Here is a 72,089-nt window from a genome sequence, read left to right as displayed (position 1 = left end):
ATGTGTCCTGAACTTCTGTTTGGCTTCAATTTTAATGCCCCTCAAGGATGCACAGAAGTGTTTTCCCTAAGACATTTAATTCTTTGGGTCTCATCCTGTAGTGTCAGCTTTTTCGAGGATGGACCTATAATTTGTCTGCATGGTTTAAACATTTTCAGCACATACAAGGAACGTCAAGACTATTCCGGCATTCCTTGCAGGTGAGTGTTCAGCCCCCAAACATCAACTCTTTCTGGGTCTACTGAGTGGTGTGTGTCTAACTGTAGATGTTTGTCCTTCAAATAGAAGTACATGCTAAGATGGTTTTCTATTTTGTTGGTTTGGGTTTTTTTTTAAAGTAGATTCTCTTTTTTCTCTCATACAATATATGAGAGAAATGTAAAGATTTTTCTCATACAATACGTCCCAACACAGCTTCCACTTCCTCCACTCCCTCTAGCTTTCCCCAACTTCCTTCTCTCCCAGATCCACTTCCCCCTCCATTCCCTTTTCAGAAAAGAGCAGGTCTCCAAGAGACAACAGCCAAACAGGAGAAACCAGGATACAATAAGACAAGGCAGCAGCCCTCGCATTGAAGCTGGACAAGGCAACCCAATAGGACAAAAAGAAAGAGTCACAAGAACAGGCAAAAGAATAAGATCTTCATTCTTAAAAGTAATTAAAATCATAGTCTGTGTTCAGTCATTATGTCTCTTCCACACCAACTCCTAACTCTGTGTCTCGTCATACCTCGGGGACACCTTAGTGTCCAAGAAAGAAAAGTGGAAGCATTCCAACGTCCAAGTTAAGTTCTTTGTTAGTGATTTCCCCCCTTGGGGAGAAATGGTTACTTACATTTGGCTTTGCATTAACAAGTAGAATTCCTACGTCAATCCTAGCCCATCTATTTTGCTCAGTGAAGTCTTTTAAATAGTAGAAATAAGTGCATCTAAAATATAGACTAAGAGTAACACTAATAATGACTCAATAGTTGACTAACACTTTGTAGGATACAAGTAATGGCCCCACTTCATCATACAACCCACCTGCACAGAAGGGCACACACAAGTGGCTCACAGTAAGATTCTTTCTTGATTCTCATGGTCTCTCTTCCACGTGGGTCCCAGCTCTACTTCAGAAATGATGAAGCTGAGATTCAAGGAGGTTTAATAGCTTTCCCACTAGCACATGGCTTTAAGATCTGAGGCTCAAAGATCCAAAGGTAGAGTGATAAGCTAGTCTGCTAACACGATCTCAGGGTTATCCCACAACACACAGTTAAAGCCGTGGGTCTCCTCGCCTGCATGCTGTCTCATTTTACTAGGCCCAGTTTTCACCAAGGAGCATGAGCCTAGAGGCACATGGGTTATTTGTTTTCTTTTTTTCTATCACTTCTTTATCTCTGAAGCCTCATCTTTAAAGAGCATCCCCTACATTTTTTTCCAGTATAGACAATAAGTACATCTCCTTCTGGCTTTTCTCCCCCAAATGTCCAAGGGAATCAGAAAGCTGGTGCAGGAATGAACATGTTAGTCCCCAAGGATATGAGGAGCTTGCTTCCTACTCCAAAGTGTTTTCAGTGCCACTTGCAAATGTCTTCACTGAATTACTAGTCAGACAAAATACCCAATGAGTCTCCTGGATTCGAAAGTGACCAGGCCCTGACATATCCAAAAAAGAACAGAGTCCTTCTTGATGACACGAAAGGTCACTCACTTCAGCTTCTTTCTGCTTAAGGCTGAAGTAATTACAAGCACAGACCTGAGGGCAGTCTACAGTTGAGGTCACATGACACAAATCTGTACTTACCTTTCCTATCACCTTCCCACACTTAGGAGAAGGGACTGAAGTCAGTGGGGTGTCATGGGAGAGATAAATGATGCCTGGGGTGGGCCGGGTTTTGTAATTACTCTTTTCAGATGCAAATTTCATACATGCATACATATATGCACATGTGTCCATCTGTATATAGATTCCATCATTCAATGCAACTGTCTTTAGAGCATTAAAAACAAATTCTTTCATGTCGCTAGAGCATAATAAGGAAAAAGATCAAAGATTGCTTGAGATATGAGTGTAAATCACTTTATAAACACAAATTCAAGTGTTGAATTCAATTCTATGAACTTGCATGAAATACCTAGCTTTTGCATATATGTTCTCAAATATCAGATCTCAGGCAAACATTTCCTTTATCCAATCTAGTTTGTAGCAATAGTTTTTATTGCACCATTAACTATACCCTGTAGTCTTGCAATTAAATGAACTTTTCAAGTGGATCACACAACAGGTTCTCAACAATATATCTCCCGTGATGCAATGGAAAGTGCAACTATCACTTACAATTTAATGAATAACTCTCTGACATGAAGTGCTTTAACTACAGCAGTGTGCTACATTAAACAAAATTGTACAAACACATACCTGACCGCATCTAGTTTCGCTTCTTTCAAGGTTCGGAGTTTTCTTTGCCCGCCTGTCACATTTAACTTCGGGGAGAGGTGGAGAAAAACCTTATGGAAAGTAGGGACCTTGGCTACTTCAAAGTTAACGGAGATCAAAGTCAAATCAAGTCCATTGCATAGGGAGTAAGCTCTAGTGCAAAACGTTGATGTTGGCTTGAAGGCTCTTAGTTTATGGCTTGTCAGAAAAGCTCAGCCTTGGACCTGTCAGCTATCTGAACATTGGCGGTCCTTACTTACAGAGAGGACTTTAGGAAACTGTGCAGACAAGGGCTCGCTCTCACAGCCAGGTAAGCAGGGTAGCTGTTGGTAACTGAGGCATTGACCATGGGAGAGGCTCACCACCTATCACATCTTTGCCATTTTAAACTCCTGATGAATACACGCATTCTACTTGGTGCATCTTGGCCAAGCATGATAACTTCAATGTGGGACATGAACTACCTTTCTCTTGGATGTCGGTGTGTTAAGAACATTGACAGTAACAACCATGTGTTTTCTAGCTCTACTTGGGAGGCCCTGTGAAAGAAAGCAGTCTCTTGGAAGGTTTTCGGGACCCAATCTAGTTTTGTGATAATGTCTGCCTCTCCATAACTTTGGGTTAATGTGGACTTTAAGAGAGAAGAAGGAAGAGGAAGAGGAGGAGGAGGAGACAGAGGAGGAGGAGGAGGAGGAGGAGGAGGAGGAGGAGGAGAAGAAGAAGAAGAAGAAGAAGAAGAAGAAGAAGAAGAAGCATTAACACATGAAAAGGGAGTTCAGTCTGTTACTCAAAGATGCATTGAGTGTTCTCAAATGTTCTGCTTCATTGAAACCCTCCCACCCCACACACGTTACCAGTAAAGGCAGGACGTTTTCTCCCTGAAATGGCCCATGCTGTTTCGTTTGAAACGGTGTGTGCTGCTGTTTGGGCACGCTGTGGTTCTGTCTCAACAACATTACTCAGAACTCACATTGGTCTGGTATCAGCCAACAAGCCCTTTGGTATCAGAGGAGGGAATAAATCACTTCTCCAAAACCACCCATCTGTTTTGAATACTCCCATGGATAGATGGCTGTCTGTTTCAGGGAATATTAATATTGACGGGGTATGGGGGGAAACTAATTCAAACAGTTTACTCTTCTTGAAATCTAAGCAGAAAGAGATATTCCAGTAAATGCTTGAAATCAGAGCAAGAGAAAGCCAGAAGCAAGCCCTTAACTCAAAAAAACAGGAAGAGCTATAATCCCTGTGACTTTAGTGACCTCTAGTGATCAAAGCTGAGGAGGAACTCACTGGCATGCACTTTCTCAAAGCAGAGAGCAGAGGTTTTATGCTTCCTTTGTAACTCTGCCCTTAGCCAGTCCTTTTAGTGTGTGTGTGTGTGTGTGTGTGTGTGTGTGTGTGTGTGTGTGTGTGTGTGTGTGTGTGTTCTGTATACTCATGTGTGTGCAAGGACACATTCTGTATTTGCACGTGCAAAGATCAGAGGAGGACTTTGAGGGGCCTCGCTCTATCACTCTTCACTTTGTTCACTTGACATAGAATCTCTCCCTGAACCAGGAATTAGGGGGGCTGCCAGTCAGGCTCCATGATCCCCCTGTCTCTGTGTCCCTGTCTTCTCTTCCGAGTGCTGGGGTTCCAAATGCATTGAGCCACACCTGGCTTTCCCACTGGTGCTGGGGACTAGAACTCAGGTCCTTGTGCTAACACAGCAAGCACTCTTAGCCTCTGAACCATCCCCCAGTCTCTACTGTCCTTTCTCCTAACAAAATAGTACGGTTGAATTTTCCCTCTGTGAATCATAAACAGAAGGAGAACACAACCCTCACACCTGAGTCTTCGCCGCTTTCAATCTTGTTTCTGCGTACGTACACTCAGGCTTGCAATGGCTCACAGCGTTGGGGGATTCTCCAGGCTCAGCATGTTAGTTTTCCAATTACACTGCTGTAGCAATGGGTTTTCGGTATCATCACATGTCATTCTCAAGCCTTCTACCACATTATTCACGCTAGTTGCTTAGTACGTCATCACAAGTTATCCACCTCCATCAGCCACTTAGGTTTAAATAGTGTCCATTATTTTGGGTGCTGAATCTTCGCGCTGTTCCAGCACTGTGGCTCTGAGATACTGACTTCGAAATGAAATTTCTACACAGTGTACGCGTATATGAAAATACCACACACACGATTCTTACAGTTTTATATATCGATTTAAAATTAAACCTAATAAGCAAAAAGGAACCAAAATCTAGGAACATATGTCTGCTACATTAATCTACTTCAGATAATAAAAATGGGAGCTACCTCTGTAACTGAAAAATAATAATAATTAAAAAATAAAATTTCTTGTAGAAATATGAAAAATGTGAGCCAGGTGGAACAGTACACACCTGTAATTCCTGCACTCAGAAGGCTGAGGCAGGAGGATCACAAGTTTAAAGCCAACAGAGAGAACTTGTCTCAAAAAATAAATTTAAAAAATTTAAATTACATCCATGCGGAATACAAATATTTTCAGTACAGATCATTAAATTGCCAAATTAACTGAGAGAGAAACGCTTACTTGGATGTGATCTCAGTGTCCTCACAAGGGGATATGTGGTGTTCTGCAGGGCATGGCAGCCCATAAAGAGAGCTCAGCTACCACCCAGGCATTCCGTGTCAGTAGCTGAAGGAAGCAAAGACAGGAAAAGTCAAGGCTGGGACTGGAACTCCTGTCATGGAGTGCTTGCCTGACATATGTAAGCATCTGGGTTCAACTCCAGCACTTCAAATAACAAGTAATTGATTGGGATGATAATGATGAACGTGGTGCTGGAAGAGACGCTCAGTGGGCAAATGTGCCTGTTGCCGAATCTGATGGCGTAAGGGTCAACGTGGTGGAAAGCAAGAACTACTTCTACACATTGTCCTCTGACTTACACACACACACACACACACACACACACACACACACACACACACACCCTTACTCATGAACATAACTGAAGTGGAAGTTTCTGGTGTATTTGAAGACTCAGTTGTGTCACGCGGTGTATTTATGGAAGATGTCTTGTAAGAGGGCATGTGATGTTTTGCTGGGAGCTGACATGTGAGAGGGCGGGGGGGGGGGAGGATGTGGAAGGAAGATAAATAGGACCCCACAGACAGTGGGACAACTCTTTTGCATTGCTACACCTCCACGCAACGCTTCTCAGGTCTCCATTGGTCTTCACTGGTCTTCACTGGTCTTTGCTGGTCTTCGCTGGTCTTCACTGGTCTTCGCTGGTCTTCGCTGGTCATCACTTCCCAGAGAGAAACATCCCTGAGAACTTCTTGCTTTACTCTGGCTGATTCTGGCCATTTCCACTGACTCAGAGCCTTGCTGCCTCTGCTGGATCGTGCTACCTCTACGGACTCATGTTTCTGTTTGCTGTTGGCTATCAGACTGGACTGCTGGTATCCTGGCAACGCAGAGTAGAAATGGCCCAAGGAACTACATCTAAATAAGTCCACAACCCCTTTTTCTATTAACGTTCTTTCTCACCTTCCTCTGGTGGGTGGGCTAGAAGTGAGGTTGAAATATTTAAGAACCCTAAATAAAGTAGGTTTTGAAAACTCTAAGTCTACACATAACTCATGCACACATACACAACGCATGCACACAAAATAAAAATGTAAGAAAGTAAATGAAAATGGCTGGAGAGCTTGGTCAGCAATTTAGTGCTCTTGCTACTCTTGCAGAGGACTGGAGCTTGGCTCCCGGCACCCATGTCCAGCTGGGAGTGAAAAGGCTCACAGGTGCTTTCAACTTCAGCTACAGGGACCCAAGGCAGTGTTCCTACGTCACAGAGCATCTTCATTGTGTTCCTATATCCATATAGGGACACAAAGTTAAAAACAAAATAAATACATGTTTTAAAATGCTGAAATAGGTAAGTGCATAGTAGCCTTGTCTGTTAGTTCAAGGTTACGCCTCTTGATGGGTGGGGCTCATCACAGAGTTATCAGAACCCAAGGCATCTTTTACATATGAAATCCAGTTCCTACATTAGAAAAAGAGAGAAAAAGACACTCTGGTTGTTCGGTTTTAAAAGTTAAGGTTCCACTGTGTAGCCCAGGCTGACTCTGAGCTCACCTCTGCCTTTTACATGTCATTATTACAGGCATGTATCTCCACACCCAGCGAAGTCCTCTGATCTTACACTAAGTCCCCAGCTGGGAGCTATCAGCTAAAGGTTGCATACTGAGGGTGTTTGCTGAAGACTTAGTTTTCCAGTGTTTGGGGATTTACAGGATAAATATACTGTCCTTTTCTTGCATTATAAGACAAAGAATACCCAAGCAGAGTTTGAAAAGTAGGGGTGGTAGGTAGAAGATTAGCAGGGGGGAAGTTTTGCATTTGCCAGGTTCAGGTAACACACTCTGAAGTGCTGGGTGTGTATAAATCAGGATATGCTGAGTGAATTCGATTTCTTTGTTGTAAATCTTTGTCTTCAAAGAACACTCTGTACTGCACGTTCCCAGGAGCATACATCAGTGTATCACAGGAACTGAGTGGTTTTTAAGAAACATATTTACATATGCTTTTTTAAAAAATGCCAATTGGGGCGGAGGAAGCTCATCAACGGGGCCACGTGCTGACTCACTCCCTGGCGCCTGGGAAGGTCTGAGACTGGGGCCTCCCGCAGCCCCAACCGGGCCCTCCCCGAGCGGGGAGGTGAGTTCCCAGAGAACAAGGTTCCACGCGTGGGCAGACTGGGCCGGAGAGGCCCCGAGTGGGCAGATGCCTCCCTTGCCGGAGCTTGGAACAGACTCACGGCCAGTGCAGAGCGAGTTAAAATGCCAATTCCAAAAAGTTGGTTTAAACCGTGTTCAGGTGGAAAAGGTGAGTAGAAAGGGCTAAAAAGCTTAAGAGGCGGTGCCTTGGAGAAGTTCACAAATGGCGTGTCTTCAACACAAAGCCATGTGGTGAAAGGTAAGGATGTGGGTCAGGCCAGCCTGCCCTTCCCGTCAAACTGCACACTCAAGGTACCCCTGGCCTCCCAATAACTACAAGTAGTCACTTCCTGGATGTTTTTCCAAGATGAAATAGAAGCAGCAGGAACCAGGACACCACAGAGAGAGAGAGGGGAACTACTTAATCTGTCTTCCTCCCTCTCCTCCCAACAGCCTGAAGATGATCCAGATGCTGGCGAGATATCTCTTCCTGACCAAGATCTGAGCTGTCTGTCCCACCACCGCCAGGCGTGTCTCGCCTCTAAGAGACTCATTGGAGATGCCGGGTACCATTGTGCTTGGTTAGTGCTATATGGTAACAGGCAAAATAAATCAGTGTTGGCTAAGGGAGCTCAAACAAAAGGAACTGAACCCCAGGAGAGCTTGGACGATGCAAGAAGGCAGTAAGGGTCATCTGACCAGGCCTGGTTAGGAAGATCCAGCTCAAACCAAGCCCTGTGCTTGATGTCACCCAACTCCACATGGGATGTGGGCTACCCACCGATTTCTCCTTCAACCCTAATTACTCAAGGGAGACGCTACCTAGCCAAGGTGGATTTTAGCACACAATGCCAGTGGGAGACGTTAATTTTATTGCGCTTAGATGCTATGTCAAATATCTGTGCCTGCTTTTAGGCCACGACTTTTTTAAAAAAATTTATTTACTTATATGAGTGATCTGTTTTCATTACTAGAAGAGGGCATTGGATTCCATTACAGATGGTCATGAGCCACCATGTGGTTGCTGGGAACTAAACTCAGGACCTCTGGAAGAATAGACAGTGTTCTTAACCACTGAGCCCTCTCTCCAGCCCCGGGCATAATTTTTGTGGATTTTTCTCTGAGTTCCAGTGCATTTCATTTTTTGATGAGGCAGGTCATTTTGCAGAATCATTAAACAAACAAAATACAAGCAGATAACTCTGACATTGATGTGTCTTATTACTTAGACTTTCTTTTGTATGGTATTGTATTTTCTTATTCTTTTAAACTTTACATTGTTCATATTTTATATTTAAAAAATAGTACATTAGAAATTTTGTTTATCCATATAGTTTAATATTTTTGAGCAAAGACCTCTATGCCCAGGCTAGCCTGAAACCTACAGCTCTCCTAATGATTCTTATAGTACGCCTTATATTACATTATCTAATGAGATAGGAAACTAGTAACAAAGACATTGGTTACTTGAAAATGACTTCTTTCAGTATTTCTTATTTTGAGATCTTTGTCTTCTAAGGAAAGACATAAAACTACTCCGATAATCTCCTCTCTGCCCACTATATCCGGGTCCTCAGCTTTCTGTATTGCCACATTCTATGAGGGGAAAAAAATCCAACAACAAGCCACACATCTCTGTAATGAGAGTGCACCAAGCCACAGAAGAACAAGCCAAGCCTTGGTATATGTTTAAGAGAGACAGAGGATTGAATCCCCTCTATATTCAACAAAAAGAGAAAAACAAAAGCCAATAAGCCCTGAGTGGAGTGTGCCAGACAGAGGCAGCATAGCCTCACAGCTCATTTAAGGGAGTGTGCGCAAACCTGAGGCGTGCCTGTAGGATTTTGCTCAACATCTCCACGTGACAGCCACACACAATAGTTGCCTCTTGTCATCAGAAGCCAAATTATCTTGAAAACAGACACCAAAACCACACAGTTTAGGGGTGGAGGGATCTCTTGGCAAACCAGGATTGGTTTGCAGCCCTCTGTTACTTTAGTTATAGAAGCTTCTAGACCTTGTGCCTGCCAAGAACACCTATAGCTACACTCAAGCCCTGTCATAGTTTGCTTCCTGTTGCTGTCTATGACTATGACTAAAGGCAACTTGGTGGGGGGCGGGATTTGGCTTACACATCTCAGAAGCCAAGCCAAAAACTAAAGCAGGAGCAGAGAGAAGCACTCTGGAGGACATCTGCCCTCTGCCTCACTCTCCATGGTTCACTTGGCTTGTTTTCATACAGCCTAGGACATCTGCTCAGGAGTAGCACCCCCTGAAGTGGGCTGGGCCCTTCCCCATCAATCATTAATCAAGGAAATGCCCCCACAAACTTAGCTACAGGCCAATCCGATGGAAGTATATTCTCAGTTGAGGTTCCCTCTTCTCAGATGACCATAACTTATATCAAGTTGACAAAATCCTAACCGGCACAGACCCATGATATACACATAAAATAAAAAAATAAGGTAAAATAAAATCATGCAGTATCTTTGGTGGAGGAACAGTGAGGCTAAAGACCGACTTTTCAGCAGAAATTATGGAAGCCACAAAATAAGGTATGAGCTAGAAAAGAAGTGAATGTGTTAAACATTTTACAGAGTGGACTAGTCTTGGGGAGCTGGACTGTTACAAATGGGGGCCCAAAATTATCCTAAACTGTCTTTACCCCTCCAAGTAGCCAAATATTGCCCACCTCTGTGTGTGACCTGGCATCCTTGTGACTACTGGGTAAACCCTTTGGAAATGTACAAGCAAACACCCAGATTCCATTGACCCAGAGACTTAGAATCAACTACAACTGAGGACTACAGTAGAAATTCCCCACGTGGCTAAAGCCTGCCTACCTCATGTTTCCACCAATGACTTTTACAAATACCATGATTTATGACTTTCTTTGTTTAATTACTACAAAAACTTCATAAAATTATTTCCACATTGGAACATGGAATTTGGAGGTAACTAAAATATATGTTCCCAGGCTATGGTTAATTATATTTGGCTCCAACATAAGCTATCTCTTATTCCTTTTGAGATGAGAGTTGTATCTTTGACTTCCCCAAAGAATAAACTTTTAAAGTAACAAAAGAAAGACATAGACACTTAGAAATCTATACAAAGTGTCCTTTTAAAAAAATCAAAGAAAAATAAAAAGCATTTAAATCCAGAAACTGAATAAACTCTTCACGGGAATGTTTTCACAAAATATTTTTTTGAAATATAATGCTGGGAATCTGGCCAAACAAAGAGGTAGGCTAACTGCAGGTCTTCACCTCTACCTCCACTATCCCAAATCCAGTTCCCCAGGCTCATCTTAATTTCTGCAGGAAACCACCAACTGAGGCCTCCCTTCCATCTCTGCCCCCTTCTCTAATGGGTTACCCAGATCTCCCCTTCCAACTCCCTCACCACACCCCCACCACTTTCTCTAGCAGGCACTCCCTGGGAACCCACAGGCCACTCCCACCAGGGGAGCAAGCAGGCTGACAGCATCCCTTCATCGATCCAACCTCTTCGCTAATTCCAATGCCCCAATCTCACCCCTAACGCTGAAGAGCTCATCTGCCATGGCCTCCCCCTCCCCCTCCCCCCATCTCCAGTGGATCCCACAGATCTTCCCCTCCTAACTACACATTGCAGTACCCCAGCCCCTAACCCCAGCAAGCATTTCCTGGGAACCCACAGGCCGATTGAGCCAGGAAAACAGGTAGTCTAACTGTAGATCTTTGTCTCTCTCTCTCCACTCTACGTCCAACCCCCCATTTTCATACCCATCTTTGTTTCCGACCTTCTATTGTGGCTACTCCTCACTCTCTTCCCCCATTTCCAGGAGACTAAGCATATCCTAGTGTAACACCCTCCTGTGGACTCCCGTCTGACAGCCCCCCTCCTGGCCCTTGCCCATTCTTAAATATCAGCTCCAAATACCTGGAGAAGTATTTTACCTGGAACCCCCAATGGCAACACTGTAGAGAGAATCACCTGTGCCTATAAGGAAGCATCACCTGTCAGTAAAAAGCTAACGGCCTATAGCTGAGGCAGGATATAGAAGGTGGAACACCTAGAAGGCAGGAAGTATTCTGGGATAGAACCAGGCACGGAAGATTCACCCAGGAAGTCCTGACAGAGGACAGACACGTGGTACCTGAGCAGAGGTAACCAGCCACGTGACTGAATGTAGATTAGTATAAATGGGCTATTGTAAGTTAGAAACTAATCAGGGAATGATTGTAGGTTAGTATAAATAGGATATATATATATATATATATATATATATATATATATATATATATATACGTATGTATGTATGTATGTGTATATATATATTACATAGCATAAATAAGAATGAATGTAGATTAGTATAAATAGGTTATTATAAGTTATGAACTAATCAGGGAATGAGCCTACCTGTACGACCTCAGTATTTGTAACTATATCTTGAATGTCATGAGTCTTTATTCCAGAAGCTTGGGGTTGAGAAGAAAAAAAAACCCCACAATACAACACCTAATAGGATCCCAGGAGAATTTCCTACCAGGCAACATACAGCCACCAAACTCTACTAAAAAGCACAAAGTCTAATAGAAACAAAGGAACAAAACAGCTACCCAGCAAAGACAAGACCAGATATCAGCATCCAGAATTATAATCTTACCAAACCCAGATGCCTAGATACCAGCATAAAAACACAACCACTAAAAGCCAAGATGATCTGTCTCCAGCAACCCTACCAACAGCAGGCCCTGGATATATCAACATAGCTGAAGCATGAAAAAATAAACCTTAAAACAGCCTTCATGGAAATGGAAACACAAACTAATGCAAAAAATGATTTAAAAAAAACAGTTCAAGACCTGAAAGTGGAAATAGAATCAATAAAGAAAACCCAAACTGGGGGAAATATGGAAATGAAAATGTCTTCAGTGCCTGAAGACACAAGAGAAGAAATGGATACATTGGTGAAAGAAAATGTTAACTCTAAAAGACGCCTGACACAAAAGACCAGATCTAAGAATAATAGGAATACAGAATGAAATCAGGATAAAGGCACAGAAAATATTTTCAACAAAATCTAGAAAAAAAATCCCTAACATAAAGGAGATACCTATTATGGTACAAGAAACTTACAGAATACTAAGTAGACTGGACCAGAAAAGAAAGTCTCCTAGCTACATAATAATCAAGACACTTAATCATACAGAAGAAATAAAGAGTATTAAAAGCTGCTAGGGAAAAAAAAAACAAATAACATATGCAGGCAGACCTATTAGAATTGCACCTTACTTCACTCTTTTTTTGTTCTTCCTTCTTTCTATTTATACTTTTCTCATTAATACACTCTGAGTGCATCCTTTCCTCCCTCCACTGTTCCCAGTCTCCCTCCCACTTCCCTATCCCCAAGACCCACTGCTCTTAAAATAGCAGGCCTGCCAGGGATGTCCACTCAACTTGGCATAACAACATGCGATAAGACAAGCAATGATCCTCATATCAAGGCTGGACAAGGCAACACAGTATGAGGAAAAGGGTCCCAAGAGCAGGCAAATGAGTCAGAGACACACCTACTCCAATTGTTAGAGGTCCCACAAAAGCCCCAATCTAAACAACCACATCATGTTTTCATAGGACCCAGCATAGACCTATGCAAACTCTGACTGCCACTTCAGTCTATGTGAGCCCCAATAAGCCCAGGCTTGTTGATTCTATAAGTTTTCTGGTGGTGTCCTTTGACCTCTGTGGCTCTTACAATCCTTCCTCCCCTCTTCTGCAGGGTTTCTAGAGCTCTGCTTAATGTTTGACTGTGGGTCTCTGCCTCTGCTCCCATCAGCAGCCAGAGGATGCCTCTTTGATGACAATTAGGCTAGGCACCAACTTATGACTATAGAAGAATATCATTAAGAATCATTTAATTGACCTTTTGATCCCCCCACTCCTAGGTCTATAGACCATCCAGCTCTGGTTCCTGGAGATCCAGGCATTGTCAGGCACAGGTGTTGTCTTGTAGAGTCATTGATTGTCTACTCCCCATTTGCCCCAGCTACCATTGCCCCAACACATCTTGCAGAAAGGACAGGTTGTAGGTCAAAGCTTTGGTGGCTGGGTTGGTGTTCTAGTCCCACTATGGGAAACCTTTCCTGTACACTTGAATTCTCAATGGAAAGTCTAAAATCCAGAACAACCTGAAGAGATGTCCTATAGACTTGGAAAGACCACAGATGACAAGTCAGACTACTATATCCTACAAAGCATCCTATCACCATAGAGGAGAAAATAAGACATTCCAATGTAAAACAAAATTTATACAATATCTATCTACAAATCCCAGGATTTGAAAACAGGACGCATTCCTCTGCTGCATACAAGAAACACACTTTAATATCAAGGATAGACATCACCTCGGTGGGAAAAGATAGTCCAGGCAAATTGACTTGAGAAACAAGCAAATTTAGCCATCTTAATATCTGACAAAAGAAACTTCAAACGAAAACTAATCAGAAGAGACACAGAAGGACACTACATACTCATAAAAGGAAAAATCCACCAAGAAGATGCTGCAAATTTTAATGTCTATGCATCAAACATGAGGGCTCCACAGTTTAAAAAGACTCACAACTATAGCTTAACTCACATATTGAGTCTCCCACACTGATAGTGCAAAACTTAAATAGCCCACTCTCACTAATAGTCAGGCCATCCAGACAAAACTAAACAGAAACAGTGAACTGCCTTTATAAACCAAATCGACCTAACATATTACAGACTATTTTACCCAAATATAAAAGAATATACCTTCTTCCCAGTACCTCATGGGATTTTCTCCAAAACTGATCATATATTTGAATACAAAGAAAGTCTCAACAGATATGAGAAAATTAAAACAACACCCTGCATCCTACCAGACCACCATGGATTAAAGCTAGCGATCAACAACAACAGGAAGTTTACATACACACAGAAACTGAAATGTTTACTACTGAATGAAAAATAGGTCAAAAAAAGAATTTACAAAAAAATGAAAGACTTTCTAGAAGTGAATAAAAATAAATGCACAGCATACCCAAACTTATGGAACACAATGGAAGCAGTTCTAAGAGGGAAGCTCACAGCACTAAGTGCCTATGTAAGATGGGAGAGAGCTCATACTAGCAATTTAACAGCACATCTAAAAGCTCTAGAGCAACAAGAAGAAATCACACCCAAAAGGATTAGAAGGCAGAAATAATTAAACCTGGGCCTGAAATCAATTAACCAGAAACAAACAAATAATAAAACAATAAAAAGAAATAAAACAAAGAGTTTGTACTTTGAGAAAAATAAAAAATATTGACAAACTCTTATTCAAATTAACTAAAAGGCAGAGAGAGAGAGGTATATTACCCCACTTAACAAAATTAGAAATGAAAAGAGGCACCTAACAACAACAACAACAAAAGGAAATCCAGAGATTTATAAGGACATGCTTTAAGGACATACTGTTCTCCACCAACTTGGAAAATCTAAAAGAAATGGTAATTTTTCTTCATAAATACCACTTACCAAAGTTAAATCAAGATCAGGTGAGCAATTTAAACAGGCCTATAACCTCTAGTGTAATAGAAACATTCATTAATATCTCCCAAATAAAAAATAAGATCCAGGGCCAGACAGTTTTAGCTCAGAATTCTACCAGATATTCAAGGAAGAGTTAATGCCAATACTCCTCAGATTATTCCACAAAATATAAACAGAAGGAACCTTGTCCAATTCATTTTATGAGGCCACAGTCACCCTGACAACTGAACCACATAAAGAGCCAACAAAGTAAGAGATTTTGAGAATACAAACCATTCCCCTTATGAACATATGTGCAAAATTACTCAATTTACTTGCAAATCAATTCCAAAATACATCAAAAAGATCATTCACCATAATCAAGTAAGGTTCATCTCAGAGATGCAAGGATGGCTCAACCTACACAAATTAATAAGTGTAATCCACAGTATAAACAAACTGACAGACAAAAAACACATGATCATCTCATAAGATACAGAAAAGGCCTTTGATAAAATCCAACATCCCTTTGGAAAATCAATCTGGAGCTTTCTCAGAAATTTGGGAATAGTTCTATCTCAAGACCCAGCTAATACCACTCCTGGGCCTATACCAGAAAGATGCTCCACCATACAACAAGGACATTTGCTCAACTATGTTCCTAGCAGCTTTATTCATAATAGCCAAAAACTGGAAACAGCCTAGATGTCCCTCAACTGGAGAATGGATAAAGAAACCGTGGTACAATTACACAACGGAATCATACTTAGCTCTTAAAAATAAAGACATTATGCAATTTGCAAGCACATGGATGGAAATAGAAAATATCATCCTGAGAGGAGTAACCCAGACCCAGACAGACACACATGGTATGCACTCACTTATAAGTAGATAATAGCCATAATGTACAGGGTAACCATGCTACAATCTACAGACAGAAAGAAGCTAAGTAACAAGGAGGGCCCAAGGGAAGATTCTTGAATCTCATTCAGAAGGGAACTGGGTGGTAGAGGGGGTGGGGAAGGGAAAGAGGTGGGGAAATGTGGTGGCAAGGCGTAGGGCTGGGAGAGAGAACAGAAACCAATGGCGGTGCAACTCTAGGATAAGCTGGAAACCTGGAGCGGAGGAGTTAAAGGGATGATCCCAGCTGAGACTCTTAGCAGTGGAAGATACGGAGTCTGAAGTTGCCACCTACTATAGCCAGGTAGGACTTCCAGTGGAGGGAGGAGGACACCAACCTACCTGTAAAACCTACGACCCAAAATGTTCTTGCGTACAAGAACTGTAGGGATAAAGATGGAGGAGAGATTGAGGGAATGGCAAACCAATGACTACCCCAACCTGAGACCCACCCCACAGGAGAGAGCCAACACTTGACACTATTAATGATCCTCTGCTATGCTTGCAGACAGAAGCCTAGCATAACTGTCTTCTGAGAGGCTTCATCAAGCAGCTGATGGAAACAGAAGAAGAAACCCACAGCCAAACAATAGGCAGAACTTGGGGACTCTTTGGGAAGAGTGTGAGGAAGAACTGAGGGAGCTGAAGGGTCAAGAACACAACAAGAAGAGCTACAGAGTCAACTAACCTACACCTGTGGGGGCTTACCACCAACCAAAGAGCATGCATGGACTGACCTAAGGTCCCTTACACATATGTAACAGATATGCAGCTTGGTCATCACGTGGGTCCCCTAAAAAAATTGGAGTGAGTGTGAGGTACAGGAGGCTGTCTCTGACTCTGTTGCCTGCCTTTGCATCCCTTCCTCTAAATAAGCTGCCTTGACTGGTCTCAGTAGGGGAAGATGCACTTAGTCCTGCTGCAATTTGATAGGCCAGGGTGGGTTGGTACCCCTTAGGGACCTCCCCTTCTCCTCAGGGAAGGGGAGGGGAAAATAGAGGCTGTGAGAGTGTGACTGGAAGGAGAGGGGGAGAGGGCTGCAATCAGGCTGTAAATTGACTTTAAAATTAATTCGTGGAAAAAATGAGGTACAAATCTAAGCAGATGATTCTCAAAGAAGAAACTCAAACGGCTGGGAAACACTTAAAGAAATGCTCAACAGCCTTAGTCATCAGAAGAATGCAAATCAAAACTACTTTGATATTTCATCCTATAGACTAGCTAAAATCAATAAAAACAAATGACAGCTTATCCTGGCAAGGATGTGGAGTAAGGGGAGCTCTCTTCCATTGCTAGTGGGACAACAGACTTGTACGCTATGGAAATCACTGTGGCTTTTCCTCAGAAACATGGAAGTCAATCTACTAAAGATCAAGGCTATCCCATTCTTGGTCATATACCTAAAAGACACTTCGTCCTAGAGGCCACTTGCTCAACCATGTTCATTGTTTCTCTATTCATAGTAGCCAGAAACTAGAAACAACCTAGATGTCCCTCAACAGAAGAATGAATAAAGAAAATATGATATATTTATCAAATGGACTGTTACTTTGAAGTATCTCAAATCCAGAAAGAAAAGTGTGGTGTGTATTCACTTATAGGGGAATATTAATTGTTAAATTAATCCATAGAACTTGGGTATAGAGCAAGGGACTTTGGGAGGGGGACAGATCTTGCTAGGAAAGGGAAGTAGGATAGATAGTTATGGGAGGATGTGGGGGGGCTGGACTGGGAGGTTCAAGAGAGGAGGGGGAAAGGGTAGAGGATGATGAGGGAAAGAAATTGGGGAGAGGCAGCTAAAACTAGTGGCCATTTGAGGGGAAATATGTAAACCTAATACTGCAGAAGCTTCCTGAAATATATACATATATGAAAGGAGCCTAATTAAATAGCCAAGTAATGGGGGAGACAAAATCCCAACTGGCCATCTCTTGTTGTCAAATGAAGCTTCCTGCTTTCAAATTGGGTTACATCTAATTAACTTGTTGACTATAAGTTGATTTTTGTTGTTGTTGTTGTTTGTTTGTTTGTTTTGTTTTTTCTCACAAACTGACAGCAAGGCCCTATTGATAAAGACAACAGTTCCACGACTCATTGAACCTGAAGAAGTCGAACTGGTGACCACCTACCCCTACATGCTAACCTCTTGGTACTCTGCACACCACCAAAGGAGAAATGTAAACACCAACTACCTACAAACCTTGGTATCTACTATAGTCTCCTGCCTGCAAGATGCACTACGGCATTGGTGGCTCAAAGCTTGTGTGAGTAACCAGTCAACATCTGATTTGACTTGAAACCAGTCCTCAAAATAAAACCATACCCAACACTGCTTGAGTAACCAAGAGCCTGAGACTACATAGCCCAGTGTTAAATCAAATATTTCTGTTTACACATGCATGCACGCGCGCGCGCACACATGCACACACACACACACACACACACACACAGCAATAAACTGATATACTCATAGATCAATACCTTGCTCAACCATCATCAGATGATCAAATGAGAACAAATACAGAGACCCACAGGCAGATATTATGTAGAGTGAGATATTACAGAACACTCAGCCCCAAATGTGATGTCTCTATCAAATCTCTCCCTTCAAGGCTCAGGAAACTCTGCAGAAGAGGAGGTAGAAAGAGTGTAAGAGCCAGAAGGGATGGAAGATAACAAAAAACTAGGTCTTATACATCAATCATCTGTGTATATATTATGGCTTTCCATTTAGTGTTTTTAATGGAATTTCTGAGTGTGTAAATGAGTGGGCCTCTGATTCTTGTGCCTTCTCTTGAACTCTTTTCCTGCTTTTTGTCTTGTCCAATTCTGGTGTGTTAATTTTATTTTATCATATTATATCATGTCATATTATTATCCCTTAGAAACCTGTTTTTTTTTTTCAAATGAGAGACAAGAAGGGAGTGTTTTCTAAACTGTAATCAAGCAATGACTTTTAGCCCACCATCTTACCTGAAAGTTGATAAAAATCTTTACTGGTAATAAAGCATCAATCCAGTGAGACTAAGAAAACTAATAGAATTCTTATTTTCTAAATAGAAAGGTTTTTTTAATGCCTTTTAGCTGGAATCCTGCTTGGGAAGATTAAAGATCCAAAAAATAGCATGTGGAAGCAGTCCCCTCTCCTTATAAAGGAAGAATTCAACAATTTGAGGAGTGTGCTGGGTTTAAAAGGTATTCAAATGCTTGCTCTTCCAAAAATGCTAAATATCCTTTCACTAGCCAAGCAAGACTAATTTTATGTTTTGGATATGTTGTTATGGGGAGTCCATCAGATATGACCACTCAGACAAAGTTTATAGCCAACTGAAAATCTTTATTTCAGGTGGCTGGGACTGCACTCGGGTGCTTGGGGACTAAGTGTAGCCCTAAGCATTTAGAGCAAGGGGCTTTTAAAAGCAAAACAACATCCTTGTGTCTTGCTCTGCAGCTGCAGAAGGAAGAAGTATTGCACAAGCATGCTGTTTAACAGAAGCTAATACAAGCAGTTAGCTGAAGGGGGAGGTTTGCAGAAGCAGAGAGTTTACAGAAGCTAAGTTAGCTGGGGGCATTTTCCATGGGGATTCTCCATCAAAGAGATCAAATTCTAGTTAAGCCTCAGCAAGAGAACAAGATGAAGGAACCTCTACAGTATGAATTTATTTTAAAAAACGAAAGAAAATTAGAAAAAGGATCAGCAGCTAATTAACCAAATGAATCAGTATAAGACTTTATAACCAACAAAAAACAATTTTATTCAATTGAATATGGAATATTTTATCAACTAAAGCCATATGCTGAAGTACAAGCTACACGTCAAGCAACTACAATGTATTCTAACTCATTAAAATACAGAGCATATTCATAGGTAACCATGAACTATGATTAGAAATGGTGATAGCAAGATAAATAGAAAAACTCCGAATGTTTGACAGGCAATGTGCTTCTAAATAATCCATGTGTCAAGGAAGAAATATGAAAATTATTAATATCTTGAATTGAGATATAGTGGATGCATAATATTATGGAATGTGTTGGCATAGATAAAGTATTAGTGAAAATATAGACTTAAATTCATATTTGAAGATAAAAAGTATGCAAAAAAATTGATGATTAAACTTTCTTCTTCATAAGCTAGGAAAAAAAAACATCAAGTTAGAGGTAAAGAATGAAGGGGGATGTGATAAACATAAAGTGGCTGCAAATGGAGAAAGTGAAGGTCAGGAGAGAAATTGAATAAAGCCCGGTGTTGATTCTTCAAAGTTATTTAGGAAGCTTGATAGAAAATAGCAATAACCAATATCAGAAATGAAAAAACACAGTACAGGAGGAATTTTACAGAAATGAAATGAATCTGATGACTTAGATAAAGTGGAATATGCCTCAAAAATCACACAGAGGAAACTCAGAAATTAAAATATATTTTGTTAACGAAAATGTAATTTGTAGAATACAAGATCATTCATATTTAAAGAAACCAAAACTTTCCTCACAAACAAAACCTATGCCTAAAAAAGCAAAAAACCCATGAGACGGAACTCAAGTGAGGCAGACATTGGTTGGTTATTCCAACAAGCTTTGTGCAACCACTGCCCTGCTTTATTTTGTGGCAGGACAAATTGTCAATCAACGGCCAACAGAAGACATTAGAGCCCCTAGGACTGGAGTTAGAGAAGGTTCTGAGCCACCAAACCAGGTCCTCTAGAAGAGCAGCCAGTGCTCTCAACCATCTCTCCAGCCCATTATTGTTAATCTTTTACAAACTCAGTTCACAAGCACACACACACACAAACACACACACACACACACACACACACACACACACGTACTGTTTCACTTTCTGAGCCTACAGTGAACTTGTTAACAAAACTTGACAAGACATTGTACAAAAGGGAAATGACAGGGCAGCGTTTCTCTGAATGCAGGAACCTTTTCTATGTCAGCACACCAAGTCCAACCTCATACACAAAATGTTAGCTTGCTACAACTAGACTGATTTGTTTTACAGTTCAAAAGAAGGATGAAAACCTTTAAATTAATGGGGCACAGAAAAAAATGGGTATTCCCCACCAGAATGACAGATAAAGCAGATGTGTCTTTAAAAAAAAAATCTTTCAGGAAGATTGTAGGCTCAATTTTCTTAACCAATATGTTTTGGTACAACTTATTAACCAAGCGTATATCACTTATAACCCAACTAACCAAAACAATAGGGAAGAGGATTAAGGAACACAATAACAAAACCGTAAGGATATCAGTTCCAAGAAGCAATTCTCCTGGCATAATCAGCAGGTTTTCTTCTGCTGGAACCTGGAGTAACCAGAACCCAGAAGCTCAGCATTAGACGGAGCCCTGAAGCCTTCCCTTGAGCGGTTCTCTCTAGGAGCATCTGGAAGTGGAGTGATGAACAGCCAAAAGTATCTGAAGTCTCCAAAAAGCCCTGCCTCCAGTTCTGGGCTCGTTTATATATCTCCTCCCAGAGTCTGTTCATGGGATTTTTTCAGCTGACAACAATCAAGCTCCTGCATGAGGTGGTTGGTCTTTGAGTAGATTAACCTCACCTGTTCTCTCACAAGTCCATTCTGATCCCACACTTGGGATCGTAATGAAAACGGGTTTATCTCTCCTTTAAGTGACACACCTTTCCTTTGGATCAGAGTTGCCTACTAGAATCCTTCATCAAGCATTTTACTGGGGTCCTCCCAAGTGCAGAAGGCAAATAAATGCATGTGGTCATGTGAGGTACACACACACACACACAGAAACAAACTGCAATTAGATTTAGCAGAATTATGTTATGTGAACATACAAAAGGATATATTTAAATGATTAGAATTAAAATGTAAATTTTATCAATATTTCTAGATAGAAAAGAAAAACAAATAAAAAGGCACTATGTTTCTAGTTTTCATCTAGAAATGTAAAGTTAATAATAGTAATAATAATTTTTAAAAAAATAACCTTACAATTGTATAAGCCCAACGGTCAGTCAGCACGGCACCTCTCTCAGGTAGTTTTTACATTGTTGTAGCAAAAAGAATGAGAGTGGAGGGTCGCTGAGGCTCACGGTCTAAAGATAAAGCCCGTCATGGAGAAAAGGTCCAGCAGCCATGTCCACAGCCAAGAAGCAGAGAGCTGAATGCTGAAGCTCAGTGCACTCTTCATCTATTCAGGATGCAACTCCCGCTCATGGCATGTGCTGCTCACATTCAAATGTCCACATGGACCCCTCCTCTCTTAACCCCTCCTGGGAACAGACACAGAGACAGACAGACAGCCATGTAGAGATAGATAGATAGATAGATAGATAGATAGATAGATAGATAGATAGATAGATAAATCTTTCTATCTATATCTATTTATCTGTATCTATCTATATCTCTCTATAGGTAAAAAAAAATATAGATATAAACTATAAATAGATAAATAGAGATATAGCTAGACATAGATAAGATATAGATGATACAGATGGATATTGATATATAAACATAGATACAATAGACATAAACAGACAGATATAGATATATATGATATAGATATAGGTGGTTATAGTTATAGAGATATAGGTAGATATGAATGCTGATGCTCAGCTCACTTTCTTTTTATTATTTAGTATGGAACTCCTACCCATGGGAGGTGCTATATAGCCATAGACAGAGAGATATTATCTATCTATCTATTTATCATCTATCGTCTATCTATCATCTGTCATCCATCTATCTGTCTATCGCTATCCATCTATCATCCATCTATTTATCTATCTCTATTTACATCTATCATCTAGATATCTATGTATCTGTCTGTCTGTCTGTCTGACTATCATCTATCTGTCTGTCTGACTATCATCTATCTGTCTGTCTGACTATCATCTATCTGTCTTGTCTATCTCCTCTCACTCTCTCCAGATTATTACTTGTGCTGTCGTTCCTCATGCTCTTTTCTCTGCCTTCCATCTTCTTTCTTCTCCTTTGGTCTGATCACTCATCTTTTGGGTCCTGTTGCTTTCTCTAAGAAAGCTCTCCTGAGCTGAGCCCCAAGTCTGAGTTGCGCACTCCTGTCCACAACCATAGGGCCCTCTGATCACTACGGAATACCAGTCAGCATGCAGTGCTGTGGCTGCCTCTGTATGTGTCTCGTGTGCTGCATGCATCTTCCTAGCAGCTTGAGACTAAGATTACCCCAGTACCAAAAACAAAAACAAAAAAACAAAACAAAACAACAACAATAACAACAACAACCCTGAAGAAAATAAAGATATTTAAAGCCAGACAGGGAGGCACATACCTATAATCCCAGCACTTGGGAGGTAAAAGGAAGGTAGGCCAGCAGCTCAAAACAGGTGACTCAACAGTTTAGGGCTGAGCTGAGCTACAGCAAAGGAGAGTCTGGCATTTCCATTTACTACCTTGGTTTTTAATAGAAATATACCTCCTTCTGAGCAAAGACAAGTTCTAGTCCACTGCCTGGTTTTCTCAAAAGTGTTGTCCCACCTCCTCTCTAACTGGGTCATTTTGAGCATCACATACGTATGACATTGTGCCTCCTTAAGTTTAAAAAAGTATCGAAACGAAGAAAACAAAACCAGGAAGTACTTAACAGTATTCTGGCCACGCAGGTTGGACATACTAAAGGAACATGGTAGCAAACAGGCCGTTAGGACAAACAACCATCTCTCAGCTTTCCTGTCCCTTCTTCTGTGGCACTCCCTGTAAAACATAAAAATCTGCCCTGGCTGATGAAGTCATCAAGGACCCATCTGCAGGAACTATCCGAACCAGGGGTAGCTTGGCAGATATTGGTAGGCAGAAATGAATGGCTAAACCGAGTAAGATAGATATTTGTCTGGGTTCACTGAGCCAAGCTATTTTCCACCCCTCCAACACTGTATTTCCTGTTCCTGTATGTCATCGCAGGGACTTGCCCAATAACACTCGAGGAAAAGTAGCCAGGTGCATACCGAACCAACAAATTGATGGCCGAACGTCGCAAACATAACTGACTCAGACACTGACTCAAAATCCTCAAAAGACAGTTGTGTTTGCCTTACACCGTTGCGTGATGTAAGTCATGGGTACGGTCTGATGATAACTCCTGAGCGGTGAAGACCACGGAGGAAAAGAAAACGTGTAAGGTAATATTTGTTTCCAGCTGAATTTTTCACATTTCGTTTCTATTCTGCAGACCAGCCACTAGAGGTCGCCATGTGGCTCCATTAACACGCACCCTTTGGTGAAACTGGGGTTGACTTCTAATTTCCATTCTGAGAAGCTACCAGACTTTTGCGTTTCTTTAATCCGGGTAGGACGCATCAACAAGTCCCTCTGAAGGAACTCTCTATTAGCTCATGGTCAGTGTCAGGGCTGACTTCCACAGACCTTCAAAGCATCCCTTGCTCGCCTGTGTCCTGAGCCTGGGGTGTGTACGTGCCACGGCCCTGCTTGCTATAAAAGGCGATCTCCTTAGCAGAGGCACACCTTCCTTCTAATCTGCCTTAAGGCGGGGTTTGGGTTTGCTTTCTAGGGTTTACTTTTGTTATTTGAGGGACTGACACAGGCTTACTGAGTAACTAACAGTGCATTTTAAAGCAGACCTACGGACTGCTTTTACAGCCGCTTGGACGCTGGAGTTCAGTTCGAATTCCACTTTCCTGAAGGATTTCTCTTGGTGTGTGTGTGTGTGTGTGTGTGTGTGTGTGTGTGTGTGTGTGTGTGTGTGTGTGTGTGTGTGTCTGTGTGTGTGTCTGTGTGTGTGTCTGTGTGTGTGTGTGTCTGTGTGTGTGTGTGTGTCTGTGTGTCTGTGTGTGTGTCTGTGTGTGTGTGTGTCTGTGTGTGTGTGTCTGTGTGTGTGTGTGTCTGTGTGTGTGTTTAAGATTTCTTTATTATGTATACAATGTCCTGTCTGCGTGTACACCAGAAGAGGGCACCAGATCTCATAGGTGGTTGTGAGCCACCATGTGGCTGCTGGGAATTGAACTCAGGACCTTTAGGAAGAGCAGCTGGTGCTCTTAACCTCTGAACCATCTCTCCAGCCTCCCATGCCTTGTATTTCTTTCATTACTGTTTGAGTTGTAACAAATCTGAAAGCTCTCCCAGACCCCTGAGCCCTCAAACGTTGAGTAAAGTTCTCAAGTGCACCCTATTCACGATCAAGAACTCACTTTCTTACTAGACCACACGGACGCCCACATTAGAAGCCGTCCTATTCTACAACAGTCTAGCCCCTGCCCATCCCTCTGCGGCTTATCTCTCCAGGGGCTCCTACAGCTGCCTTTATCCACTCCGTTTACATAAAGTAAATTTAGCCCAGCAGGCAAATTCTTCGAAACGAAGATTTTTTAAAAATTATATTCTCGTCCTCTCAGTTAGGCAGAGGTTATCATTATTAACAGGCACTAAATAATGTTGCATCTTTTAAATGCCAGCCAATGTGTATCAACTGATAGAGGCCAGAGGAAGGTGGGCCTGAGAGATACTGGCAAGTAGGCAGGGCCAGGGTGTACCACTTAACCTTCCTGACTGAGCTGACTGGGCCAGTAGGAATGGGAGCACAACCGGTGAGGCACTAACAGGTGAGTGAGCACTTTCAGGTTGATGGTGTGTTATTGACAGTGCGCTTGTTTAAACGGTGGGTCGCCCAACGTTGGTTTTCTTACCTAACTGAACCGATGAATGAGTGTACTGTAAAAAAAAAAAAAAAAAATTGCCGTCTGGTGGGTGGGTGGGTGGGTTTTATTAGGATTCCGCTGGCGATTGGAGCTAAGGACAGGAGTGGCACGAGGCAGCCCCCCATTTGTGGCTGAACAACAGTCTCCTAGTATGAGAAACTTCTTTGCTTCTAAGGCTAGAAAGCATGAAAGGAATTGCTTCGAGTGTAAGTAATATCTTCACACAAACGAACGCGTTGCTTTGTTTGGGCCGGGAAGAGACGTATTTCAAAGCTGAAGTTCGTAGTGAGGGTTAAGGTAGATCTGCAGCCTTTCCTTTTCTGAAGGCAGCTGACCCAGTTTCTCCTGATGAGAAGAGACAAGCTGAGAGGATGAACTCTGAAACTGTGAGGGGGTTTCTCTCTGTGGAACGGTTACTAGGAAAGAGAAAAAAAAAATACTAAGCAGGCAAAAAAGCTTTCTAATTGGTTTAGGTGCTTTTGGCTGGTGTGAATCTGAACTAGTGTGTTTATCAAAGTAAATTCCGTGTATTTTAAAGTAGCCTTATTTGGGGCCTCCTTCTGGGGGCTTTTTAAGCAATGTTCTCTCAAACATGCTAATTCTATGCTAGAAACACAGGGCCCAGGCAGTGGATGAGGAACAGGCAGAGGCGGCTGGGTGAAACGTGTCTCGCCCATAGGCATAGCTGCGCCCTGAGTCAGGGTAAGCAGTGGGGATGCGATGAGCTTTCTGTGGGGACAGGGATAAACTCCAGACTCCACGGCAGATGGAACGCAAGTAACAGCAGAACTGGGTTTAAATCTAAACATCTGGAAAGCAGGAGGCAAATCGTTGGCAAGTCTCTCACCCTCATCTGTAAAATGTACACAGCTGGTTCCTGCCTTGTAGTACCAGCTGAAGGGCTGAGCAAAATACTAACGCAAGGTCATCCCAGCACCTTACACGAGGCAAAAGTTGTTCGAAGTGTATTAAGTATAAGAGCCATTGCATATTAGGTACGAGTTATCATCGTAACAAGCATTGGTGAGTGCCAGCAAAGTAGGCACTCGCTATGGCAAGTACGACATAGAGAGCAAAGCTGATTATACGGGTGGATAGTACCACACACATACTGTCTGCTCTCCGTGTGCTGCCGGCCCTAGGCTGCTTCCATACCTCAGTGCACATGCGTAGCGCTGCCGTGAGCATGCTGGGTGGGGATCTTTGGTGTCATGATTTTGTGTTCTTTTCAATATGCAGCCACTATTAGAATGGCGATGTGATATGTCTGGAGAGAACTCCATGCTGTCTTCACAGTGACTGGGAATTCACATCCCTACAAACTCTTTATAAGAGTCAGATTTAATCCAAGTGTTCAACACTTTTTTTTATTTTCTTTCTTTTTTTTTTTTTTTTTTTGTTTTGTTTTGTTTTGTTTTTTTGGGTTTTTTTGTTGTTGTTGTTTTATAATTTGTTCACTTTACATGCCAGTGTAGCCCCTCCCTTGCTGCCTCCTGACGCCACCCTCCTTCCCTCATTCCTTTCCCCTCTCCCCTAATCCTCAGAAAAGGGGAGCCATGTTCCCCTACCATCTGATTTCAGCCTATCAAGTCTCATCTGGACTGCGTGCCTGCTCTTCCTCTGTGGCCTGGCACTTCTTACTGAGCAGATTTTTTTTTTCCTGCAGAAAGAACCAGTCACATCACACACTGACAAAACATTGAAAAGGTTTAGAAAATCAAACTGAACAAACACGGTCCCTGCTTCTTAGGAAGCATATGTCACACGACACTGCTCACTGTGTCGTGGTTATTAAAATCTGCTTAGAGGTGCACGCATGGTAAAGCTGGCTCTCAAAGGACACAGTAGGGGAGGCTCGGGGAGACAAGCCTCGGTAGCATTGCTTGCCTCAGTTTTTCGGGGGGGGGGGGTTGTTTCTACTGTGAAGTAGGAATGCGTTCCCACGTCCCTAGCTGCCACACCTAATGTAACTAAGAGTATCAGAAAAGTGGCTGTAGATAAAGACACCAGGCCACCCGACTGCTTGATGACTTCTCCCTTATCTCCAGAGAGAGCTGACATTCTAGCCAGTGCCTAACTCACGGCTGTGAATGCCACCCGGAAAGTCTTGCCTAGCTGCCCGCCTCTGTGTCCTTGCCCAGTGCTCACCTCAGAAGAAGATCTGGGAAGGGAGTTCCTCCTCCTCCTCCTCCTCCTCCTCCTCCTCCTCCTCCTCTTCCTCTTCCTCCTCCTTGCATATGTCCTGAAGTGTTTTAGATCAGCAGTTGGCCCTAGCTTCCTCTAAGGTCTATAGAACAAAGGCATTGTTCAGTTTAAGCCATGAAGTTGACAGAAGAAAGGAAACCAAACCCACCCAACTCAGGGAATTCCGTGCTTGGCGGTGCAGGTGGACGTAAGGAAAAGGGGTTTTTGCTTAGCTGTGTTTCTTCAAGTCCAGGTCAAATGAGATCAGCTGTGAGTAGCCCTAGCCTTTGTGCCTAGAGCTCCCCCCCCCCACTCCCCCACCTCCCCATGCTCCAAACTAGGCCCTCACTTGGTCCATGTTGCCAAGCAGTTTCCTTGCAGGTAGCAATCCTACATGCCCAATTTTGTTACAAACCCCTTGGCACTTTGTATCCAAGGCTACAAAAGCAGCATCACAGCAACTATCTGGTGTCTGTTGATTTTGGTTGAACAGGGTTACCATGCGCATTTAAACAAGGTGTGCTTTTGTAACAAGGACATGAGACTTTGTAAAGAGCTCTTGCTGAATCCTAAGCCAAGCCCCACTGGGAGCCTTTGGTGTGGTTGTTGCCATTCATCCTGCAAGTTCAGTGCAGTCACTATTCCACATGCAGATGAGAAAAACGGCAGTTTAAAGCCTTTGAAAAGTTACCAGAAGCCAGTGAGCAGAGAAGTTGGTATGCAAATCTAGACAGTTTCCCTATAGTGTCCCCCTACTCAACCAATGTCTTATTCCCCGCAAAAAATAAACAGTCACTTCAATTTTTTGTTTTTTTAATATATTTTATTAATTTATTCATATTACATCTCAATTGTTATCTCATCCCTTGTATCCTCCCATTCCTCCCTCCCTCCCATTTTTTTTTAATTGGCATGAGATGAGTCTGATTCACCATTTTTGCCATCATAAGTGTTGGTTCTGCCCAGAGCGCTGTATATTCATCACTGCTGTCTGGCTTCAGAACATCTTCGTTACTCCAAAAAGCTATCTTAGTCCCGTTATCAGTCGCTCCCCACTCCCATGCCCACAGTACCACAGCAACTACTAATTTTCTTTCTACTACTGTGGATCTATCTGTTTTGCTATCTATCTATCATCTACATATTTTAAATGAATAGGTTCATACAACAGGTAGCATTTTGTGGCCTTGTCTCTCTTAGGATACATGTTTAAAGTCTGTGAGTGATGGAGCATGAAATATCTATTCCTTTTATGGCTGAAGGTTATTCCACTGTGTGAATTAATTATTCATTCACTGACTGGCAAAAATTTCATAGAAATGTGAGTGTTCACTCACATTTAATAGGAATTTGGACTATTGTGAATTGGGCTGCCATGACTAGTCTTATTATTTTGAGGGACACTCATATTAATACTCACAGAGGTAGAGTTATTGAGTCATAGATAGTGCATTTTGTTTGCTGAGTGGCCCCCAGACTTTCCCCCACAGAACCTGCACTGTTTACTTCTCTCCCAACAGGATGTGAAGGTTGTGCATGACTGTTCGGTCATAAACATGTTCGATCGGATATGCATGACTGTTTCTGGTCATAAACATGAAACATATTAAGCCACTACACCCTTTTTGGCAGACCGCCATTCCAGCAGGTGTGGCCCTGAGTTTCATGCTGGTTCTTCTTTGCATTTCCTGATAACTAGTGATGATGCTTAATGTCTTTTAACACAGTTGTTGGCCATTTTCATTTTATGTGTTCTTTGGGTGAAAATGTCTGTTTAAATATTTTTACATATTTAAATATTGTTGTGGCAGAGTTGTAAGAACTCTGTATATTCTAGATGTCATCTAATCAGATACATAACTTGAAAATATTTCCTCCCAGGCAAGAAGCATTTTTTTTTTTTACTTTGGATACTGTCCTTTTAACGCATTTTATGAACTCTATTTTCTACTTTATCTCTTTTGTTTGTGATGCCATATCTGAAGAACCATTTCCAAATTCAAGGTTATAAAAATACATTTGTACATTTTCTTCTAGAGTAATCTTATAGTTTTAATTTTTACACATAGTTTCAATATATATTCTATATAATAGTTTCATTAAGTATATATACACATGCCATATATACGTATCTTAATTATTTATATATCATAATTATTTTGAGTTAATGTTCTTATATGATATGAAGAAAAAGTACTTTACCTCTTTGCATGTGAATATCCCAGTTATTGAAAAGATTACTTTTTTCCATTGAATGGTCTCCAATCTCCTTTGAAAATCAGTTAGCCACAGATATAAATTGACTTCTAGACTCTAAGCGCTAGCTCACTGATCTTTATGTCTATCACTAGGGTAATCCCACACTCTAAATACTGGAATTTTTCTTTTTGTTTCCTTTTTTGTCCTGAGTTTTGAACTCAGGAAATGTCAATCATCAAATTGTGTTCTTGAACTATTCTTTGACTTTTTGGATCTATTAATTCCATGTGCATTTTAAGATCAACTTTTCCATTCTGAAAAAACACACTGTACACACATGCTCACTTAAAGTGGTCAACAATGGTATGATGTGTACACTATTTACAACCTCATTAGTCAGTGATAAAAGATGCAGAGACAAATGGCCAAGCGCCCTTAGTCCTTGGTTGGCTTTCTTTGGATGCAGGTAATTCAACCCCAGTCTATGCGCTCAGGGAATATCCTGTGTTGCTTTCTTTGTCAATATCCCAGGCTTGGGTCTTCCTCTCACAATGTGAATGTCTTCTGCTTTTCTTTCCTCATTAGCTGAAGCCTTTAGTAAAGGTTGACAGCCTGCCTTCCCCTGTGAGTACAGCTATCAAGCTGCCTCTAAACCCATAAGACAAGCCTGATCACGTTTTACGCTTTCATAATATGGATCATATTCTTTAATCTGAGAACAACTCTTTCATGCGGCCAGTCACATCATGATTATATTCACCACTCAAAATGAAAGAAGTTAAAATTAAAACATACAAAACAAGATGAACATCACAATCTGTTTGATGCCACCAGGACAATGAAACATGACACTGACATTTTAGCTTACTAGGAAAAAAATACTATAGAAGTTCATTCACCCTTTTGCCTTCCTCCCTGAATAGTCTTTGGGTGCAGATCTAGAAATCCTTCTGTCATGCAATGCAACAGTATCCTTACAAAACTTATTTAGCATGGCAACATGAGCAGGCATGATGACAAACATATGCTCACTTACTTAGGAGCAAATGAGAAAGATAATGGAATCATCTGTGAATGCAAGTCAGATGTAGTTCATGGTTTTTTTTTTCTTGGCCTGTCACAATTGAAGAAAGCTCCTAAGTTTTGCTGCCATATTTATGCCAGTTTCTCCTTTGTTCACAGTCTATGCTGCAGCGTTTAGGAGCTATAATGTTCCATATTTACCTACATTTTGTAATGCATCTTTTATTAAAACAATCTTCCTCATCCTTTTCAAGTACAGGTGTTTGCTGCCAGGCTTAATGCATTATATCTGAACATCTGATCGCCAGAATCCACATAGTGTGTCTTTTGGCTAACACACACACACACACACACACACACACACAACTGTGACTCATGGCATGCCCCCACACACATTCGCACATATAAATAAACACATAAAGTAAAATACATAAGAAGTATAACATATATACACATTTACTTGTTCTTATCCTCCTTTACATATGAAAAAACCGTATAGCCTATTTGGCCATTGTTCCATTGGATACCTTTATGTCCTAATGGATCATATATGCAATAGATAAAGTTGAGCCAACTGGCCAATGGCTTATATGGGCTTTGAATAAAGTTTGGGTGTCTCATGGGCTATTAAAGCCCATGAGTTCTGTGGCAATGACGTATTCATAAAGAGACAGCAAGGCAGATCCATTTCAAAACATAACGGGAACATCATGGCTCATTAGTGCAGGCATGCCGTACCTTGACTGCATGATAGAACCATCTCAGAAGATCTAAGAACCCTGATAATTGGGTTCCATAACCAAAGAGACTGATTAGAGAAAAATGGCCCTAGAGAACTTCAGATACATAGCCTTTGGGTTCTCTTAAGAACGGCCTTTATATAAGGGCCTACAGAGACAAAAGAACAGAATTTGATGACACGTGACTGTTGTATGAAGTCAGTCTGTTCTGTCCCTCAGTCCTGACTAGGGCACAGCCAGGTGCTCTCCTTATGTTTTGTTTGTGCCCCGTCTCTGCCTTCTTTTACACTCAAGCAATCTAAATGGACAGGTCTTCAGTAAAGGCAATGTTAAGGTGTGATAAGGACTTCTGTAAGGAGGGGTGACTTGTCTGCAAGCCAACTGCTTATCCAGAACATTCTTGGCCACAAGGAGGGATTCCTCCATGCAGCTCTCTGGGCGTGCTCTCTTTATTCTCCTTTTCCTGCGTGCAACTGACAGTGGTTCTCTCCCACTAGAATTCTCATGTAGGATGAAGTCCACATCCACAGGCAGCCCACACTGGGTGGTGCCAGCTGTCCCTGTAGCCTTTCCCTCCACTCTCCCTCCACTGCTCCATCTCTTTCATCTCGAGAGCTGTGAGGCAGATGTGTGGCCCCCTGCAGGTCCCCCAAGTTGTGAAGATGTCTCAGATTCTACACTGTCTGTGGTATCGTTGATCCTGTGCCTAAGATGTCCATGAAATCTAAGTTTGGTGAGATCCAAAGTCAAAGCTTGTTGTCTGTGATGGGGCACTAGAGGTGTGACCGCTCCCGAGCGCACTCACCTTCGTCTCCATACCTCTGAGGTGCAGATGCTCTGAAGCTGCCACCAACTGGTGTGGTTGGTGAAACTGCCTTGGGCTGTGTTCTTTCCAGAGCACCCAGTCATGTCATGTTCATGCCTTTTCTCGGCTTCTGTTTTGTACAGACACTGCCACACTGTATACGATGTCCTCTAATGAAATTGCTGTTACTCCTGCACTCTCCGTGCCACCACCAAAGGCCATAGGTTTGTTATCTTTTCACTTGGTTGCACCAGAGTCAATGCTGTGATGCAGATTCCTTGATGGGGTCTGATTGGTGACTTTAGGGAAAGTGTACAACACTAAGAAATGCAAGCCAAGTGGGCAGGTGCCTGTTGCATGGGTGCTCTGGCCTTGGGGTAGTGCACAGAAATCACACTGCTGTGTATCAAAGAAATTAAAACTAGGAAAGTACTCAAATGATTCACGTGACCAGAAAAAGGAGGAAGTGAAGTCACAAATAAAGGGAACCAGGAGTGAACCAGGAGGCCAGAAAGAGTCTGGGGCAAACCAAACTGGCTCATGTGGGCTGTCCCCACTCCCCTACAGACCTTGAATGAATTGGCTTGACGGACCTCCATGTCATTAATCTTAAAAGGAAGCCAGTCCTATTTGCCCCACAGTGTTTCTCTGCAGATTAAGTAGGAGGTAGGTAAGAGCGCAGGCAGACAGCCAGGCAGAGCCCAGTGCCTGCAAACTGATAGCCATAAGCCAAGCTGGGGGTTGAGATAAGGGTGGTACATTTGCTTGTGCAATTTCTCTCTGTCTCTGTCTCTGTCTCTGTCTCTGTCTCTGTCTCTGTCTCTGTCTCTGTCTCTGTCTCTCTCTCTCTCTCTCTCTCTCTCTCTCTCTCTCTCTCTCTCTCTCTCTTGTGTCTGTGTCTTTCCTCTCCATCCCTCCCTTCCTCGCCCTCCTTCCCCCTCCCTGTCTCTCTCTGTCTCTGCCTTTAAACTAGAGGCTGAGAAGGATGCTGCTGTGTGCCTTCAGGATTGGGAGTGAGCTGGGAGAACGGAGAAGCATCTACTAGGATGAATGAAAGCAATGGGTTTCAAACGCCAAAGGAGAGAAATTAGGCCAAATGCTTAGACCTAATTAATGTGCTCATGGGCCCAAATAACAGTGTCAGTGAGGAGTGACTTCAGCATGAAGCCAACATGATGATGTCAACCAGAAGACACGTAGAGCCCGTGTAGACACAGTGCCATGTGACATGTGTGTATAATGACACCCGGGCCGGGGACAGGGACACTGTTCATTTTTATGCAGTAGTTAAAAAGTCTAACAACAGCCCAGAGACTTAAAAATTATAATTCTCATTTTCCCTGAAAATAAAAAACTGGAAAACAGAGAAATTGAGTCGCTTGCTTAAGAATGCATGTAAGTGGTGAGCGACAAGTCTGGTGAATTCCCAAGCCCACATCCTTAGCCCCAAAGAAAGAGAAGACAAGCTTTACTGGACCTTTATTTTAGGGATTTTTTTTCCCACTGTCCAGAACTCTCAGTCCTGGGGAATGGCAAAATATATCAAGTGCTTGGTTGTGTGATACTCTGTCACATGAGACAATTACTCGTAACCAGAGCAGGAGACTTCAGCTGTGCTTGTGTGGGGTGTCAGGGAAAACAATTCTGTGGTGCAGACTGGTTAGGGGAAGGTTGACTCTGTTGGGGCAACAAGAGAACTGGAGGAAAGTGCTGCAGGTGAGAAATCGGGAGGGGGGGCAGAGGGAGGGGGGAGGGGGAGCCCACTGACAAACATTCAACCATGACATGGTGAGTGTTTGCATTCAGACACTGGCCATGACATTTAGAGGACTGATAGCCATGGCGCCCTCTCTGGGCTGGGATAGAGTCTGTGTGGTGTCTTGTCTGAAAGTTGCCTTTGCTCTCCCCACTTTCACCTTTCCACGCCCTGCTTCCTGTGGAAGTCAGTGGTTCCTCTAAGTAGCTCCTCACACCTTCCTCTCAGTTAAGGAGCTGGCGAGGCAGTTTTCACCATGAATATTTACTGGATAACAAAAGTCCACACTGAAATCACTACTGGAAAGAACGATGCATTTCCTAATACACCGTATTAGTTACTTCTCTGTTGCTAATACAAAGCACCATCACCAAAAAGAACTTACAGAAGAACGTGTTATGCTTGTTTATGCTCCCAGGGGAGAGTCCATGAGGTTGAGGTGGGGGAGAGGGGCAGCATGGAGAAAGCGCATCTGTGACTGCAACGAAGCCCACAGATGCATTAGGAAGGGGCAAAGCCTGCCATCAGTGCCGTACTCCCCATATCCACACTGAGAATTCTACTGCTGAGAGCCAAGTGTTCAAACACTCACTCAACCAACACAAACACGTTAGTGTGAAAGGTGGATAGCCCCCCCCCAAAAAAAAGTGGTTAAGAAAAAGAAAGCCTTTCAGCAACCAAGTGGTGTGCTTTTCCCTGCGGAAGGCCTTCCCTCCCATTCCCCGCCTTCTTCAGTTGCCTATAGTTCTCTGAAAACATACATACAGTTACACTATACAGACTGAACAAGTTATATTTAGGAATATGAATGTATATACACATATATGTGTGTTTTAAAAAACAATGAGGTCATACATTTGGAAGGCAGTGGGGAGGGGTCCATTGGAGATTTGAGGGGGAGAAAAGGGAAGAAAGAAATGTAATTAAATTATAATCTCAAAAAGAAATGGGGAAATCCTCTAGTTCCAGATTTTTTTTGTAAAGCATATCCTACTTACTCTGATTAACTTTGAAATTTTGATTTTTCAGGAATGGAACCCATTCAACACCTTTTTTTTTGAGCCAGGTATATTGGTGTTGTAATGAGTTGACAACCATTCCATTTTTAAATTGTAGGGTTTTCATTTTAAATATGTAAAAATTGACAAAGGTCCATGTTAAAAAGTGAATATATTAGCCAGGCACGGTGGCGCATGCCTGTAAGCCCAGCACTCAGGAGGCAAAGACAAGGAAATCTCTATGAGTTCGAGGCCAGCCTGATCTACAAAACAAGTCCAGGACAGCCAGGGCTACACAGAGATACCCTGTCTTAGGAAGATAGAGAGAGAGACAGAGAGAGAGAGAAAATATATGTTATTAACTTCAATGATAAAAGCAAATATTCTTGATTTTGAAATAATAACGTTTTTTTTAACTTTGGAAGTAGCAATGCATAATTTGATCTTTTCCCCCCCCCTAAGTTCTATTTTTGTAATTTTTTAATCAATCGTGGACATTTGAGAAAAGTCTCTTCATCTTATAAAAACATGCTGAGTCCTCTTCCCACTAATTAACTGACATCATATTTTTAAAAAATAAGTAAAGACCGTTGCTATCTCAGTCTCGACGCACCTTCGGCCATATCTTTCCCACCTCCACTGTAACCAGCCCCACGCCTGCTGCCCTTGCAGCAGCCACAGACTGGCATGGTTCGCTGTGGCCCTATCTCTTTACCCTACGGTTTTCAACTCTGCCTCGCTATTTGGTCAGTGTCCATATTCCATGTGGGAGAAAAGATGGACAGAACTTCACCACAACCTCACAAGTCACATCTGACTGGTGGAGAGGGCTGTGTGACCAAGCAGGTAAAAACCCTACACTTTTTTTTTTTCTTTTCTATTCTGACTTTTCGAGATTGAGTTTCCTTGTGTAGCCCTGAGTGTCTTGGACTGGCTTTGTAGACCGGGCTGGCCTCGAACTCACAGAAATCCACCTGCTTTTCCCTCCCCGAGTGCTGGGATTACAGGTGTACACCTCTGTGGCCAACTGGAACACTATTGCTCCCAATATGCTAAAGTTTGTAAAAAATATTTGTCATCCTATCAGCGTGTGTGCAGCAACACATCAAATGCTTAGGACACAGGTGACCCGGAGTGTAACTGGGACTCGGCTTTTAAACATTGCTGGCTGTGTAGCTAAACCTCACTAGACGTCATTTACCCATTTGTAGGTGGTTTGTGCTGCTTCTCTCGAAAACCTGTGACTCAGTGGTCCATTCCACATCCTTTGACTGGCACACTAAGACACTGTCTTCTCTTACAGTGTTCAAACCATCAAAGAGTTTGTGGTTCTCCCCACCAGTGCAGAATACCCACAACTCTGGTCCATGGTTACTGAACTTGGCATCTGAACTCTGGGGTTCTGGTCAGAGGCTAACTCATCATGTGACTCAGAAACGCAAAGTTCCAGCTTCCCACAGGGTTACTGTCAAAATTTAAACTTTTTAAAGATTAAACGTGCCCAAAATTATGAAGTATTAATTAACGCGTTTTTCTATAAGCACGCAAGGTTCTATCGAGATGTTTGGTTTGGTTTGGTTTGGTTTTTTGTTTGTTTGTTTGTTTGTTTGTTTTTTCAAACGACACAGTTCGCAGTGCTCTGTTTTTTTCCTCTCCCGCAGTACGACATAGAGAGCAAAGCTGATTATACGGGTGGATAGTACCACACACACACTGTCTGCTCACCGTGTGCTGCCAGCCCTAGGCTACTTCCATACCTCAGTGCACATGCGTAGCGCTGCCGTGAGCATGCTGGGTGGGGATCTTTGGTGTCATGATTTTGTGTTCTTTTCAATATGCAGCCACTATTAGAACGGCGATGTGATGTGTCTGGAGAGAACTCCATGCTGTCTTCACAGTGACTGGGAATTCACATCCCTACAAACTCTTTATAAAAGTCAGATTTAATCCAAGTGTTCAACACTTTTTTTTTTCTTTCTTTTTTTTTTTGTTTTGGTTTGGTTTGGTTTGATTTTTTGTTGTTGTTGTTGTTGTTGTTTTATAATTTGTTCACTTTACATGCCAGTGTAGCCCCTCCCTTGCTGCCTCCTGACCCCACCCTCCCTCCCTCATTCCTTTCCCCTCTCCCCTAATCCTCAGAAAAGGGGAGCCATGTTCCCCTACCACCTGATTTCAGCCTATCAAGTCTCATCTGGACTGCGTGCCTCCTCTTCCTCTGTGGCTTGGCAAGGCTGCCCTGCCAGGGGGAAAGCGATCAAGGACTGGGCCCCAGAGTCCATGTCAGAGACAGCCCCTGCTCCTCATATTATGGGACCCACAAGGAGACTGTGTTGCCTATGGACTATGTCTGAGCAGAGCATCCACCATGCATGGTCCTTGGTTGGTGCACATACATACATGAAGGAAAACATGTGTACTCATAAAATAAATATAAATAAATCTTTGTAAAATAGCAATTCTAGCTGGAATGAGACGGCGATTTCCTGGTAGTGACTGGCAATCCTCCACATACCCTTGACCACTCCTTTTTTTTTTTCCCCCACAAAGTATGTGTTCAGATCATTTTCCTATTTTAAAAATTGTCCTGTTTTTAAGGATAGGAGTTCCTCATGCGTTCTGTATTATAGTCTCCTGCCAGGTGAGCAGTTAGTTGACAGATCTCGTTCCCCTCTAGAAACAGTGGGAAGCGCATTTGAAACATCTTCCCTGCCTTTTCTTTACAGGTAATTCTCTGGCCACCACCCGCCTTATACCTTCAACCCTAGATCACCAAGAAGACCGCTCGACGTCGTCGCTAGGACTTGGTAGGACCCATGTCTCTGCATAACACCTTTGCATGGTTAAGAGCACTTGTTGCTCTTCTGGAGGACGTGGGTTCAGTCTCCAGCACCCATACAGCAGCTCAAAACTGTCTGCAACTCCAGTTCTAGGGAAGCTAATGGCATTTCTGGCTTCCAGGGGCGCCAGGTATACACACACACACACACACACACACACACACACACACACATATTGCAAGCAAGCATGCATTCCCATAAAACAAAAAGAAATAAACCTGTTTTAAAAAAATATCCGTTCTAGCTGGGGTGAGATGGCAGCTCCCTGTGGGCTGCAGGAGGCTCGTTTTAACTAGTTTCCCTTCCTTTTCTTTTCTATGCAGGCGTTCTTCACACATCACCCACTCCTATGACTTCGACTGAAGCATCAGCCAGGACGCCCCTGACACCTTCAGCTGCACCACTGCAAGGATTAAGTAGGTTCTGTGATTTTTTTTTTTTTTTTTTTACATAATAGCTTTGTAGCCATGGGTATTTTATCTGAATCTCCAGTAAGGTGTATCTGCAACATCTTCAGGGGTCAACAAATTGACTTTTTTTTTTAATCGAACAGTCCCACCATTGCCTGGGGGAGTAAGCTCCTGAATTCCCCCCACACACACACACACCCCTCCAGCACTTCTTACTGAGCAGATTTTTTTTCCTGCAAAAAGAACCAGTCACATCACACACTGACAAAACATTGAAAAGGTTTAGAAAATCAAACTGAACAAACACAGTCCCTGCTTCTTAGGAAGCATATGTCACACGACACTGCTCACTGTGTCGTGGTTATTAAAATCTGCTTAGAGGTGCACGCATGGTAAAGCTGGCTCTCAAAGGACACAGTAGGGGAGGCTCGGGGAGACAAGCCTCGGTAGCATTGCTTGTCTCAGTTTTTCGGGGGGGCGGGGGGCGAGGTTGTTTCTACTGTGAAGTAGGAATGCGTTCCCACATCCCTAGCTGCCACACCTCCTGTAACTAAGAGTATCAGAAAAGTGGCTGTAGATAAAGACACCAGGCCACCCGACTGCTTGATGACTTCTCCCTTATCTCCAGAGAGAGCTGACATTCTAGCCAGTGCCTAACTCACGGCTGTGAATGCCACCCGGAAAGTCTTGCCTAGCTGCCCGCCTCTGTGTCCTTGCCCAATGCTCACCTCAGAAGAAGATCTGGGAAGGGAGTTCCTCCTCCTCCTTCTCCTCCTCCTCCTCCTCCTCCTCCTCCTCCTCTTCCTCCTCCTTGCATATGTCCTGAAGTGTTTTAGATCAGCAATTGGCCCTAGCTTCCTCTAAGGTCTATAGAACAAAGGCATTGTTCAGTTTAAGCCATGAATTTGACAGAAGAAAGGAAACCAAACCCACCCAACTCAGGGAATTCCGTGCTTGGCGGTGCAGGTGGACGTAAGGAAAAGGGGTTTTTGCTTAGCTGTGTTTCTTCAAGTCCAGGTTAATTGAGATCAGCTGTGAGTAGCCCTAGCCTTTGTGCCTAGAGCTCCCCCCCCCCACTCCCCCACGTCCCCATGCTCCAAACTAGGCCCTCACTTGGTCCATGTTGCCAAGGAGTTTCCTTGCAGGTAGCAATCCTACATGCCCAATGTTGTTACAAACCCCTTGGCACTTTGTATCCAAGGCTACAAAAGCAGCATCACAGCAACTATCTGGTGTCTGTTGATTTTGGTTGAACAGGGTTACCATGCGCATTTAAACACGGTGTGCATTTGTAACAAGGACATGAGACTTTGTAAAGAGCTCTTGCTGAATCCTGAGCCAAGCCCTACCTGGAGCCTTTGGTGTGGTTGTTGCCCTTCATGCTGCAAGTTCAGTGCAGTCACTATTCCACATGCAGATGAGAAAAACGGCAGTTTAAAGCCTTTGAAAAGTTACCAGAAGCCAGTGAGCAGAGAAGTTGGTATGCAAATCTAGACAGTTTCCCTATAGTGTCCCCCCACTCAACCAATGTCTTATTCCCCGCAAAAAATAAACAGTCACTTCAATTTTTTGTTTTTTTAATATATTTTATTAATTTATTCATATTACATCTCAATTGTTATCTCATCCCTTGTATCCTCCCATTCCTCCCTCCCTCCCATTTTTTTTAATTGGCATGAGATGAGTCTGATTCACCATTTTTGCCATCATAAGTGTTGGTTCTGCCCAGAGTGCTGTATATTCATCACTGCTGTCTGGCTTCAGAACATCTTCGTTACTCCAAAAAGCTATCTTAGTTCCGTTATCAGTCGCTCCCCACTCCCATGCCCACAGTACCACAGCAACTACTAATTTTCTTTCTACTACTGTGGATCTATCTGTTTTGCTATCTATCTATCATCTACATATTTTAAATGAATAGGTTCATACAACAGGTAGCATTTTGTGGCTTTGTCTCTCTTAGGATGCATGTTTAAAGTCTGTGAGTGATGGAGCATGAAATATCTATTCCTTTTATGGCTGAAGGTTATTCCACTGTGTGAATTAATTATTCATTCACTGACTGGCAAAAATTTCATAGAAATGTGAGTGTTCACTCACATTTAATAGGAATTTGGACTATTGTGAATTGGGCTGCCATGACTAGTCTTATTATTTTGGGGGACACTCGTATTAATACTCACAGAGGTAGAGTTATTGAGTCATAGATAGTGCATTTTGTTTGCTGAGTGGCCCCCAGACTTTCCCCCACAGAACCTGCACTGTTTACTTCTCTCCCAACAGGATGTGAAGGTTGTGCATGACTGTTCAGTCATAAACATGTTCGATCGGATATGCATGACTGTTTCTGGTCATAAACATGAAACATATTAAGCCACTACACCCTTTTTGGCAGACCGCCATTCCAGCAGGTGTGGCCCTGAGTTTCATGCTGGTTCTTCTTTGCATTTCCTGATAACTAGTGATGATGCTTAATGTCTTTTAACACAGTTGTTGGCCATTTTCATTTTATGTGTTCTTTGGGTGAAAATGTCTGTTTAAATATTTTTACATATTTAAATATTGTTGTGGCAGAGTTGTGAGAACTCTGTATATTCTAGATGTCATCTAATCAGATACATAACTTGAAAATATTTCCTCCCAGGCAAGAAGCTTTTTTTTTTTTACTTTGGATACTGTCCTTTTAATGCATTTTATGAACTCTATTTTCTACTTTATCTCTTTTGTTTGTGATGCCATATCTGAAGAACCATTTCCCAATTCAAGGTTATAAAAATACATTTGTACATTTTCTTCTAGAGTAATCTTATAGTTTTAATTTTTACACATAGTTTCAATATATATTCTATATAATAGTTTCATTAGTATATATACACATACCATATATATGTATCTTAATTATTTATATATCATAATTATTTTGAGTTAATGTTCTTATATGATAGGAAGCAAAAGTACTTTACCTCTTTGCATGTGAATATCCCAGTTATTGAAAATATTACTTTTTTCCATTGAATGGTCTCCAATCTCCTTTGAAAATCAGTTAGCCACAGATATAAATTGACTTCTAGACTCTAAGCACTAGCTCACTGATCTTTATGTCTATCACTAGGGTAATCCCACACTCTAAATACTGGAATTTTTCTTTTTGTTTCCTTTTTTGTCCTGAGTTTTGAACTCAGGAAATGTCAATCATCAAATTGTGTTCTTGAACTATTCTTTGACTTTTTGGATCTATTAATTCCATGTGCATTTTAAGATCAACTTTTCCATTCTGAAAAAACACACTGTACACACATGCTCACTTAAAGTGGTCAACAACGGTATGATGTGTACACTATTTACAACCTCATTAGTCAGTGATAAAAGATGCAGAGACAATTGGCCAAGCGCCCTTAGTCCTTGGTTGGCTTTCTTTGGATGTAGGTAATTCAACCCCAGTCTATGCGCTCAGGGAATATCTTGTGTTGCTTTCTTTGTCAATATCCCAGGCTTGGGTCTTCCTCTTACAATGTGAATGTCTTCTGCTTTTCTTTCCTCATTAGCTGAAGCCTTTAGTAAAGGTTGACAGCCTGCCTTCCCCTGTGAGTACAGCTATCAAGCTGCCTCTAAACCCATAAGACAAGCCTGATAACGTTTTAGCTTTCATAATATGGATCATATTCTTTAATCCGAGAACAACTCTTTCATGCGGCCAGTCACATCATGATTATATTCACCACTCAAAATGAAAGAAGTTAAATTAAAACATACAAAACAAGATGAACATCACAATCTATTTGATGCCACCAGGACAATGAATCATGACACTGACATTTTAGCTTACTAGGAAAAAAAATACTATAGAAGTTCATTCACCCTTTTGCCTTCCTCCCTGAATAGTCTTTGGGTGCAGATCTAGAAATCCTTCTGTCATGCAATGCAACAGTGTCCTTACAAAACTTATTTAGCATGGCAACATGAGCAGGCATGATGACAAACATATGCTCACTTACTTAGGAGCAAATGAGAAAGATAATGGAATCATCTGTGAATGCAAGTCAGATGTAGTTCATAGGTTTTTTTTCTTGGCTTGTCACAATCGAAGAAAGCTCTTAAGTTTTGCTGCCATATTTATGCCAGTTTCTCCTTTGTTCACAGTCCATGCTGCAGTGTTTAGGAGCAATAATGTTCCATATTTACCTACATTTTGTAATGCATCTTATATGAAAACAATCCTCCTCATCCTTTTCAAGTACAGGTGTTTGCTGCCAAGCTTAATGCCTTATATCTGAACATCTGATCCCCAGAATCCCATAGTGTGTCTTTTGGCTAACACACACACACACACACACACACACACACACACACACACACAACTGTGGCTCATGGCATGCTCCCACACACATACGAACATATAAATAAATACATAAAGTAAAATACATAAGAAGTATAACATATATACACATTTACTTGTTCTTATCCTCCTTTACATATGAAAAAACCTTATAGTCTATTTGGCCATTGTTCCATTGGATACCTTTATGTCCTAATGGATCATATATGCAATAGATAAAGTTGAACAAGAGCCAAATGGCCAATGGCTTATATGGGCTTTGAATAAAGTTTGGGTGTCTCATGGGCTTTAAAGCCCATAAGTGGGTTCCCTTAAGAACGGCCTTTATATAAGGGCCAATGGAGACAAAAGAACAGAATTTGATGACACGTGACTGTTGTATAAAGTCAGTCTGGTCTGTCCCTCAGTCCTGACTAGGGCACAGCCAGGTGCTCTCCTTATGTTTTGTTTGTGCCCCATCTCTGCCTTCTTTTACACTCGAGCAATTTAAATGGACAGGTCTTCAGTAAAGGTAATGTTAAGGTGTGATAAGGACTTCTGTAAGGAGGGGTGACTTGTCTGCAAGCCAACTGCTTATCCAGAACATTCTTGGCCACAAGGAGGGATTCCTCCATGCAGCTCTCTGGGCGTGTTCTCTTTATTCTCCTTTTCCTGCGTGCAACTGACAGTGGTTCTCCCCCACTAGAACTGTCATGTAGGATGAAGTCCACATCCACAGGCAGCCCACACTGGGTGGTGCCAGCTGTCCCTGCAGCCTTTCCCTCCACTTTCCCTCCACTGCTCCATCTCTTTCATCTCGAGAGCTGTGAGACAGACGTGTGGCCCCCTGCAGGTCCCCCAAGTTGTGAAGATGTCTCAGATTCTACACCGTCTGTGATATCGTTGATCCTGTGCCTAAGATGTCCATGAAATCTAAGTTTGGTGAGATCCAAAGTCAAAGCTTGTTGTCTGTGATGGGTCACTAGAGGTGTGACCGCTCCCGAGCGCACTCACCTTCGTCTCCATACCTCTGAGGTGCAGATGCTCTGAAGCTGCCACCAACTGGTGTGGTTGGTGAAACTGCCTTGGGCTGTGTTCTTTCCAGAGCACCCAGTCATGTCATGTTCATTCCTTTTCTCGGCTTCTGTTTTGTACAGACACCACTACGCTGTATGCGATGTCCTCTAACGAAACAGCTGTTACTCCTGCACTCTCCGTGCCACCACCAAAGGCCATAGGTTTGTTATCTTTTCACTTGGTTGCACCAGAGTCAATGCTGTGATGCAGATTCCTTGATGGGGTCTGATTGGTGACTTTAGGGAAAGTGTACAACACTAAGAAATGCAAGCCAAGTGGGGAGGTACCTGTTGCACGGGCGCTCTGGCCTTGGGGTAGTGCACAGAAATCACACTGCTGTGTATCAAAGAAATTAAAACTAGGAAAGTACTCAAATGATTCATGTGACCAGAAAGAGGAGGAAGTGAAGTCACAAATAAAGGGAACCAGGAGTGAAGCAGGAGGCCAGAAAAAGTCTGGGGCAAACCAAACTGGCTCACATGGGCTGTCCCCACTCCTCTACAGACCTTGAATGAATTGGCTTGACGGACCTCCATGTCATTAATCTTAAAAGGAAGCCACTCCTATTTGTCCCACAGTGTTTCTGTGCGGATTAAGTAGGAGGTAGGTAAGAGCACAGGCAGACAGCCAGGCAGAGCCCAGTGCCTGCAAACTGATAGCCATAAGCCAAGCTGGGGGTTGAGATAAGGGTGGTACATTTGCTTGTACAATTTCTCTGTCTCTGTCTCTGTCTCTATCTCTGTGTCTCTGTCTCTGTCTCTGTCTCTGTCTCTCTCTCTGTCTCTGTCTCTCTCTCTCTCTCTCTCTCTCTTTCTCTCTCTCTCTCTCTCTGTCTCTCTCTCTCTCTCTCTCTCTCTCTCTGTCTCTCTCTCTCTCTCTCCTCTCTGTGTCTGTGTCTTTCCTCTCCATCCCTCCCTTCCTCGCCCCCTTTCCCCCTCCCTGTCTCTCTCTGTCTCTGCCTTTAAACTAGAGGCTGAGAAGGATGCTGCTGTGTGCCTTCAGGATTGGGAGTGAGCTGGGAGAACTGAGAAGCATCTACTAGGATGAATGAAAGCAATGGTTTTCAAAAGCCAAAGGAGAGAAATTAGGCCAAATGCTTAGACCTAATTATTGTGCTCATGGGTCCAACTAACAGTGTCAGTGAGGGGTGACTTCAGCATGAAGCCAACAGGATGATGTCAACCGGAAGACACGTAGAGCCCGTGTAGACACAGTGCCATGTGACATGTGTATATAATGACACCCGGGCCGGGGACAGGGGCACTGTTCATTTTTATGCAGTAGTTAAAAAGTCTAACAACAGCCCAGAGACTTAAAAATTATAATTCTCGTTTTTTCTGAAAATATAAAACTGGAAAACAAAGAAATTGAGTCGCTTGCTTAAGAATGCATGTAAGTGGTGAGCGACAAGTCTGGTGAATTCCCAAGCCCACATCCTTAGCCCCAAAGAAAGAGAAGACAAGCTTTACTGGACCTTTATTTTAGGGATTTTTTTTCCCACTGTCCAGAACTCTCAGTCCTGGGGAATTGCAAAATATATCCAAGTGCTTGGTTGTGTGATACTCTGTCACATGAGACAATTACTCGTAACCAGAGCAGGAGACTTCAGCTGTGCTTGTGTGGGGTGTCAGGGAAAACAATTCTGTGGTGCAGACTGGTTAGGGGAAGGTTGACTCTGTTGGGGCAACAAGAGAACTGGAGGAAAGTGCTGCAGGTGAGAAATCGGGAGGGGGGCAGGGGGAGGGGGGAGGGGGAGACCACTGACAAACATTCAACCATGACATGGTGAGTGTTTGCATTCAGACACTGGCCATGACATTTAGAGAACTGATAGCCATGGCGCCCTTTCTGGGCTGGGATAGAGTCTGTGTGGTGTCTTGTCTGAAAGTTGCCTTTGCTCTCCCCACTTTCACCTTTCCACGCCCTGCTTCCTGTGGAAGTCAGTGGTTCCTCTAAGTAGCTCCTCACACCTTCCTCTCAGTTAAGGACCTGGCGAGGCAGTTTTCACCATGAATATTTACTGGATAACAAAAGTCCACACTGCAATCACTACTGGCAAGAACGATGCATTTCCTAATACACCGTATTAGTTACTTCTCTGTTGCTAATACAAAGCACCATTACCAAAAACAACTTACAGAAGAATGTGTTATGCTCGTTTATGCTCCCAGGGGAGAGTCCATGCAGTTGGGGTGGGGGAGAGGGGCAGCATGGAGAAAGCATATCTGTGAGGGCAAGGAAGCCCACAGATGCACTAGGAAGGGGACAAAGCCTGTCATCAGTGCCGTACTCCCCATATCCACACTGAGAATTCTACTGCTGAGAACCAAGTGTTCAAACACTCACTCAAGCCAACACAAACACGTTAGTGTTGAAAGGTGGATAGCACCCCCCCCCAAAAAAAGTGGTTAAGAAAAAGAAAGCCTTTTAGCGCTGGACAACCAAGTGGTGTTCTTTTCCCTGCGGAAGGCCTTCCCTCCCATTCCCCGCCTTCTTCAGTTGCCTATAGTTCTCTGAAAACATACATACAGGTACACTATACAGACTGAACAAGTTATATTTAGGAATATGAATGTATATACACATATATGTGTGTTTTAAAAAACAATGAGGTTATACATTTGGAAGGCAGTGGGGAGGGGTCCATGGGAGATTTGACGGGGATGAAAGGGAAGAAAGAAATGTAATTAAATTATAATCTCAAAAAGAAATGGGGAAATCCTCTAGTTCCAGATGTTTTTTTGTAAAGCATATCCTACTTACTCTGATTAACTTTGAAATTTTGATTTTTCAGGAATGGAACCAATTCAACACCTTTTTTTTGAGCCAGGTATATTGGTGTTGTAATGAGTTGACAACCATTCCATTTTTAAATTGTAGGGTTTTCATTTTAAATATGTAAAAATTGACAAAGGTCCATGTTAAAAAGTGAATATATTAGCCAGGCACGGTGGCACATGCCTGTAAGCCCAGCACTCAGGAGGCAAAGACAAGGAAATCTCTATGAGTTCGAGGCCAGCCTGATCTACAAAGCAAGTCCAGGACAGCCAGGGCTACACAGAGAGACCCTGTCTTAGAAAGAGAGAGAGAGAGAGAGAGAGAGAGAGAGAGAGAGAGAGAGAATATATGTTATTAACTTCAATGATAAAAGCAAATATTCTTGATTTTGAAATAATAACGTTTTTTAACTTTGGAAGTAGCAATGCATAATTTGATATTTTCCCCCCTAAGTTGTATTTTTGTAATTTTTTGATCAATTGTGGACATTTGAGAAAAGTCTCTTCATCTTATAAAAACATGCTGAGTCCTCTTCCCACTAATTAATTGACATCATATTTTTAAAAAATAAGTAAAGACCGTTGCTATCTCAGTCTCGACGCACCTTTGGCCATATCTTTCCCACCTCCACTGTAACCAGCCCCACGCCTGCTGCCCTTGCAGCAGCCACAGACTGGCATGGTTCGCTGTGGCCCTATCTCATTACCCTACGGTTTTCAACTCTGCCTCGCTATTTGGTCAGTGTCCATATTCCATGTGGGAGAAAAGATGGACAGAACTTCACCACAACCTCACAAGTCACATCTGACTGGTGGAGAGGGCTGGATGACCAAGCAGGTAAAAACCCTATACTTTTTTTTTTTCTTTTCTATTCTGACTTTTCGAGATTGGGTTTCCTTGTGTAGCCCTGAGTATCTTGGACTGGCTTTGTAGACCGGGCTGGCCTCGAACTCACAGAAATCCACCTGCTTTTCCCTCCCCGAGTGCTGGGATTACAGGTGTACGCCTCTGTGCCCGGCTGGAACACTATTGCTCCCAATATGCTAAAGTTTGTAAAAAATATTTGTCATCCTATCAGCAAGTGTGCAGCAACACATCAAATGCTTAGGACACAGGTGACCCGGAGTGTAACTGGGACTCGGCTTTTAAACATTGCTGGCTGTGTAGCTAAACCTCACTAGACGTCATTTACCCATTTGTAGGTGGTTTGTGCTGCTTCTCTCGCAAAACTGTGACTCAGTGGTCGTTTCATTCCACACCCTTTGACTGGCACACTAAGACACTGTCTTCTCTTACAGTGTTCAAACCATCAAAGAGTTTGTGGTTCTCCCCACCAGTGCAGAATACCCACAACTCTGGTCCATGGTTACTGAACTTGGCATCTGAACTCTGGGGTTCTGGTCAGAGGCTAACTCATCATGTGACTCAGAAACGCAAAGTTCCAGCTTCCCACAGGGTTACTGTCAAAATTTAAACTTTTTAAAGATTAAACGTGCCCGAAATTATGAATTATTAATTAACGCGTTTTTCTATAAGCACGCAAGGTTCTATCGAGATGTTTGGTTTGGTTTGGTTTGGTTTTTTGTTTGTTTGTTTGTTTGTTTTTTCAAACGACACAGTTCGCAGTGCTCTGTTTTTTTCCTCTCCCGCAGTACGACATAGAGAGCAAAGCTGATTATACGGGTGGATAGTACCACACACACACTGTCTGCTCCCCATGTGCTGCCGGCCCTAGGCTGCTTCCATACCTCAGTGCACATGCGTAGCGCTGCCGTGAGCATGCTGGGTGGGGATCTTTGGTGTCATGATTTTGTGTTCTTTTCAATATGCAGCCACTATTAGAACGGCGAAGTGATATGTCTGGAGAGAACTCCATGCTGTCTTCACAGTGGCTGGGAATTCACATCCCTACAAACTCTTTATAAGAGTCAGATTTAATCCAAGTGTTCAACACTTTTTTTTATTTTCTTTCTTTTTTTTTTGTTTTGTTTTGTTTTGTTTTGTTGTTGTTTTATAATTTGTTCACTTTACATGCCAGTGTAGCCCCTCCCTTGCTGCCTCCTGACCCCACCCTCCCTCCCTCATTCCTTTCCCCTCTCCCCTAATCCTCAGAAAAGTGGAGCCATGTTCCCCTACCACCTGATTTCAGCCTATCAAGTCTAATCTGGACTGCGTGCCTCCTCTTCCTCTGTGGCCTGGCACTTCTTACTGAGCAGATTTTTTTTTCCTGCAAAAAGAACCAGTCACATCACACACTGACAAAACATTGAAAAGGTTTAGAAAATCAAACTGAACAAACACGGTCCCTGCTTCTTAGGAAGCATATGTCACACGACACTGCTCACTGTGTCGTGGTTATTAAAATCTGCTTAGAGGTGCACGCATGGTAAAGCTGGCTCTCAAAGGACGCAGTAGGGGAGGCTCGGGGAGACAAGCCTCGGTAGCATTGCTTACCTCACTTTTTCGGGGGGGGGGGGGTTGTTTCTACTGTGAAGTAGGAATGCGTTCCCATGTCCCTAGCTGCCACACCTCCTGTAACTAAGAGTATCAGAAAAGTGGCTGTAGATAAAGACACCAGGCCACCCGACTGCTTGACGACTTCTCCTTTATCTCCAGAGCGAGCTGACATTCTAGCCAGTGCCTAACTCACGGCTGTGAATGCCACCCAGAAAGTCTTGCCTAGCTGCCCGCCTCTGTGTCCTTGCCCAGTGCTCACCTCAGACGAAGATCTGGGAAGGGAGTTCCTCCTCCTCCTCCTCCTCCTCCTCCTCCTCCTCCTCCTCCTCCTCCTTGCATATGTCCTGAAGTGTTTTAGATCAGCAGTTGGCCCTAGCTTCCTCTAAGGTCTATAGAACAAAGGCATTGTTCAGTTTAAGCCATGAAGTTGACAGAAGAAAGGAAACCAAACCCACCCAACTCAGGGAATTCCGTGCTTGGCGGTGCAGGTGGACGTAAGGAAAAGGGGTTTTTGCTTAGCTGTGTTTCTTCAAGTCCAGGTCAAATGAGATCAGCTGTGAGTAGCCCTAGCCTTTGTCCCTAGAGCTCCCCCCCTCCCCCACGTCCCCATGCTCCAAACTAGGCCCTCACTTGGTCCATGTTGCCAAGCAGTTTCCTTGCAGGTAGCAATCCTACATGCCCAATGTTGTTACAAACCCCTTGGCACTTTGTATCCAAGGCTACAAAAGCAGCATCACAGCAACTATCTGGAAACAGGACTGGCATCTGTTGATTTTGGTTGAACAGGGTTACCATGCGCATTTAAACACGGTGTGCATTTGTAACAAGGACATGAGACTTTGTAAAGAGCTCTTGCTGAATCCTGAGCCAAGCCCTACCTGGAGCCTTTGGTGTGGTTGTTGCCCTTCATGCTGCAAGTTCAGTGCAGTCACTATTCCACATGCAGATGAGAAAAACGGCAGTTTAAAGCCTTTGAAAAGTTACCAGAAGCCAGTGAGCAGAGAAGTTGGTATGCAAATCTAGACAGTTTCCCTGTAGTGTCCCCCCACTCAACCAATGTCTTATTCCCCGCAAAAAAATAAACAGTCACTTCAATTTTTTGTTTTTTTAATATATTTTATTAATTTATTCATATTACATCTCAATTGTTATCTCATCCCTTGTATCCTCCCATTCCTCCCTCCCTCCCATTTTTTTTTTAATTGGCATGAGATGAGTCTGATTCACCATTTTTGCCATCATAAGTGTTGGTTCTGCCCAGAGCGCTGTATATTCATCACTGCTGTCTGGCTTCAGATCATCTTCGTTACTCCAAAAAGCTATCTTAGTTCCGTTATCAGTCGCTCCCCACTCCCATGCCCACAGTACCACAGCAACTACTAATTTTCTTTCTGCTACTGTGGATCTATCTGTTTTGCTATCTATCTATCATCTACATATTTTAAATGAATAGGTTCATACAACAGGTAGCATTTTGTGGCCTTGTCTCTCTTAGGATACGTGTTTAAAGTCTGTGAGTGATGGAGCATGAAATATCTATTCCTTTTATGGCTGAAGATTATTCCACTGTGTGAATTAATTATTCATTCACTGACTGGCAAAAATTTCATAGAAATGTGAGTGTTCACTCACATTTAATAGGAATTTGGACTATTGTGAATTGGGCTGCCATGACTAGTCTTATTATTTTGGGGGACACTCGTATTAATACTCACAGAGGTAGAGTTATTGAGTCATAGATAGTGCATTTTGTTTGCAGAGTGGCCCCCAGACTTTCCCCCACAGAACCTGCACTGTTTACTTCTCTCCCAACAGGATGTGAAGGTTGTGCATGACTGTTCGGTCATAAACATGTTCGATAGGATGTGCATGACTGTTTCTGGTCATAAACATGAAACATATTAAGCCACTACACCCTTTTTGGCAGACCGCCATTCCAGCAGGTGTGGCCCTGAGTTTCATGCTAGTTCTTCTTTGCATTTCCTGATAACTAGTGATGATGCTTAATGTCTTTTAACACAGTTGTTGGCCATTTTCATTTTATGTGTTCTTTGGGTGAAAATGTCTGTTTAAATATTTTTACATATTTAAATATTGTTGTGGCAGAGTTGTGAGAACTCTGTATATTCTAGATGTCATCTAATCAGATACATAACTTGAAAATATTTCCTCCCAGGCAAGAAGCATTTTTTTTTACTTTGGATACTGTCCTTTTAACGCATTTTATGAACTCTATTTTCTACTTTATCTCTTTTGTTTGTGATGCCATATCTGAAGAACCATTTCCAAATTCAAGGTTATAAAAATACATTTGTACATTTTCTTCTAGAGTAATCTTATAGTTTTAATTTTTACACATAGTTTCAATATATATTCTATATAATAGTTTCATTAAGTATATATACACATGCCATATATATGTATCTTAATTATTTATATATCATAATTATTTTGAGTTAATGTTCTTATATGATATGAAGAAAAAGTACTTTACCTCTTTGCATGTGAATATCCCAGTTATTGAAAATATTACTTTTTTCCATTGAATGGTCTCCAATCTCCTTTGAAAATCAGTTAGCCACAGATATAAATTGACTTCTAGACTCTAAGCACTAGCTCACTGATCTTTATGTCTATCACTAGGGTAATCCCACACTCTAAATACTGGAATTTTTCTTTTTGTTTCCTTTTTTGTCCTGAGTTTTGAACTCAGGAAATGTCAATCATCAAATTGTGTTCTTGAACTATTCTTTGACTTTTTGGATCTATTAATTCCATGTGCATTTTAAGATCAACTTTTCCATTCTGAAAAAACACACTGTACACACATGCTCACTTAAAGTGGTCAACAACGGTATGATGTGTACACTATTTACAACCTCATTAGTCAGTGATAAAAGATGCAGAAACAATTGGCCAAGCGCCCTTAGTCCTTGGTTGGCTTTCTTTGGATGTAGGTAATTCAACCCCAGTCTATGCGCTCAGGGAATATCTTGTGTTGCTTTCTTTGTCAATATCCCAGGCTTGGGTCTTCCTCTTACAATGTGAATGTCTTCTGCTTTTCTTTCCTCATTAGCTGAAGCCTTTAGTAAAGGTTGACAGCCTGCCTTCCCCTGTGAGTACAGCTATCAAGCTGCCTCTAAACCCATAAGACAAGCCTGATAACGTTTTACGCTTTCATAATATGGATCATATTCTTTAATCCGAGAACAACTCTTTCATGCGGCCAGTCACATCATGATTATATTCACCACTCAAAATGAAAGAAGTTAAAATTAAAACATACAAAACAAGATGAACATCACAATCTATTTGATGCCACCAGGACAACAAATCATGACACTGACATTTTAGCTTACTAGGAAAAAAAATACTATAGAAGTTCATTCACCCTTTTGCCTTCCTCCCTGAATAGTCTTTTGGGTGCAGATCTGGAAATCTTCCTGTCAGGCAATGCAACAGTGTCCTTACAAAACTTATTTAGCATGGCAACATGAGCAGGCATGATGGCAAACATATGCTCACTTACTTAGGAGCAAATGAGAAAGATAGTGGAATCCTCTGTGAATGCAAGTCAGATGTAGTTCATGGGTTTTTTTTTTCTTGGCCTGTCACAATTGAAGAAAGCTCTTAAGTTTTGCTGCCATATTTATGCCAGTTTCTCCTTTGTTCACAGTCCATGCTGCAGTGTTTAGGAGCAATAATGTTCCATATTTACCTACATTTTGTAATGCATCTTTTATGAAAACAATCCTCCTCATCCTTTTCAAGTACAGGTGTTTGCTGCCAAGCTTAATGCATTATATCTGAACATCTGATCCCCAGAATCCCATAGTGTGTCTTTTGGCTAACACACACACACACACACACAACACTGTGGCTCATGGCATGCTCCCACACACATACGAACATATAAATAAATACATAAAGTAAAACACATAAGAAGTATAACATATATACACATTTACTTGTTCTTATCCTCCTTTACATATGAAAAAACCTTATAGTCTATTTGGCCATTGTTCCATTGGATACCTTTATGTCCTAATGGATCATATATGCAATAGATAAAGTTGAACAAGAGCCAAATGGCCAATGGCTTATATGGGCTTTGAATAAAGTTTGGGTGTCTCATGGGCTATTAAAGCCCATAAGTGGGTTCCCTTAAGAACGACCTTTATATAAGGGCCTACGGAGACAAAAGAATAGAATTTGATGACACGTGACTGTTGTATAAAGTCAGTCTGGTCTGTTCCTCAGTCCTGACTAGGGCACAGCCAGGTGCTCTCCTTATGTTTTGTTTGTGCCCCGTCTCTGCCTTCTTTTACCCGAAAGCAATTTAAATGGACAGGTCTTCACTAAAGGCAATGTTAAGGTGTGATAAGGACTTCTGTAAGGAGGGGTGACTTGTCTGCAAGCCAACTGCTTATCCAGAACATTCTTGGCCACAAGGAGGGATTCCTCCATGCACCTCTCTGGGCATGCTCTCTTTATTCTCCTTTTCCTGCGTGCAACTGACAGTGGTTCTCGCCCACTAGAACTGTCATGTAGGATGAAGTCCACATCCACACGCAGCCCACACTGGGTGGTGCCAGCTGTCCCTGCAGCCTTTCCCTCCACTTTCCCTCCACTTCTCCATCTCTTTCATCTCGAGAGCTGTGAGGCAGATGTGTGGCCCCCTGCAGGTCCCCCAAGTTGTGAAGATGTCTCAGATTCTACACTGTCTGTGATATCGTTGATCCTGTGCCTAAGATGTCCATGAAATCTAAGTTTGGTGAGATCCAAAGTCAAAGCTTGTTGTCTGTGATGGGGCACTAGAGGTGTGACCGCTCCCGAGCGCACTCACCTTCGTCTCCATACCTCTGAGGTGCAGATGCTCTGCAGCTGCCACCAACTGGTGTGGTTGGTGAAACTGCCTTGGGCTGTGTTCTTTCCAGAGCACCCAGTCATGTCATGTTCATTCCTTTTCTCGGCTTCTGTTTTGTACAGACACCACCAAGCTGTATACGATGTCCTCTAATGAAACAGCTGTCACTCCTGCACTCTCCACGACAACACCAGAGGCCATAGGTTTGTTATCTTTTCACTTGGTTGCACCAGAGTCAATGCTGTGATGCAGATTCCTTGATGGGGTCTGATTGGTGACTTTAGGGAAAGTGTACAACACTGAGAAATGCAAGCCAAGTGGGCAGGTGCCTGTTGCACGGGCGCTCTGGCCTTGGGGTAGTGCACAGAAATCACACTGCTGTGTATCAAAGAAATTAAAACTAGGAAAGTACTCAAATGATTCACGTGACCAGAAAAAGGAGGAAGTGAAGTCACAAATAAAGGGAACCAGGAGTGAACCAGGAGGCCAGAAAGAGTCTGGGGCAAACCAAACTGGCTCATGTGGGCTGTCCCCACTCCTCTACAGACCTTGAATGAATTGGCTTGAGGGACCTCCATGTCATTAATCTTAAAAGGAAGCCACTCCTATTTGTCCCACAGTGTTTCTGTGCGGATTAAGTAGGAGGTAGGTAAGAGCACAGGCAGACAGCCAGGCAGAGCCCAGTGCCTGCAAACTGATAGCCATAAGCCAAGCTGGGGGTTGAGATAAGGGTGGTACATTTGCTTGTGCAATTTCTCTGTCTCTGTCTCTGTCTCTGTCTCTGTCTCTGTCTCTCTCTCTCTCTCTCTCTCTCTCAGTCTCTCTCTGTCTCTCTCTGTCTCTCTTTGTGTGTGTCTCTCTGTCTCTCTCTCTCTCTGTCTCTCTGTCTCTCTCTCTCTCTGTCTCTCTCTCTCTCTCTCTCTCTCTCTCTCTCTCTCTCTCTCACTCTCTCTTTTCTCCCTCCCCCTCTCTCCTCTCTGTGTCTGTGTCTTTCCTCTCCATCCCTCCCTTCCTCACCCTCCTTCCCCCTCCCTGTCTCCCTCTGTCTCTGCCTTTAAACTAGAGGCTGAGAAGGATGCTGCTGTGTGCCTTCAGGATTGGGAGTGAGCTGGGAGAACTGAGAAGCATCTACTAGGATGAATGAAAGCAATGGGTTTCAAACGCCAAAGGAGAGAAATTAGGCCAAATGCTTAGACCTAATTATTGTGCTCATGGGTCCAACTAACAGTGTCAGTGAGGGGTGACTTCAGCATGAAGCCAACAGGATGATGTCAACCGGAAGACACGTAGAGCCCGTGTAGACACAGTGCCATGTGACATGTATGTATAATGACACCCGGGCCTGGGACAGGGGCACTGTTCATTTTTATGCAGTAGTTAAAAAGTCTAACAACAGCCCAGAGACTTAAAAATTATAATTCTCATTTTCTCTGAAAATAAAACCCTGGAACACAAGGAAATTGAGTCGCTTGCTTAAGAATGCATGTAAGTGGTGAGCGACAAGTCTGGTGAATTCCCAAGCCCACATCCTTAGCCCCAAAGAAAGAGAAGACAAGCTTTACTGGACCTTTATTTTAGGGATTTTTTTCCCCACTGTCAAGAACTCTCAGTCCTGGGGAATGGCAAAATATATCCAAGTGCTTGGTTGTGTGATACTCTGTCACATGAGACAATTACTCGTAACCAGAGCAGGAGACTTCAGCTGTGCTTGTGTGGGGTGTCAGGGAAAACAATTCTGTGGTGCAGACTGGTTAGGGGAAGGTTGACTCTGTTGGGGCAACAAGAGAACTGGAGGAAAGTGCTGCAGGTGAGAAATCGGGAGGAGGGCAGGGGGAGGGGGGAGGGGGAGACCGCTGACAAACATTCAACCATGACATGGTGAGTGTTTGCATTCAGATACTGGCCATGACATTTAGAGGACTGATAGCCATGGCGCCCTCTCTGGGCTGGGATAGAGTCTGTGTGGTGTCTTGTCTGAAAGTTGCCTTTGCTCTCCCCACTTTCACCTTTCCACGCCCTGCTTCCTGTGGAAGTCAGTGGTTCCTCTAAGTAGCTCCTCACACCTTCCTCTCAGTTAAGGAGCTGGCGAGGCAGTTTTCACCATGAATATTTCCTGGATAACAAAAGTCCACACTGAAATCACTACTGGCAAGAACGACGCATTTCCTAATACACCGTATTAGTTACTTCTCTGTTGCTAATACAAAGCACCATCATCAAAAAGAACTTACAGAAGAACGTGTTATGCTCGTTTATGCTCCCAGGGGAGAGTCCATGCAGTTGGGGTGGGGGAGAGGGGCAGCATGGAGAAAGCGCATCTGTGACTGCAAAGAAGCCCACAGATGCACTAGGAAGGGGACAAAGCCTGCCATCAGTGCTGTACCCCCTCCAGCTAGGCTGGTCCCCCCCATATCCACACTGAGAATTCCACCGCTGAGAACCAAGTGTTCAAACACTCACTCAACCAACACAAACACGTTAGTGTTGAAAGGTGGATAGCTCCCCCCCCAAAAAAAGTAGTTAAGAAAAAGAAAGCCTTTCACCGCTGGACAACCAAGTGGTGTGCTTTTCCCTGCTGAAGGCCTTCCCTCCCATTCCCCGCCTTCTTCAGTTGCCTATAGTTCTCTGAAAACATACATACAGGTACACTATACAGACTGAACAAGTTATATTTAGGAATATGAATGTATATACACATATATGTGTGTTTTAAAAAACAATGAGGTCATACATTTGAAAGGCAGTGGGGAGGGGTCCATGGGAGATTTGACGGGGATGAAAGGGAAGAAAGAAATGTAATTAAATTATAATCTCAAAAAGAAAAGGGGAAATCCTCCAGTTCCAGATTTTTTTTGTAAAGCATATCCTACTTATTCTGACTAACTTTGAAATTTTGATTTTTCAGGAATGAAACGAATTGAACACCTTTTTTCTGAGCCAGGTATGTTGGTGTTGTAATGAGTTGACAACCATTCCATTTTTAAAGTGTAGGGTTTTCATTTTAAATATGTAAGAATTGACAAAGGTCCATGTTAAAAAGTGAATATATTAGCCAGGCACGGTGGCGCATGCCTGTAAGCCCAGCACTCAGGAGGCAAAGACAAGGAAATCTCTATGAGTCGAGGTCAGCCTGATCTACAAAGCAAGTCCAGGACAGCCAGGGCTACACAGAGAGACCCTGTCTTAGAAAGATAAAGAGAGAGAGAGAGAGAGAGAGAGAGAGAGAGAGAGAGAGAGAGAGAGAATATATGTTATTAACTTCAATGATAAAAGCAAATATTCTTGATTTTGAAATAATAATGTTTTTTTAACTTTGGAAGTAGCAAGGCATAATTTGATCTTTTCCCCCCCTAAGTTGTATTTTTGTAATTTTTAATCAATTGTGGACATTTGAGAAAAGTCTCTTCATCTTATAAAAACATGCTGAGTCCTCTTCCCACTAATTAATTGACATCATATTTTTAAAAAATAAGTAAAGACCGTTGCTATCTCAGTCTCGACGCACCTTTGGCCATATCTTTCCCACCTCCACTGTAACCAGCCCCACGCCTGCTGCCCTTGCAGCAGCCACAGACTGGCATGGTTCGCTGTGGCCCTATCTCTTTACCCTACGGTTTTCAACTCTGCCTCACTATTTGGTCAGTGTCCATATTCCATGTGGGAGAAAAGATGGACAGAACTTCACCACAACCTCACAAGTCACATCTGACTGGTGGAGAGGGCTGTGTGACCAAGCAGGTAAAAACCCTACACTTTTTTTTTCTTTTCTTTTCTATTCTGATTTTTCAAGATTGGGTTTCTTTGTGTAGCCCTGAGTGTCTTGGACTGGCTTTGTAGACCGGGCTGGCCTCAAACTCACAGAAATCCACCTGCCTTTCCCTCCTCGAGTGCTGGGATTACAGGTGTACGCCTCTGTGCCCAGCTGGAACACTATTGCTCCCAATATGCTAAAGTTTGTAAAAAATATTTGTCATCCTATCAGCGAGTGTGCAGCAACACGTGAAATGCTTAGGACACAGGTGACCCGGAATGTAGCTGGAACTCGGCTTTTAAACATTGCTGGCTGTGTAGCTAAACCTCACTAGACGTCATTTACCCATTTGTAGGTGGTTTGTGCTGCTTCTCTCGCAAACCTGTGACTCAGTGGTCCATTCCACACCCTTTGACTGGCACACTAAGACACTGTCTTCTCTTACAGTGTTCAAACCATCAAAGAGTTTGTGGTTCTCCCCACCAGTGCAGAATACCCACAACTCTGGTCCATGGTTACTGAACTTGGCATCTGAACTCTGGGGTTCTGGTCAGAGGCTAACTCATCATGTGACTCAGAAACACAAAGTTCCAGCTTCCCACAGGGTTACTGTCAAAATTTAAACTTTTTAAAGATTAAACGTGCCCAAAATTATGAATTATTAATTGACGCGTTTTTCTATAAGCACGCAAGGTTCTATCGAGATGTTTGGTTTGGTTTGGTTTGGTTTTTTGTTTGTTTGTTTGTTTGTTTGTTTTTTCAAACGACACAGTTCGAAGTGCTCTGTTTTTTTCCTCCCCCCTCAGTAATGATTCTCATCATCTTGGGGGTGATTGCTGGTATTGTCGGAATCATCCTGCTCATTTCCTACTTAATCTGCCGAGTGACAAAGGTAAGAGCTCCCGCTACCATTTGCCTTTAAGTGCCAGCGTGAACAAGCTCAAGTGGCACATTCTTCTGAGTGTAATTGAGCACAAAGAGAAAGAAAACTTTACAAAATTCCATCCACAGAGTTGCCTAATATGATTAAGTGTATTTTGACGGCTATAGATGAGCTGTTCAAGTTTCTACTTAAACTTTAGTATAAAATATTTAAGACAATATGTCATGCTTAGATACATTTAAAACTTCTATTCGTTTTCTTTTTAAGATTTATATTTTAATTGTGTGCACGTGTGTGTGAGTGTGTGTGTGTGTGTGTGTGTGTGTGTGTGTGTGTGTATGTGTGTGTGTGTTTGAATGAGTTTGGGTGCACCATGTTTGTGCAGTTACCTCCAGGGGCTGGAAGTCATCAGATGCCCCTGGAACTCGTTGTAAGCAGTCCAGTGTGGGTGCTGGGAACTGAACCTGGGTCCTCTGCAGAAGCAGTCACTGCTGCTAACCACTGGGTAGTCTCTCCAGCCCCCACTTCTATTTACTTTTGTTCTAACTGTTTCTGAAATAAAATTTTAAAATTTCACCGAAGATTTTTTGCCACATGAATTTTTTCCTTTTTAAAAAGATTTTTATTTAAGTAATTTATTCAGATTACATCTTATTTATTATCCCTTCACTTGTATCTTCCCCCTCCGTCCCTCTTTCAACCTATTCTCCTCCCCTAGGTCTGTGACAGAAAGGGATCTTGTCCCCCACTACAAGATCACAGCCTATCAGGTCTCTTCCTGGTAGCCTGCTTACTCTTCCTCTGAGTGTCACCAGGCCTCCTCACCAAGGGGAAGTGGTCTATTAGGGGGCACCAGAGTTCATGTCCCAGTCAGTCCTTGCTCTCCACACAATTGTGGAGAATGCGGTGTCCATTGGCTAGACCTGGATAGGGGTTCTAGGTTTACTGCATGCATTGACCTTGCTTGGTATAGTAGTTTGAGCTGACCTGCCTGGTCCAGATCTGTCACATTTAATGGTCTGCTTGTAGGTTTCTAGGATGCTCTGGATCCTTCTTTTTCCACATTCTTCCTTACCTCTCTCATCTAGAGTCCCAATAGGAAGTCTCAGTATCTATCCCAATCTCTGGCTAAGTGAAGACTTTTAGGGGATATCTCTGTTGGGCTGTTGAACTGGGAATAGGAATGCCTTAAGACCCAGCTATTCCACTCTTTGGAATATACCCAAGAGCTGCTCCACCACACAACAAAAAAATATGCTCAGCCATGTTCATAGCAGCCTTATTCATAATAGCCAGCACCTGGAAACAACCTAGATGTCCCTCAGTCGAAGAATGGATAAAGAAACTGTGGTATATTTTCACGATGGAATACTACTCATCTATTAAAAACAAGGAAATCCTGAAATTCGCAGGCAAATGGATGGAAGTAGAAATGATCATAATGAGTGAGTTAACCCAGACCCATAAAGATACACCCCATGAATTTTTAACCATTAAAGCTATTTTTAAGTATATATTACAGGACTATACTTTCAGTGGTTGTTTCTATAATGTGTTAAATACATATTACACAGCTTTCTAAAGCATATAAACTTCTACCTAAGACATTTAGGCACAAAACCTGTGTACGCATTGGTGATGTTGTCACTGGAACTGTAATGCTAGGTCCTGTATCCTGAGCACGAAGGCACGTAAGATTGACAGCTGGGCACTTAGCGTCTTCTATTTCTCATCTCCCTTTGATTGCTTCACCATAACCATGATCTGTCTGTATTATTTTGGTACAGTTAGAGTGGTGGCCGCACCAAGGTAGCAGGGCCATCACACGACAAGTGACAGGAACTCTACACCGTTCCTTTGCTTGGCTCTTCAGCTACTTCCTATTCCCAGTTGCCCTAACCAGCCAGTTCTTCGCTGGTTGCTATTGTTCAGCATAGATTTGTTTCCATTAGTTAAGACTTTGTCAGTCAAGGTTACACAGTTCGTTATCTATTAATAATTCAGATGTATATTAATTGATGGGTCCTTGCTTGGTGTATGAGATGACTCCTTTGCCTGAAGTCTATGCAGTGTAGAAAGTCACTTTCCGAGAAAATACGTGGAAATGAAATTCTCCCTTAGATGATATTCAAACCCTAAAGTGTTTAGTTGGCAAAATTCATAGAATATTATCTCTTCACATACGAAAGAATTTGGAGCTGGTCAACTTGACTCAGGAACCATACTTTATTCATTTTTAATTTTTTTGTTTCTATTTTCACAATTTGATAGAGCAGAGAATATGGAAAAATCTATCTACAGGATAGTACGACCCCTGTTGAATAGAAATACTATTTATAAATGCAGATGTGAATTTAAATCAATGAGCTGGACATGGTGGTGCACGCCATTAATCCCAACACTCAGGAGACAGAGGCAGCTGGATCTCTATAAGTTCAAGGTCAATCTGTTCCACAGAGACAGTTCTAAGACAGCAAGTACAAAACAGAATTGAAGTCAGTGCTCATATGTATCTATGAAATGGGGGCTTTTCCCACTATGATTAGACTACATAACTTTCAACCAAAAGTGAAGGACTTTAGAAAAAAAATGTTTTACCTGAGACATTCTGATTTTCAGAGTATTTAGAAAATGGTGGTGATGGGTTTTTTTTTAACTTTATATTCCTAGAAAAGTTCAGTGGACATGCTTGTTCCTGACTATGAAGCCAATGATGTGCCTTTGAGTTCTATTGAGCAGGTTTGTGCTAATGTCCTGTTGCCTTTGGTGGGGGGACAGAAATAAATCAGTGAATTCCATCATTCTCAGTCACGGGAGAGAAAAGTATGGTTTCACCAGTGCTGTGTTTATAAACCTGATTTTTTTTTTAATGTGACAATTGCTTGTAGCTTAAACAGAGCCTCTCCTGGATAAAAAGTAGGTATTTTTTTTATAAAACAAATTCTATAAGTGGAAGAGAAAAACAAAGTCTTTAGTGTAATTCTTAGTACCCAACCTGCAGAGTAATACATGTAAGAGACCCAACAGTGGTTAGAATATCATGCTCCAGCTGTGGAGGCAGCCAGATGTTGCAGCTGTGGAGGCAACCAGATGATGCTCCAGCTGTGGAGGCAGCCAGATGTTCTAGCTGTGGAGGTAGCCAGATGCTCCACCTGTGGAGATAACCAGATGATGCTCCAGCTGTGGAGGCAACAAGATGATGCTCCAGCTGTGGAGGCAGCCAGATGCTCCAGCTGTGGAGGCAGGCAGATGATGTTCCAGCTGTGGAAGCATCCAGATGTTCCAGCTGTGGAGGGAGCCAGCTTCCAACTCACACCCACCCCTTAGCTGGGAAACCTTGGGAAAGCTGCCCTTCTTCTAGCACATAGAAGGTGAAGAAGGAAGGTTGTGGACTGGAGAGTGGCCTGGGCCATGGAATAGGAGCCTACACAGAGTACATATGCCTGTTAGCTGTCATCAGTGCCTTAGCCTTTATTCCTAAATGACCTCCTTATACCCCTGCAGCAAGTCTGGGCTCCTGCTTTTACTTTCACATGCAGGTGCTAAGCTGGTGGACACGCGGTAGAGTACAGGGATATTTAGTTAGTAGACACACGGGAGAGTGCAGGGATATTTCGTTCATTCACAGGGATATTGCCCCATGATCATTGTTTGTTGAAAGAGAATTTATTCCCAGCCTTAACGGTGAGAAATAAGACGTGTGGTGATACACACCTTTAATCCAGCACTTGAGAGACATGGCAGGCAAATATCTGTAAGTTCAAGGCCAGCTTAGTCTACCTAGTGAATTCCAGGATAGCCAGCTTATGTAGAGAGGTCCTGTCTCAAAGAGAAAAAGAAAACTGGATACTTTTTTTTTACATCCTAAAAAGAAAGTGCTGGGTTGGGTAGTGGTAGTGATGCACACTTTTAATGCCAGCACTCGAAAGGCAGAGGCAGGTGGATCTCTGTGAGTTCATGACTGGCTTGGTCTACAGAGTGAGCCCCAGGACAGCCAAGGTTACACAGAGAAACCCTGTCTTAAAAAACTAGAAAAAGAAAAAAGAGAGTGCTGGTATTCACTTTGTAGGGAAGAATGGAGACTTGGACAACACTGGGCCTCCACAGCAGTCAGAAAATAGTTCAGAAGACCTGAGGGCTGAACGGTGTCTGCATACCCTGCTGACACAATTCATTTTCTTCATTGTGGCCTTAGCCTCACTCCATTAATGCAGTTATCAGGAAACTTTGCCTGAAGCATCAAACTAAGCAGTAAATGTTGGGGGAGAAGTCAGCCAAGAATAATGAGTTAGAATGTTCAAAATCAATTGAAGTTTTTTTTTCCATATTTATTAAAATTCATAAAGAGTGAACCAAATTTTAGGCTCATTATTTTCCTATATTTGTGTAGATTAAATTATTCAGAGTATGTTTGAAGGGGAGTGAAATACTTTACAGAGTTCAAATGCATCCCATAAAGAGATGTGAGAGAACACAAAACTTTAAAATTGCTTTAGTACTTTCCTTATGTAATGCCGTTCCAAACTGCTGCTGATGCCTGAAGGCCTGAGCGGCTGGAGTGGCTCTGTGACGTCAGAAGGAGCAGTGAGGCCGACCAAGTGCCCTGAAGCATCCTCATGTGATGCGCACCAGCCCATGTTTCACTGGGAATATTTGAGAGGCGGTCCTATGGTACCAAACACAAAAAGACTGGAAAGGGAAATGTCCCTTTTATAAGCTCTCTGAGATGTGATGTGACCTAAGTCCAGCCTTCCAGTGCAGATGGTGGAGCTGTGGAGTTCACTCAGGGAGGCTGGCCAGGTGTCTGAGAAGAATGAGGCAGTAGGCCTTTGCTCAGGTTCTTTATAAAGGTGAAAACATTACTCTAAGAAAGGCCTCGCAGAGTTAGGATCCTGCCTGCAATTGGAACGTGTGCACGTAAATCAACTCACTTTGTTACTGCCTTGACCCCTTGTCTCGCCTCCACCCTCTCTTTGTGAGTTTCTCATCTTTGGAGAAAGGGGGGGTGGGGGGCAGAAGAATTAAGTTTGTGTCTCACCTGATATTTTTAGAATAGATTTTTCAAAAGAAAAGAAAAAAATCTGTGCCTTTCTAAAACGAAAAAATAAAAACCGTCCAGTAGAGGTAAACGAAGGATATTTTACAACAATTATATTCAAAGACTAGTCCAACAATGTGGAATCCTGGTATTTATTTGGTGCAAATATAACTGAACTCTTCTGTGCCTGCTCTGTATGCCCTCCCCCTTCTCCTACAGAGCAATAATCAAGAACAGTATGACAGCGTTTGAAAGACCTAGAAGAAAACACAAGACTTCAGTCAATGGAAAAAGTAATACAAGAAGTGGGCATTTATGTAAACTCTGTACCTTCCTAAGCTTGTACCATTATAAAAAAGAAAACGTCACCATTTGAGATTCAGTGATTCACCAAGGGGGAGACCCGTGTTCATTAATAACTGAAGATAGAGAACAATTTTCCTTGTAGGCTTGATTTTGCTGGTGAAAATGTTTGTAACTACTAGGCTTACTATTGAGTTCATGTGTGAGTTCATGTGCTGTCTGTTAGGACCGACTTATTCAATTCTGTTATATTTCATTCATGATGTTATCATTGAAAGGTTTATACTATGTCCATGAAACCCAAGTTTCCTTATTGTTCTAACTCCTGACCCCATCTTCCTTATTTTAAATAAACTCAAAGGCCAGCAAGTCATACCCATGTCCTTCCTTGCCAGGCAGACAGCACACGGCTCTCTGTTAAGGTTACTTTGCCTTCATAAAGGTCACACTCAAAAATGCCACAAACGTAAATGTATGTAAGGACATTCACATCCACTATTTAATATGTGAATCAGCACAAAAAAAGCATTTCCTAGTTTAAACATGAGTTTCTTTTTGGGTAATTCAAAATAATCTGTCTGACAGTGTTATATTAACTCCTTCAGAATACAGGCTAACTTGTCATGTTGCTGAGAGATAACTTGTAGAACCACTCAGAGTAACCGAAGAGTGCAAATAAATAAGGAATTTTCTTTTCCATAGAAACCAGAAAGTGGCTGTAACAATACGTGTAAATGTGAGGTGTAATGAACAACTCTGAATTTTCAACAAACTTCTTAAATCCAGCCAGTGAAAGCTTCATTTATTAGTAAAATTTTGGGGAAAGGAACTTTCTAGATATAAGTGACTAAGGGGCTTTGTGTCTATACTTGACTGTACTGCTGTCATCCTTTTATACAAAATTTAAAATAATCAATGTTTTTTTTTTTTTTTAAGAAAACATGGAGTTGGGAGGGGTTGGGAGGTAAGGGTGGATCCGGGAGCAGCAAAGGGAAGGAATAAGACATGAAGATGTTCAAAATACACTGTATAAACTTCTTGAGAATTAATAAAAATACATTTTAAACTCAATATAAAAACAAAACCTGTGACTGTCTGTTTCCAAGTTGACAAGATTCCGTACGGCTTTGCCTTGCTTTATGATACCTAAGTAAATAACTCTATGATAGCTATATGTACATATTTGGCCCTGGAAACTTAAATCTATTTTTAATAATTATTTTTCAAAAGCTACTTTTATGTTCAGAGAATGTTTTATACGTGTCACATATTTAACATAAAGAGTGGAAATAAGAAGAGAATATTTATTGGTACATATTTTAACTAGATTTAAGAATATCATTAACTTAATTTAATTCAATGATGACCCAAGTTCCAAGGTAATTTTAAATGTACTTGTTTCAATAAATAGAAAATGTTAGATTAAGAGAGGACATGAGTCTAACCTTGTCTCTAAAGTAATTTACTGGTCAAAGACAGCAAGAGATTAGAGTAATGTTGCTGTCTCCACCAGAGCACCACAATGGAGGGGATAATTAAAGTACAAATTGCTTTCACCTCCTTGAACTGTTCTGGCAATTTCTCTGGACTTCTCTACTGGCTTTCACATCGAAATTTACTGTTTGTAGGGAGAAATGACCTTTATCTTCTTTGTTTTTTTTTTTAAATAATTAAATCAGCAAGAAATATTGTAAGAAAGAAATCTTTCCTATGGAGATACCGTGACCCCATGCATGACTCTAATTGAAGTTCTTAAAATTGGGGCTTGAGGTAGCAAGGATGGTGATACTAGTTAGAAAACTCATTATTCGGTGCTGGGTGTTCCCTTGTCTAGATGTAAACAGAGGGTCCAAATGGGGGCAAAAGGGGCACACAGTGTGAACGGGAAATGCAAAGAACAGGAGTGCAGCAAACCAAGTGTGCCAGTGACACAGTACACAGTGACATGCCCTCAGGAGTGCAGCAAACCAAGTGTGCCAGTGACACAGCACATAGTGACATGTCCATGGCCTTCTCCTGTATTGTAAGTATTTATCCCACCAAATAGCTTTTTTTACCAAAGAGAATCCTGGCATACACATGCTATTCAATAAAATAAAAATAAAATAAAAATCTATACAAAATCCTACCCCACAGCTTAAGTGGGTCTGTGTCAAGCCAGGACTAGAGTGTCTGTATCCCCAGCTCTGCACCACTGGAAGTCATGCATGGGGGGTGGAGGGGGGGTGCGGATCTAAACTCCCTCCCAGCTTCTAGAATTATTCATGTTTTCTGTTAACAGTTAAAGGAATGACAGCACAAGGGTAGAACATTCAGAGAATGGTTTTTATCTCCAAGCACACTGATTAATCCAAGGATATAACGGATCATTCTGTAGTGTTCCTGGATCAGAAACCTCTAAAGGATTCTAGGAGACCCACAGCACCCCCAAAGGAAAGGCCAACCTTAAAAAAGTCAGTGTTCCCATGAATCACCCTCTCATTCCTCTCGCACATAAGTTTTGGCTTGCAGGCAGATGAGCATGCTTTGTCTTTCCTGTCCTAAAGTGGATTCACATTACATCTCAATGGTTGCCCCATCCCTTGTATCCTCCCATTCCTCCCTCCCTCCCATTTTCCCCTTACTCCCCTCCCCTATGACTGTGACTGAAGGGGACTTCCTCCCCCTTTATGTGCTCATAGGGTATCAAGTCTCTTCTTGGTAGCCTGCTATCCTTCCTCTGAGTGCCACCGGGTCTCCCCATCCAGGGGACATGGTCAAATATGAGGCACCAGAGTACGTGTTCACAGGCCTCATTACATGCCTTGCTGTACCCAATTCATTTCCGGCCCACAGCACTCACTTCCTACTGTATTATTAGCCAGCTCTCCCTGCCATTGAGTCACAAACCCCAGTGGGCGGTCATTTTGTTTCAATTGCTGCCGTAGCAACAAAACTTGGAGCACTGGAAATACGAAATAGATTTCTATGATCAATACTGAACAAACGAGAGTCAGAACTTGCCATTGTATGTGCTGCTTGGATGGCTATTGATTGACATTGTGCCCGAAGGACCCTAGACTTTATTGTCTGCTGGAAATCTAATGTATACAGACCAGTGGCCACTAATCAAGCATAACAGACATGTCGACCACATGAAGGGAGGGGCCCCAGCAGAATTAGGTCACAGCACTTAGAGCTAACACTCTCGGGGTAGCAAACGTTGCGTTTTCATAATGTTCAAAGTTTAGATGGTTCCCTTTAGAACGATGGCTAACATTCACCAGGTCCCAGAGGCTTTAGTGATCTGTTTCATCTCGATTGACGTGGATGAAAACCATGTAAATGGCACAGAACAGTTACTTTGGCTTTACTAGTGAAGATGCCAAAGCTTTGGCCATTGAAGTGAGTTCCCCAGCAGCAGCTCTGAGAACTGAGTCGGGCCCAGGAGGGCGGACTCCAAACCCACTGCTCTTGCTCTCGTGGCCTCACCTCACACTGACCATTTCCTGGGGTACAGTAGTTTGAAGAGGAGAGTGTGGGCACCTCACTAGCACACCTAAAAGGAGCCTACTGCAGCTTATGAGACTCCACATAGTTATTTACTTGAGCATAGTTTTGGGAATCCTGTGGTGTTGTTTTTAAATGCTTCCTCAAATTACTGCCAGAGATTTTTCTGGGGAAAAAAATCACACTTCCAGCTGTTGAATTCACCTAAACTCTTCACCTCTCTACAAAGAAGAGAGACAGACATGCCACTCATCTCCAACAATCTTCTGGTCATGTTGGTAACTTTTATTCTCTTTTACATGTTTCAATGATAAAAAACATAAAATGTGTGTGTAAGCAAAATCAAAAAAATTACATGTAACATCCCCATAAAGATCACATAATCACAGAGCCATTTGTATAGATCTTGTATGTACATACATACATACATACATACATACATACACACATATATACATATACACTCCTCTCTAGTGTGTGTATGTGTGTGTTTGTATATGTATATATGAACATCCATTATATTAAATACATCACAACACACACACACATTTATCACTTAATTCATGTTTGGGTTTTTTGTTTGTTTTTGTTTTTTGAGACAGAGTCCACTGTGTAGCCTGACTGATCTGGAATGTTCTATGTAGACAAGGTTGTCCTTAAACTTACAAAGATTCACCTACCTCTGCCTCCATAAGTGTTGTGATTAAAGGTGTGTGCTGCCACCACACACAACCTGCATGCTCTTTTTAAACATTTGTTTGTTTGTTTGTTTGTTCATCATATGTGTACACATATGGAAATCAGAGGACAATAGGAGCTGACTCTCTTTGCATCATGTGGATCCTGGAAAGAAAACTCAGGCCATCAGCCTTAGCAACCAGCACCTGTATCCACCGAGCCATCTCCCTGTGCTGTGTTATGAATTCCTCTTCTGAGCTGTTTGACAAAGAAACCTCATCTCATCATTTAAACCCCTTGAAGTCAACCAGGATCTTAAAAGCACTTTAAATCAGTCATGACTTCTTAACACTAAGATACACAGTGAATGTGGTGGCTCACATCAAATAAGTGACATCGCACTGTCTCTTTTTCCTTCAGACATGATTTCTCTTTATCAGTATGACCACGGAGTACACAAGAGAGTATCAATAGATGCATGCTGCGATCACCTATCTAGTCTTCCTGACGCCATAACAAGCAACGTACCACAGATTGTGTGGCTGAATTCAGAGAGACCATTTCCTTAGCTTCTTACTATTCCTTATACAGTGTGTAAGGGGCGTGGGGGTGGGGAGTAGGTGGATTCCTCTGAGTCTCTTATAAAGACACTAGTCCTTCTGGATAGAATTCTACACTTATCACCTCTTTCTGTCTTAATTACTTCCTTAGAAGGCCTACCTTCAAACACAGCCATGTGTGGGATTAAAGCGTCAGCATATAAACTTTGGGAGGGCACAGCTTTCAGTCTATCCCATGCTTAAGCGTACGAAGAATAGTTTTGAATATGATACTGTCAAAGAAGAATCTTAGGGGGAAATGAATATATGGAAATCCTGATTCGATATCTCGAACCCGTGCTAGCTGGGGCACGGCCTTATTCGCAGGGCAGCTGAGGAACAGCCCTGTCCTCAGAGTGCAGTGAACTCAACCTCTCTTAGTAGGGCACATTGTCTCTTAAGCCTTGGCTTCTTTGACTGAAAAATAGGAATAATTTCATCAAGGGCCTCATGTGGGAATTCAGTGAAGTTATTATAGGAGTGTGTTGAATCAAAGCAGATTTGAGATAAAGAAGCCTACGTACTTGGGCAATAGATTTGTCTCCAAACAGCTTTTGTAGATAGGGAGTGACAGCACCCTAGCTACGTGGGCCAAACAAGTGAGTCTCAGCCAGTCCCAGGTTATGTGTTCAAGCCATGTTCGTACAATGTAATCATTGTTTTTGCTTTGTTTTCCTGAGTTCTTCATTTGTTTGTGGGTCTCCTGTTTGTTTTTTATGGGGAGGGGGTCTGGGTCTCTAGAGTGCCCAGGTCAGTCTTGGAACTTTCTGGTTCAAGTAACCCTTGAGTGTTAGTCTCCCAGGTAGCAAGCTGCTTCTGTCTGTCACATCTCCCTCTTAGGCAACAAATGTGTCCTGCAGATGTGGGTGCTCTTCAGTCTGAAATGCTGCCTGGTTCTAGAATATGTTTCCTTCCTCAAGTGAAAATCTGCGAATTTAATCGATCTCAGTTTTCTATTTTGAGATGTGCCAAGGACAGGGACTAAAAAATAAAATTAATAAATACTAGTAAAATAAATAACCAATTGTCCCAGATCACCTAACCCATATCCACCCAGCTATGAGGGCAGAAGGAGAAAGGGTGAGTTAGAAAAGGTGAGTCAGGGGGCACTATCCCGGAGAGACGTCAGCAAAATCCACTCAGTTTCTACCACAAAGGAGGGAGACTGTAACTAAAGCTGATATTTACCAAGCTGAACACAGAGCATACCTCATTACTAAAGTTAACAATGCTCAGGACGCTCACCCCCAAGGAAAGGGAGATACGGAAGCTTTGGTGGGACATAAAACCATCGTCTACTGTGTGACCAGCAACCTCATACACAGAGTGGTTTTCCGTGAAGTGCCTTCCTAGGTAACACAGCCTGGGCTGGATTCACTGCTGAGATGACTCCTTCAGGTGGTGGCCAGGGGCTGGGGGGGGGGGGGGGAATGGGCGGGGGAGGAGGAGGGAGTGACATATGTTTTCCAAATATTTCAAACTGAATTCCACAAAGCCTCTCTTGCTCTCATGACTCTTGACACATCTTCTAGGGTTTAGAAAGTGATTCTTTATGCTCGATCAAATCCATCTTGGTGTGGTGTACAGCAATTGTGAGCCACAGCCCTCTACAAGGGAAAGCTGGGTGGTGTTTGCACCATGCTGAAAAAGCTTCATACATTTCCTCAAGAACTTAAGTTTTTCAGAGGTGAAACTCAAATGACTGAGGGAAAAAAAAAGGTAAAGGAAAAGTGGGTTTTTGTTAATATACATCCTGTTTTAAATCCTGTACTGAAAAGCTACTGACGCTGGTAAATAAGTAGCCAGGCTGTCCAATCTAATTGCCAGTCACCGCTCATTCATAGTTCCAGGATTTTCCATAAAGCTTTTTCCAAGGCAGCAGAATTGGGAGGCTATTACTTGAAAAATAATGTACTCTACATCTTCCTCTAACCATAGAACTTAAAACAGATCTGCTTCCCTGCCAGAGCCCCATTCAAATTAGTGACTCCCCCTGTCCCCTCGTGGTGCTTCACATAGACTTCAGCACCCACGATCCCCAAGCAGCCGCAGTACATCTGCCTGAGAGAACTGTCTGCCATATCAATGGTGTATGTTCTAAGAAAACGACCTGAAAATTAAAGTAAAAAACATAAAAATTCAATGAATTAGTCTCTCCTATGCCCTACTTTATATTCATAAGATCCTTGGGTCTTGTAATAATGGATACATTAAAACCAATAGATTTTTCACACATATGTAAAGACTTGACTAGCTAGGCATAATCATCTTTAATGAAACTAAGGATGTGTGTGCATCAACACAGCTGGGTAAAATTTAACGCACAGGTCATTCATTGGGATATAAGAACCAAAGTGTAAGTTTTCGCTTTCCTCTTGGCAGCATCAATGGGTTCTGGGTCATACTCCCGTTTCCTCTCAGGAAAGCAAACGGCTGTGGAATTAGCTCTCTTTTTTCAGCAGTTATAAACTAGAGTCTCTCTGTCTACCACTTCTTAGCCATTTTTTAAAATTTAAATTTAGTGAGGTACAGAGTCTTGCTGAAATGGACATTTCTGAGATGCTCTGCATCACACCCAAGTGGGATGTTCTCAGCGGAATACCCAGCTTGGGTTCGGATGCACACCATGAACTTAGTCTTTAAAGTTTTGGGGCCATGGGGTTCGTTCATTATGACATTTTCAAACGTGTGTGTGTGTGTGTGTGTGTGTGTGTGTGTGTGTGATATCTATTTGGTCTGTATTCATCCCTGTTATCCACTGATGCCTTTTTTCTGTCCTTCTCGTCCCCTTTCTCTTCCCATATGGGCCCTCCTTCTAATTTCGTGTCGCCTGTCTTTCTGACCTAGAGTCTGCATGTGAAAGAGTGTGATATCTGTCTTTCCAAATATATTCTTTCACTCAACACATCTCCAGTTTCACCCAATTTCCTGTAGCTAACACAATTTCATATTTTCTTTAATGGGTAGGTATTTTGCCTGCATGTATGTCTGTGCATCTGTGCAGTGCTCACAGAGGTCAGGAGATGGTATGGATCCCTTGAGACTGAAATTACAGACAGTATGAGCTGCCATGGAGTGCTGGAAATCAAGTCTAGACCCTCTAGAAGAGCAGCCAGTGCGCTTAACCACTGAGCCATCTCTTCAGCCCCTTTACTCTTCTTTAAAAATAATCACTTCAATCTCTCTCTCTCTCTCTCTCTCTCTCTCTCTCTCTCTCTCTCTCTCTCTTTGTGTGTGTGTGTGTGTGTCTGTCTGTCTGTCTGTCTGTGTGTCTGTCTGTCTGTCTGTGTCTGTCTGTGTGTGTGTGTGTCTGTGTGTCTGTCTGTCTGTCTGTCTGTCTCTGTCTGTCTGTCTGTGTGTGTGTGTGTGTGTGTGTGTGTGTCTGTTTGTCTGTGTCTATCTGTGTGTGTGTGTCTGTCTGTCTGTCTCTGTGTGTGTGTGTGTGTGTGTGTGTGTGTGTGTGTGTGTGTGTGTGTAAATCTCATATTTCCTCATCTCTTCATCTATCCCTGAGCACCTATGCAGACTCCATAGTGTGGCTATTGAGAGCAGCGCTGTGATTAACCTTGGGTGTTGCATGCCTTTGACTTTTTGGTATATGCCCAGGACTGGTATAGGCGGACAATGCTAGTTCTATTTTTAGTTTTCTCGGCCTGCTCCACACTGATTTCAACTGTGGATGGTCTAATTTGC

At 42.4% G+C, this 72,089-nt stretch overlaps 1 protein-coding gene across 1 annotated transcript; it reads left to right on the top strand.

The window, feature by feature from the left end:
* Positions 1-25,075: 25,075 nt before the first annotated feature.
* On the top strand, positions 25,076-63,999 carry GYPA (glycophorin A (MNS blood group)). The gene is made up of 10 exons (XM_084755906.1): positions 25,076-25,113; positions 32,304-32,384; positions 37,638-37,718; positions 38,075-38,167; positions 43,634-43,714; positions 53,778-53,858; positions 56,561-56,596; positions 58,213-58,298; positions 60,960-61,028; positions 63,547-63,999. Exons 2-10 carry the CDS (start codon positions 32,324-32,326, stop codon positions 63,577-63,579), a joined length of 621 nt encoding a protein of 206 aa, XP_084612032.1. The 5' UTR covers positions 25,076-25,113; positions 32,304-32,323; the 3' UTR covers positions 63,580-63,999.
* The last annotated feature ends 8,090 nt before the right edge of the window (positions 64,000-72,089 follow it).

Source organism: Acomys minous (assembly GCF_964271855.1).
Source record: "Acomys minous genome assembly, chromosome: 14".
Lineage (NCBI taxonomy): Eukaryota > Metazoa > Chordata > Mammalia > Rodentia > Muridae > Acomys > Acomys minous.
Note: the sequence above shows the minus strand (reverse complement) of the source record. Positions and strands in the feature narration are given on the sequence as shown.

Coding starts and splice junctions, on each gene's coding strand:
- GYPA (XM_084755906.1), top strand. CDS start 32,324: ATGTCCTCTAATGAAATTGCTGTTACTCCTGCACTCTCCGTGCCACCA. Junction 56,597..58,212: donor ACACCTTTTTTCTGAGCCAG/GTATGTTGGTGT, acceptor CTCCCCCCTCAG/TAATGATTCTCATCATCTTG. Junction 58,299..60,959: donor TAATCTGCCGAGTGACAAAG/GTAAGAGCTCCC, acceptor TTATATTCCTAG/AAAAGTTCAGTGGACATGCT.